This window comes from Coenobita brevimanus, chromosome 112 (genome assembly GCF_032717465.1).
Source record: "Coenobita brevimanus isolate Jiangsu-jjx chromosome 112, ASM3271746v2, whole genome shotgun sequence".
Classification (NCBI taxonomy): Eukaryota; Metazoa; Arthropoda; class Malacostraca; order Decapoda; family Coenobitidae; genus Coenobita; species Coenobita brevimanus.
Window position 1 is genome coordinate 33,847,891 of NC_137065.1, and position 72,089 is coordinate 33,919,979.

Sequence of the window (72,089 nt, forward strand, 5' to 3'; positions counted from 1 at the left end):
TCATTACATTTGTCCTGCATGAGACAGCTGTACCATGCACTCAGTATGGATGGTGGTTATAAGCGCCCAAGTGGTTCCATTCAAAGTGTGTGACGTCAACTGTTCCACGTCAGAGGACTGCTGAGTCTGTGGGTGGGATCTGCCCATTTCTGTGGTTAGAACTGAATGCGTCAATGTGTATTTTCACATAATGACAGCTAAGGTCTTCCTGTATTTTTTGTTAGATTCTTTAGATTATGCAGATGAAAAAATTATACACATACATATATCCATATGTATAACTATATCTATCTATCTATCTATGAACCAAATTAAGTACAGAGAGCACTTTATAACACCTCTTTTGACACCTTTGGCCACTCAGTTTTGATATCATAGTGACTCGTGTTTGCAGTGATGGAGTCATGTCCACCTCGGAGTCGTGTTCTGCTGACTGTGGGCTCGTCCCTGGCCTCAGGTTCCTCTATAATGATGCTGGGGGGAGTCAGCACCAGGGTCAGGCACTGGCGACACCTACTGCTGATCTGTGCTGTGCCGTCTTCTGTGCTTGCCATTCTTGTTGTGTGAGTTATTATGAGTTATATGAGTAATGTGAGGTAAGGGATATAAGTTACATGAGCTGTATGTGAATTGTATATCTTGTATAAGTAATAAGATTAATGGGTTATTTGATTAAGTGAGTCTTTTGAGGTACGTTTTATGAGTTATATTAGTTATGTGAGTAATGAGATGTATCTTGTGATGTCTGTTATTTCTTTCGTTCCACCGGCTGACAATTTTCTTCAGTTTTACTCCTTAAACCCATCCGCAAGCCTGATCCAGATGAAATGTTCAGACCTTATCGAAACTATACGCTTTTCACATTTACTTGGCCTAAAATTGCCGTCTCTCCAGTACGAATGCTGAGTTGTAAGCATAGACTAGCACCAGAATATGATACTAACCACGAAGAAGTGCTGTGGAAACGATGTAGAATTGCAGTATCGTCTTTTTCTGCCACTGCTCTGCGTGAAATATGCTTCAGATGGACGCATATCCAGCCAAGTTAGAGTAAAAAGACCATAGAAGCAGGGTACAAAGAACGTCTGGACGATGGAATACACTCCCTCTCTTCCCTGTAATCTATGTTGTAATCATATTGGTTAAATGTATCCGGAAGCCAACTGATCTCAAAATCACCTGAGTGTGTAGTGGTACAATAAATCATATGAGCAAAATATTATGCTCAACATCTGGGTCAAGGTTAGTCTATTAGGCATCATTATATCACAGCTGTTTCGATGCTGGTTCAGGCTTCACACACATAATGGCGAGTTGTCAGTAACGATTTTCTGTCATAACTCTTGTCTTAATTCCCTCATTTAAAAGCTCTCTTGTTATTATTGATATGTTGGTAGACAACAGCGTATCCGATGTTGCGTGATCTCACTGAATGTCATTATCTTCTACGTCTTCACTTTATCAGCTGTGCACCCTCTCCTCTCTCGACCTGTCTCATTCCTATGGCAACCTTTATCCATCTTTTCTTGTTTAGGAGTAATACGTAATAATTGATCCATCGAATCCTACCAGAATTAATACCTGATGTAACCCCTTCCTTGTGCATTGTTTTATTTAATGACTTTAAGGATTTGAAAGACTGGAGGTCATGCGCAGGTTTTTAACAGTGAGTTTTTATGTATATATACATTTTTACACTTCACACAGTGGTGGGGGTGGTATGTGGTGGCGACCACCATCCACTTACTTTATGTAATGCTGCCTGCTTCTTCCTCATCTTTAACATTCTATTCCTGTGTCTGACTTTCTCTCTTCATTCTTCTTATGCTTAGAAATTTATATGTACCGGGAGCAAAATAACAAACTAGGGAACAGGATGAACCGCTAAGAATAAGGACCTACGTGTGTTGCACTGAAGTGGGGAGGGGGGCGTGGAACATTTAAATTGGTAGGTTTTCATTCACCAAAGAGCCGGCCAAAGTGTAGGTGGCCAGGTGACTGAGGTATAAGCGAGGGGGGCCAGGTGGAAGCTGTGACGTGTAGCAACTGATCCGGTGGTGTTCCCTCACAATTATAGTATTCTGCCGCCCACAGGAGTATACAGTTATCGGCTGCCACGCTGGTGCTGTCCGTCCTCCCCTTTTTCTAGGTGATTAAACCGAGAATGATATGATAGTGACGAATAATAATAATGATGAGGTGGAGGGGAATTTTAAGGGATGCAGTAGTTATGACGATGATAATGATGATGGAGCTAGAGAGATGATGATGATGATGGTGGTGGTGGTGGTGATGATGACGACGATGATGGTAATGATGGTAATAATGATGATGATGATGATGGTAATGATGGTAATAATGATGATGATGATGGTAATGATGGTAATAATGAAGATGATGATGGTAATGATGATGATGATGATGCCCCTAGAGTAATGAATGAGTCCCCGCGGTGGCTGGCGCAGCGAGGGCGGGGTGAGCAGGCTGCCCACCTCCTGACCAAAGCCGCCAAAGTCAACCGAACCCATTCCTCACCCACCCTGGACGCCTACATCAACAAGCTACTCAAAGTACGTCAATTGCGGTGTATTTATATAGCCTCCTAAGCTTCCTTTGTTGATAAGACTACTGACATATACGTTTACCTTCACTCAGACAGCTACCAAAGTCTTCACAATCAGGGGCTGTATTTATAAACCCTCTCAAGCTTAGGCTGTGTATTAAACTGCATGTATCAACGCTTGCCTTCGCTCATACAGCTACGATACATTTTCAAAATCAGGATGAATAATGAAATAAGTCTCGTAGTTCCCTCGTCACTGTGGGTCTAAACTATGCGAGACCAACACAAAGAGTAATGTGTCCTTTCATATCCCACACCCCGACTGATTGCAACTGGAGAATCAATGAGTCAAAGCTAACGCGGCTATGATGATTGACAAGTATATGCAGAATGGCAGGTTGCAATGTACCATCAGGGCCATCATCTCCATTTCACCCTTGTAATCTAAGTCACCCTTGCTCTCGTATCCTTCCACTATTCCTCCACAGCCAGAAACCTACTCTCAGAATTCATCAAAGGAAGGTCAGGACAAATGTGACTAACATCTCTCTATCACCACATAATTTCAGTGTTTAGTTGTGGCAGTCCAAAGCAGCCTCAATAATTTTCCATGTTTCTGCCTCGTGTTTACAGAAAGATGACACGCAGGAGACTACACACTAGGGAATAAAAAGATAAATGAATAAAACAGAGGCGTAAAATGCTCCCCAGTTCTCTCAAGCATCCATCCTCCTCTAAGACATTGCATCACTTCCTACTCACAAATCCAGCTGTTGTTCCTCATGCACTGTTCCACTCTTACGCTGGTCTCTGCAGGAAGGTGACGTTAAGGAGGGAATTACGGAGAGGAAGGGACTACTGAAGGAGCTGGTGAAAGAGGTGAAGGAAGTGGTGATGTCCCCGGCAATGAGGAGCGTTCTGTTGGCCGCCTCAGTTCTCTCCTTCACCAGCAGACTGCTTTGGCTGGGCATACCACTCAACGCTAACAACTTTACCAGGTCACACACACACACACACACACACACACACACACACACACACACACACACACACACACACACACAGAGTAAAACAACACCCTGTCCCCCCATCGTATGCCATGTGTAATAATGAACAGAATGCCATGGTGGTAAGACATATCCTGTAATCCGAACGTATTTTTAATTTCATTCTTAATATCACAAGACCAGGTTATTTATCCTGAGACGGACTTTTGACACTGAAGGGGTGAAACTGAAGGCGGTGGCCCAATCAGTAGAGGGGTGGCCTGGAATCCTACAGGACTCAGGTTCAAATCTCCGCTGGGGCAGGGAACAGTTTAAGGATTTAAATTTCATAAAGGCAGACTTTACTGATCTACCAGAAGACCCGCCGACATGTCGTAAAAATACCCCCGCTAATACCAATACACCAGTCCTGTATGAGACAGCCCTAGCATGTATTCAATATGGACGGTGGGTGTTAGCACCGAAGTAGTGGCATGTAGAGTTGTATGATATGTAGGACTACTGGGCCTTGGGAGCAGGCTGTGAAGCCTATGCCCAGAGTCGAGCACATTAAAAAAAAAAAGATACAGCCTTCAATAAGCACCTCACTGCCCTAGGACACCCTTAAACCTTAAAAGAAGCGTCTGGAAATAGCAAGATAATAATTCAGACAAACAGCATCGTTCTGAGGAGGTTAACAGCACATTGTTTTCTCCCCTGCAATACTTAGCCACAGTTCATAATTTACAGAATCTTATTATCTTCCTTGCCAAACTCGAGGACAAGCTGGAATTGCAGTACATAACTGTCCTCCTTGCAACAGAGCTACAGCAGCACAAGGTTTATAACACTGTATTCTCTGCCTTGCAACACTGAACCATATGTTATGATTTACAGCACATAAGTTACCCCCTTGCATCAACCGACGCTCTATAAACTGTAAAGTGGCTGTCAATCCCATTTTGTCCCATTTGGAGCGTAGGGGCCCGTGGCTAGGCTGCTGTAGTCCTAGAATTTTTAAGAGTAGGAGACTGACTTACGCCACTGGTAGCCATGACATGACAATAAGGCGCAGACGATGAGCCTACACGTGACAGCGATGTGTATCCTGGGTGGAGTGAAGCACATGTGGTGTCTACCCAGAGGTAAAACCTCCTCATAAATCCCAGCACCTCGCCGTGGGGATGGACTCTGGTCCAACCACAGTAAGGCGCTGTCTAACACAAGGGAACTTCGGATCCTTGCACGGAGTACGTACTGTACTGTACGGCACTGTACGGCCCTGCAGAAGCAGTTGCGTACCCCTGGCCGAAGAATCTGCTCGGCCTGACAGACCAGAGTTATGCAACAACAACATCAACAACAGAACAATCTGGCCACATCTGGGAGGTCGCCCACGTTGTCTGGGCAGAAGTGCATTCCGGCCTGAGAGCTCCACCATCATGCCATCACCAATCTAGTTGTCAGTATATGGTACATTTTTTTTTTTTCCGTGCAGCATCCAGCCATAGCACAATACAATTCATATTCCATTATTTACAGCGCATAATATTTTTCCCTGCAGCACCCAGCCACAGCAGTACATGATATTCTTCGGCGTGGCGGACACCATTTCAACGCTGATTACCTTCCTACTGAGTGAGGCTCTACCCAGACGCGTCCTGCTCGTCACCAGCAACATCATCATCGCTGTCCTCTTGATGGCCGACCTCTTTGTGCCTCCAGGTACTGTGTTTTGTGGTACTGTCCGTTCACCTTAACCCATATTTTCCTCTTATATATCATTTCACGTTAGTCAGTAGTAGAAAGGCCAGCGCGATCGTTCTATAGCTTGGTTCTATATCCTATCCATTGCACTTCCTAACCAGCACCATAATCTGTTGCTAATCTGTTGTTACACCTTAGCATTCAAGATGGAGAGATGGCAGTTTTATTCGTCAGTAATCTTTGTCAGCGGAATATTACTTTGCTGTCTAGTTTATGGAATTTTATCTTCAACAGTTTAATTTGGTGAGTGGTGTTCTCTTTGAAATCATTCGAGATAGATTTTTAGCCGCTTAAATTAACTGAAAGAGTTAAGTTTTATCCTCTAAGTTATTTAATATAGTATTTATGCCTCAGAGTAATTCAAGGTAGATAGCTTTTTAATCTATGTGACTCCAGTTAGTTTTTTTTATCTCTCAGAATGATCCGAGTTAGTTATTATCTCTCTAAGTGATTCGAGTTAGTTTTTATCTCTAAGTAATTCGAGTTGGTTCTTCTCTCTAAGTAATTCGAATTAATTTTTACCTCTGTAATTCGTGTTAGTTCTTCTAAGTAATTCAAGTTAGTGTTTATCTCTAAGTAATTCGAGCTGGTTCTTCTCTCTAAATAATTCGAGTTAGTTTTTATCTCTAAGTAATTCGAGTTCATTTTTATTTCTCTGTAATTCGAGTTGGTTCTTCTCTCTCAGTGATCAGAGTTAATTTTTATCTCTCTGTAATTCGAGTTAGTTATTCTCTCTAAGTTTTTTGAGTTAGTTTTATCTCTCTAAGACAGTCGAGATTTTTTTTCCTAATCCTCTACTCCTTAGGGACTTTGGTAGCTGCTTAAGATCCTATGGTGTTATGCAGAAAAAAGTCTCTTTACTTAATTTTCAAGTGGCGGGGGACATGGCGACATGGAGACGATTTGTTTGTGGCCACCCCTTCACGGGATTAAGGCGTCTGGCAATAGATAGACAGATAGATAGATAAAGTAAATGTTCTAGAGGAAATTTTTTGTCTAACTGTAACGACTGTACTGTGTGCTTTCAATACAAATGTACTGATAAAAAAATACAGAGGGATGAAGAAATACAGAGGGATGAAGAGTCAAATGGTGGGTGACAGAGTGACTTGGAGGCGTTTTGTCTGCGGCCACCCTTTGCGGGATTAGGGCGTCGGGCTATAGATAGATAGATAGATGAAGAAATATGAGCGAATTTCTTTTCCGGTGATGCACTAAGATGTAAAAAATCGCCATATCGGGTACCGTCCCTTATTCCTGCTTCTAGCAGACGATTTTATTCATCCGAGCAAAAGAAGGCTACAGCAAACCCCTCAAGCCTAAGAAAAAAAAAAATCTGCCCAACGCTGACTATAATGGCAAGAAAAAAAAGTATTCCAGAACTCAAAGGAGGTTAATAAAGATTATGTCATGACGTAGAGCAATTTATTTATTTATTTCGTTATTTATTTGTCCAACAGACCACAACTGGGTGAGGTGGGTGTTGGTCATGACGGCTGGGTGTCTCGTGGGACTGATTTACGAGGTTAGTAGGATTAATTATAATAGTTAGCCATCTTTCCGTTTTCTATCCTAAATTAACTCTATTCCCTGTCCTTTTAGCTGTTTTTATTCTCTCTCTCTCTCTCTCTCTCTCTCTACCCATGCCTTTATTTGATTACTTATTCTTTACTCTTCTTACTGTTCTCTGTCCTCAATTATCTCCTGATTCTCTTTCTTTTAAAATGCGTCTTTATTTATCTTTTATTCTCCCGACCTCTTTATCCTTAATGACCTCTTTATCCCCTGTCTTTATAACTGTATTTTTCTCACTCTTTATTCATTCCCTCATTTTTATTACTTATTCTTTATTCTTGCAACTTGCCCCTTTCTTTATAATTATCTCTATATTCCTTATCACTTATCATTTTTTGCGTCTTCATATTCATCTCTTCATACATTCTACCTCAGACTGTTTTATTTAGCTTAGAAATATGAGTTTTATGACTCCGTTAGTGAAAATCTATCATCTTCCACTCTCATACATTCATATCACAATAATAATAATAATAATAATAATAATGATAAAAATAGTAGTAGTAGTAGTAGTAATAATAATAATAATAATAATAATAATAATAATAATAATAATAGCAAATTTTCAAAACTACACTCGCTGCTTAATGCATTCACTTCTCAATTTCCTCACATATTTTTGCCATACCGAGAGAAGTGACTAAATGCAGTGTGTGTGTGTGTGTGTGTGTGTGTGTGTGTGTGTGTGTGTGTGTGTGTGTGTGTGTGTGTCCCTAACTGTGTCCCTCACTCGCGCATTGCTTGTGTCACTGTACCTTTTTAAAAAATTATGAGTCCGGGACAAGTAGGTAGACATGAATCGAAACATTCTTCTTTTTCTTCGTCTATAGTAAAGCAGGTACCGTCACACACACACACACACACACACAAACACACACACACACACACACACACACACACACACACACACACACACACACACACACACACACACACACCATTTCACTTTCACGATCAGTACTGTGCCACTTATTACGGTGCCACTGTAATCTCTCTCCGCAGATATCATTGGTGTACTTCGTGGAACTGATGCCGACGGTATTCAGATCAAGAGGAGTCACCATTATTGAGCTGGTGGGATGCTGTGGCTCAGTGTGCGTTCCTTTTATAACGGATATACTGGTGAGTTTGCAGGGAGTTTTCATCAGTCTACCACCAGACAATATGGTTTACCTCGACATGGTCCTCTGGTATCCAAGGGGTGAAAGAGGTGTATAACTAACCCTTCAGGCACTTAAAATATCCCGGAAGAGGAGTAAAGTTTTCCTAAGATGGTAAGAATAAGGTGGAAAATATGTCCTTCGTCTGTAGATCATAATGGACCTTGTGTAGCTGACAGCCACAATTCTAACCCTTCTTTTTATTACTATTACTATTATTATTATTATTATTATTACTACTACTACTTCTACTACAGGCTTCCAAGGCCAGGTGGTGCGTGGACGTGAGCTTCGTTGTGGCGGCGGTGTTGGGCAGCCTGGCGACGCTCCTCCTTCCAGAGACCAGGAACCTCCCGCTGCCCGACACCATCCAGGATGTGGAGGACCGACACAGGCACAAGGCAGACCACAGCATCTTTAACCTCAGCCACAAGACCAAGGAATCCAACACCACCTGCCAGTCTATCAAGGAATCCAACACCACCTGCCAATCAACCAAGGAATCCAACACCACCTGCCAATCAACCAAGGAATCCAACACCACCTGCCAATCAACCAAGGGATCCAACACCACCTGCCAATCAACCAAGGAATCCAACACAACTTACCAGTCTACCGGCAACAGTCAGCCCATACAGTCACTGCCAACGACATGTACAGAGTGGCTCAGACAAAGTAATGCAAAGTTAACACTATGAGTTCAAAGGATCCTCAATCTGTCACAAGCCCTCAGCTACAATCACTACTCCTCGACCAATCGTTAGTCTGCTCAGTTTCTCTCAGCAACGCGGACAAGCAGACTCAGACACAATGACGCAGACACACTCACACAGGCTCGTATTCTCCGTTATGGAAGCTCTCTAACATCTCTTCCTTAGCAATTTGTTTTTGGATATGGCTGGTTAATATCACTTTGTACGTTATTTATGCAGAGTATGGCGATATTGGAAGGATTTATGTAACACAGAGGAGGAGATTAAGGTGTAATAAGTAAAATAAAATCGCTTAGGAAAAGGTATTAGGGAGTTTAATTAAATGACGGGAAAACGGGCCATAGACACAGCGACAGAGAGAGAGAGAGAGAGAGAGAGAGAGAGAGAGAGAGAGAGAGAGAGAGAGAGAGAGAGAGAGAGAGAGAGAGAGAGAGAACTTCATAGATACACAAGGACATGGCCACAAGGAGGTTGCAGCATCTTCAGAGCCACAAGACCCTCAACTCCATCACCTGGCCGTCTAAAGGTAACAGCCAAATTAGGACCGATTCAAACGACCCGTTTTGGTTCCGACAGGCAGTCCGGTGGCTAAACGCCGTCGAGATTTCTTACATGCATTCTAATGTAACTGTTCACATGACCCGTCAAGCTGACGGCGGCAGCCTTCCGTCAGCTGACCGACACGTCACGGATATTTTCTCGAGAAATCCTGGCCGGCTAGCTTACGACTTGACGCCAGCCTGACGGGTTGGTGATGGCTCATGTGAACGAGGACACGTAGCGTACCCGTCCATTCCACGACTCGCTGTTACCGCCTTGTCCATGTAGATAACACATACAGTTCATTGTCTGGCATCATGGACGATAGGCTGATCGAACACGTGTCTTCTAATGAAGAGTTATTTGATATGACTAACAAGAAGTACAGTGATAATCTGCATAAAGATATTGAAAGCGAGCGGCGAGGAAGTAAACAAACCAGGTGTCATTAGTTTATTATACATGAAATTATCTCATAATCTTGGTAGGTAAAATTCACTGTTTTTCTTGCCATAATACTGGATATGTATGCTATATCACTCCCAAGGTACTGCTCCAGCAGGACTACTGAAGGGTCCAGAATTCTCCCTCGAACCTTCTATTTTTCAGTGACTGGTGTACCCATAACCTTTTCCTCCTTCCACGAACTTTTTCTTCCTCCTCCTCTTTTAAAAGTATAGCAATTGCCGCCAAATTCCTTAGAGACCGACCGGCTATGATCCTCACGCAACAAAGCAAAGAGCACACACTGAATGACGATGTGGTACGGACCGGGAACGCGTCATGTGAATACACAACATTCTGGCGGCGTCAAGCCGGCGGACTGCCTGTCGGAACCAAAACGGGTCGTGTGAATAGGGCCTTAGTCAACCAGCTTAAACAATCAATGAACCTAACCCCTCTCTGTACTTAAAGACACGAGCCTGACCGTAAGAATAGAATGAAGAGATGAGCTTAATGGATATGTCAGCATTTCCTCTTAGCTGAATATAATCGTCAGTCAGCACACATTATTTCTACATTACTGCCACTCTTGGAAAGGTAAGAAGCCACTCAGAATATTGGTGATGAGTCCAGATGAGGTTAGTCTGCCTCAGCACTGTTCTTAATTACAACAGTCCAGGGAGGTGTATGAGGCACTTGTAGTAACACCTGTTTCTATTAGGAAGATACGGGACAAATCACAAATCAATAGTTTTGTGGCTGAGATGTGCTGGAGACGCCCCATACCTATTCTTCGGTGTGTTTGAGAAGACCCATACCTGTTCTGCTGTGACAATGACTTCACTGACCCGATCTCACCCAAGTGAGGACAAGAACACCCGTGAATTTTTCTGTGCAAGCAGCTAGAGCGATTGCCTCAGCCCTTGACTTTCGTACTGGGGTGGAGATGTTTTGCAATCCTGGCCCTGTGGCGGGAGGCAGTGTGTGGTAATCCAGTCTTTACCACAGAGAAGAAAGTGTTAGAAGACAGATTAACGCCTACGGATTACACGTGGGCCATTAAATAAACATTTTTTGCTTCATGACATTATTTGACTGCCTCCACTTCGCAAGAAGGAACGGGAAGACTTAGCGCCACATCCCTCAAACAACACTAAGAGGTGTAGAGTGACCTGCCGCGTCGAAGTTCATATTTGCTGTGTTTATACTCTTTTCAGCTTAACTTGGCTAAATAAATGCCATCTACCCATCTTGAATGCTGTGCTGTAACAAGGGATTAATGTCAGAACACGGCATTATACTCCTTTTATTCTAACTTGACCTAAAACTGCCACCTCTCCATTTTGAATGCTGAGTTATAGCAAGAGACTTTTTTTTTTAAATGTATCCGACTCTGGACACAGACTTCACAACCCTTTCCCAAGGCCCAGCAGTCCTCCCACATACCATAATCCTCCACAAGTCACCATTTCGGCGCTAACACCCACCGTCAATATTGTATACATGCTAGGGCTGTATTATTCTGCAACTGAACTACGGGAAGGACGCTGCAAAAGTAAAAAAAATTTTTGCCAAGTAAAAAGTGGACGAACTAGTTATTAACTCCTTCAAACCGATGGCGTGTTTTTCCACTGCATTCACGTTAGTCACAAAGAACTTCCTTCAGTATAGGAGAGTCCCCCATGAGAGAAGCCAATGAAGACAGTGTCAACCCTTCCCCTAGCCAAAAAGAAAACAAAAATAGAAGAAAAGGAAAGAAAAAGGAGAAAAGAAAAAAGAAAAGAAAAAAAAAACTCAGCTGAACAATACCGTCTGTTGAAGAAAGGACAGAATACTGAACATACCAGTCAACTGAAGTGATTAGCACCTTCAGGCCGATGACGTATGGTTTAATTGTTCCTTGCTCCAGACGATTTTCTTCAGCTTAAGGGAGACTTTTCCAACTGGAGGGGTTGAATATATCCTTCATTAGTTCCTTCAGCACTACAGAACTGTCCGAATAAAGACGTCGGAAGGTAACAAGAATAGAATCTGTACAAGGAGTCATCTTAAGCAGTCACTCATCATACTGTGTTGACTATATAACTCTTTTCATAGTGTGGCAATTGGCTCTCCTCACTGCGCTCTCTGGTGACAGCTCCTCTCGTTTTATGCATTCCCTTTCCTATTTGTAGAGTATTCCTCCATCATAACACGCCAGGGAGATGAGTAATATCCACCACCTTACTGGTAATTTGAAGAAGGGAACAGAGATGCTTAGCCAGACGCCTTAATTCCGGAAGGGGTGGCCACAAGCAAATCACTTCCACGTCAACCTGTTCTTTGCCACCAGATGTCCTCTCCAACTAACACCTCCGTCTCTCATACAACTCTCCTCTCTATCCGCTTATCTTACTGTCGGTCCCCGCCTCCTCCACCTCTCCCCACCCCTTCCATTGAAAAACACTCTCCTCATTCTCTCATTCTCTCTTGCCTCCACACGGCCAAAACGTTTCAAGATACTTCTCTTAGTGCTTTCTAACGCCTCCACACCAACTCCATAGCTCTTCACCTAGTCATTGTCAGTCTGTCTCCACGTAACTCCACAATCCCCTCTCAGATAGGCTAGCTCATTTCTATTGTTCTCAGTCTTGACTGAGACGAATATAACATTTATTATAAGACACATCCACAGTAGCTTAATGTCAAATCCTGCCAGAGAAAAAGACTTATCGCTATGTATCTATATAATGAAGCGTTGTCTGTCTGTATAACGGTTAATCCTGATACTGTTTCCTAGACGCGGGGACCGATATTTATGAAACTCTGTAGGAACATTCCAAAGGACCGCGGATTATAAACTTTTTGGTGAAAAAAAAAAGCGAAATTAATATAGTCACACCTTATTGTTTTTCTTTCTGTAACGGAACCAACGTAGTCAGTTCCATTTTCTTCTAGCTTTACCACAGGCTTGTTTATTCATACATACTCAGCAAGCACCCCACCCTCACCTACCGTTGTGATGTGCCCGTCGGCCTCATTTGCCTAGGGTATCGCCCCCCAGGATAAGTCACCGGACCACCGGCCGCCAACAGGCCATGTAAAATCTGTCACAATCTCGTTGATGAAGTATTATCCCATCCTATCATTAACTGCCCAGTTATTGCCCCCTTCAGACCATCTGGATTATTGCTGCACTTGCAGTCGATGGTGGTCGGTTGGGCGAGGTCCTTCACTTTTTGTATATATTATGTAAATACATTATATCATCTTGTTTTTCTAATTAGGGCCGACAGCTGAAGTATATGGAAATGTTCCTGACTCGACTGGTTCTCTTTCATATACTGATGTCCCCTATATTAGGTTGTGCCTCGACTGACAGTCACCAGGTGATGAGTGCAGGTATGTAATGTAGAAAGGCATTACATATCTGCAGTCGATGGTGCTCTCTTGGTAGAGGCTTTTTTACCATTAGTGTAGGTCTAGTTATTTGACTCTTAGGATTTAGTATAGGTTAGCGATTTGTCTGTTAGGTGATTAGTTTTAGAGTATTTAGATTACATATTTTTGTTTATACGTAATGTAAGGTTAAAAATATATAAAAATAAAAAAATAATAAAAATGGAAATACAAAAAAAAATTATATATATATATATATATATATATATATATATATATATATATATATATATATATACACACGTGTGCATGAAAGTGTGTATGTTCAGATGCATGGATGTGTGTATGAATGTACAGTATGTAAGTATATATATATATATATATATATATATGTTACAGTCAATATCTAAATCCAGACAATTTGTAAAGTGACTGAACTTTTCAGGCAATATGTGAATTGCCTGGTTCACCCAGTCAATTTAGAAATCAGCTAAAAATTGCAGACAATTTACAAAGTGACTAAAATTCTGATAGATTTTCTTGGCATATTGACTAATATGGGGTAATATACTGACATAGACAAACAAACAGTATTCTTCAGGAAAATTATATTTTCTAAAACCTACGTGACGATAGAATGTGATAATAAAACCTGCGTGACAATATAATGTGATAATAAAACAAGGAAAGACCAAAATATGACAATAAAGTAAGTTATTAAATCAGTTTTTATTTTTACAGGTCAAACTAGAGTGGCACCGACTATTGCACCTGTGACCTTCTTTATAACATTTACAGCGATTTGTTTGACAGTGTTTCTTACTCACAGTACAATTGCACTTAGCATAACCTTGACCACCAAACCTAGATGACTGCTGTACTGCCTGACGAAGTCCTATTTCCTAGTCTGCACTCACGTCACCAAGGCTATACAGTTGCTGGGTACAAATATCAAACTGACTTCTACTGTAGTGTCCCTTAAGTATTCCTTCTCTCACGGCTATTCGATGTCATTTTCATTACGATCAAAGATAACACCTATAACATTTCGGGGATCACCTTTACCTCAATCAACCAACGGGATGGGAATTATCACATTATCTCCGGGATTACCAGGGGCATGATCTAAACGACTACGTTTCACCATGCGTTCTACGTTTCACCATGCGTTCTACGTTTCACCATGCGTTCTACGTTTCACCATGCGTTCAGCTTGGGCTAACTGACCAGCAGCTGCTCTTGACCGTTGAAGTGCTATGTTTTCTTGGAGCACATGAAGTCTTCCTGTAGGATTCTGGTCACAGGGTGAAGTGTCTGGATAGGCAGAACCCTCGGTTAAACCATCTGAATGAACAAAAAAAGAATAAAAACAATGGATTTTTAGCTTTATAACAGAGATAAGTATTTAATTAATGGTGATAGACTTGACATGTGGTTATGAGCTTAATGAGATCAATTATCAGTTACCTTTTTTTAACAGTTTTTCTTTCTGTGTGTGTGTCACTACCTGGATGAGCGAAGTCCTCACGGTGAGTAGAACCCTCAGGTGAATCATCTGGATGAGTAGAGCCCTTCGATGAATCAACTGGATGAGTAGAGCACTCGGGTGAATCATCTGGATAGGCAGAGCACTCACGTGGATCATCTGGATGAGCAGAGCACTCAGTGAATCATCTGGATGAACAGATTACTCAGGTGGATCATCTGGATGAGCAGGGCACTCAAATGAATCATCTGGATCAGCAGAGCACTCAGGTGAATCATCTGGATGAGCAGAGTCCGAGGGGAAAGTGTAAGCTCCAAATAAATCATCTTCAGTAACGACTGTCTTCAAAACTTCCTCTGGAAGTGCAGTTGAGCGTAGACCTACTCTGGCCTCAACACCGAAGAGTGCTTTATATGGGGATTGTTTGATCCCAGAATGGTAACTGGTGTTCTTTTGAAACTGCACAAACTTGAGTCCCATGGGCCAGTCACTTGTATCATTATCACCTAACCATGAAACTAGCATGTCTTTTATATCACAGTTAAGGCGTTCAACTGATCCCTGACTCTGCGGATGCCTTGGTTTACCATGAACCATTAACAAGTCTGGCCAAAGAAGTTTGAGTTCCGAAATGACTAATGATGTAAATTCACTACCATTATCGCTTTGAAGAATTTGAGGTGCTCCAAACATAAAAAATATGTCCATTAGTTGGAATGCAACCTCAGCGGCCCTTTTTGAAGTTAAGGGACGCAATATGCAATACTTGTTAGGTGATCTTGATACACCATTATCCACTTATACTTTCCTTTGGCACAAGACTGCATGTCAACAAGATCCACCTGAGCTCGTGAGCCAAAGTCCTTTGACAAAATCGGTTTAACAGTAACATCCTTGGTCGTACGTCTTTTCCGTTTCTTTTGACACTGAACACACAAAGATTTGAACAGTCCTTCAGTATCTCTAGTAACGTTTGCATATCTTGACAAAGCTTTGACCATTTTGTCTCTGCCGCCATGTCCCGTAGTAATGTGAGCACGTTTTATTGTGTCAAACATATCCTCAATGTGCACAAAATAAACAGGTTTTTGAGTTCTATCATTCCGTTTTTTGATCAACTTTTCAACGTCACCACACTGAAGGCTTCGTAACGTCCAAGGATGTAACACTGCCAATTTGATTTTTTTTTTTTGCAGATGCTGCTACTCTGAGTTACTCTATCAGATTGTGGTACTCAATTTTAGTCAGTAGTAATGATTTTGAATCCGATTTTTTCTTCAACATCACTTTCTCGTAAAAAAGTGCTTCCTCAGAACACGCCATATGTTCTACAAACGAACTACACCTCACGGAAGGACACAAGAGTAAATGCCAGGGACAAGGCCAACACACAACTGCACTGGCTAGCTACCCAGACATCTGTACCGGTCACACACACACACACACACACACACACACACACACATTGATAAACTACCCAGACATCATCACACAAACTGCCAATAGGCAAACTGACCGATTACCCATACCAGGATTCAAACTCTAGTTTGACCTGTAAGAATAAACACTGATTTAATGTCTTACTTTGTTATCACATTTTATTCTTTCATTGTTTTATTATCACATTATATTGTCACGCAGGTTTTATTATCACATTCTATCGTCACGTAGGTTTTAGAAAATAAAATTTTACTCAAGAATACTGTTTGTTTGTCTATGTCAGTATATTACCCCATATTAGTCAATATGCCAAGAAAATCTATCAGAATTTTAGTCACTTTGTAAATTGTCTGCAATTTTTAGCTGATTTCTAAATTGACTGGGTGAACCAGGCAATTCACATATTGCCTGAAAAGTTCAGTCACTTTACAAATTGTCTGGATTTAGATATTGACTGTAACATATATATATATATATATATATATATATATATATATATATATATATATATATATATATATTTTGCCCTAATGACCAGGGGCTCCGGCCCCAATGGTCGATAGGCAAAAAAAAAAAAAAAAAAAAAAAAAAAAAAAAGTTTTCTGCTTTGAATACCTACTTCATCACAAATCCTGATGTACTCAAGGACATTCTCACCCTTCACCCCGACTTCCTTTCACTGCAATGCTCTGGCACTAGGACAGTTATGGAATATATATATATACAGTATATATATATATATATATATATATATATATATATATATATATATATATATATATATATATATATATATATATATACCTGTGCTTGTATATATGAATATATATCATATATGTGCATGTTGCATATGTATATGTATGCACGTCTGTACACATACCCAGTACCTATCCTGTACATACAGTGTGTCTGTAGCTACATGTGCGTGAATATATACATAATGTATAGATATATGATACGTATATGTATGTGTGCATATGTGCCTCTCTCTGCATATGTATGTACGTATGTGTGTGTCACTGTATCCCACTGCTCATTCCTAAACTTGTAAAGATAATTACTGCAACAACTTGGTGCCATGTAGGGTGTCATTGTATCTCTTTGTTCATTACTGTTGTTGTACTGCTAATTACTTCTATACCCTTTATGCCATATATGTCAATGTAACCCGCTGCTCTCACGCACCCTTCCCTGCTTGGCCTTCAGCGACAATGCTCCCCAGAGTGTTGGGGCATGTACTGAATGGTAAATAAAGAACCTAAAAAAAAAAAAAAGTTTAATTTAACGTTCCAAAAAATAAAAGGCGATGGACAAATGAAGGGATTTAATCCCCGAGCTAGGCAACTATGGCCGTATAGCTCCGCTAGGTTACAGGAGCGCGCTACCACTCCCGGTACGGCAGTCCCTGGCGAGGCTCGAACTCACGATCCCCCGATCACGAGCTCGATGCTCTACCTCTGAGCCACCGTGCCCCCAATGAGCCAAATGAGTGTAGGCCGCCATAGGCTGCCCTACGCGAGTGTACCTAATAACTACATGAGGAATATCACTGATGTTGGTTCACTGAACGAGAACTCTGTGAACAGCAGATTCAAGTTATCCTGCTGTCCCTCATTCGCCGTTTGAAGGATAGAGATGGAGCTGAGGGACGGCGGTATAATCAGGCAGCAGAGCCACCCAGTATTATCGGTGCTTTCACATGAAGGCGTCCATCTGCAGTACCATGTGGCTTGTTAAAGGAAAGATTTTCTTTTTTTTATTCAAGCCTCCGGAACATACTGACGACCAGGGGCCTCTCGTACCGCAGATTTTGGTTTTCACGAAGAACAAGGAGACGTGAAATCTTACCTCGTATCTAGTGGGGTATACGGCCGAGGCATTTATCCAACTCAGGGAAGATGGAGGTCCCTGCCCTGCACTGTCCCGGGTCACCCTTAGCTCAACAAAAGAGTGGTAGGTGGGTGATTACCCTCCTCCAGGGAGACAGTACCTTGGGAGTGACGTGTGGCCAAGGCCAGGTACCTGGCCTTGCATACTCCCAGGCGGGGAATTCAGTGATACGAAGTAATCAAAGCCCGGGTTTAGATACGGTACTGTAACTATTCATCCATATGAAGGTAAGGCGGCTGCTTGCGTGTGATCGATGAAATTGCTCAGACAGATAGGCGCGGACGGAGCAATAACAACAACAACCGTGTCTCTTGTTCTCTCTGCATAAATCAAAAACTGCTTATGAAAGGGAAACTACCACGAGGTGTTCCCTGTTCTTGCAGTGAAGGACAAGGAAGTTACACTGTAGAAATTTCCCACGTCTCTTGTTCTTCCTCAGAATCAAAATCCGATTAACAAGAGGAACTTAATCTTAAATATGTTTTTAAAATCCCACCCACGAATTAAATTAAGAGCCTGCAGTCCACTGTATTCACATTACAGTTGCACCTAGGGCTACAGCTAGTACATAAAAACAGCAACAACAACAATAAGTACTACTATTACTACTACTACTACTATTACCTCTCACAACACCACCACTACCACGCACCGACGACCACCATCACTTCTACTACCACTACTACTACTACCACCACCACCAACAACAACAACACCACTACTACTACCACCACTACTACTACTAACCACGATATTTAACAGGAGGTAAGACTCACCCATACATCGACTCATCCATCACTCCAGCTGGATGACTCAACAATTACCCTGACCCTCTCCGTTCCTACACACCGTCATCGTCCACGTCTAATTTGTTCCGTACCTGAACCACAATCTCAGTACCATAATTACCTGATATTTCCGTAAACTCTGCCTTACCGTTGAATTCCCTTACTAGATTGACAAATTCTGTTCCCTTCCCCACCTCTCTCTCTCTCTCTCTCTCTCTCAAATTACTATTGAGATAATTCACTCGCTCCTTCGCTCTGTCTCCGTCCTTAGTTCTCTGTGTCTCTGTCTGTCTCTCTCAAATTATTATAGGGATAATTCCATCGCTCTCTCGATCTCTGTCTGTCTGTCTGCTTGTCTGTCTCTCTCTCAAAGTACTACAGGGATAAGTCATTCGCTCTGTCTCTGTTCTTGGTTCTGTATGTCTGTCTGTCTGTCTCTCCTGTCCACTGGTCCTCGCTTACTATAATGGATCCTTTTCTACGATATACAGGAGGCACTGTTTCCCCTCTTCCTAAACAATTTAATTTGCATATAACATCTTTACACTCTCCTGTATGGAATTTCTATCCTTTAAATACTGACATACTTTCCATGAATAATATAAAAGAAGCTACTGAGGTGTCATGGGCAGAGTAAATCGCTTAGGAAGTGGTGTTAAGGAAACTCTCAAGAAAACACTCAAAATATGACCCTCTCTCTCACTCCATTTTTCTCTTTCTTCGTTTTTTCTTTCTTTTTCTGATATCTGAAATCTACGGTTTTCCAAACACAATGGGCTGAGGTAAGTGCACAACGCATGAATTTTGTTATGACTTTAATGAAATGCAGAAATGTTTGAATAAAGCATCACCAATAATCGTTCATTCATTCATTGCCAGACGCCATGTATCCCAAACGGGGTGGCCAAGGGCTTAGAGTTAATTGTTTTTACAGGGAGGGGCACTAATCCTCCACCAACCCCACTTGACACGTAGGGATGCCAACAGCATCTGGTGTTCCCAGGCGGTCACCCATCCAAGTACTAACCAGACCCAATAATTGTTTTTACAGGGAGGGGCACTAATCCTCCACCAACCCCACTTGACACGTAGGGATGCCAACAGCATCTGGTGTTCCCAGGCGGTCACCCATCCAAGTACTAACCAGACCCAACGTTGCTTAACTTCGCTGATCGGATGGGAAGCGGTGTACTCAACGTGGTAATAATCGTACCTTCTCATAAACCAAGAGATTAGAGCAAACTGGAGTGTGCGTGTGTGTGTGAAAAGATATATATATATATATATATATATATATATATATATATATATATATATACTGTGTGTTTGAGAGAGAGAGAGAGAGAGAGAGAGAGAGAGAGAGAGAGAGAGAGAGAGAGAGCGTAAAAGCCTGAAAACTACCATCCTTCTTTGGGTCTGAGATCGAACAACCAGAAACCATGAAATTATGACACTCTGGGGCAGCATAATGACCTCCTGTGCCTAATACTGGCTATATTTATCACACTCCTCGAATATACTTATCAATATTCCTCTCAGGTCATTTTCACAGGTGTTGAGCGGGTGTAGTCGTAAATATTCTTTCACAGCTGCTAAAACTAAACAGAGTCAGGACTGAATCTGTGACTTTATTTTATCATTCTCAGCAAGATACAGTAGAAGGCGTCGTGGCGTCTCATGTTTGCTTGTTATTACACCAGGGAGAGCGACAGGGAGAAGGGTATAATGTTTCCCTCGGTGTGTGTGTGTGTGTGTGTGTGTGTGTGTGTGTGTGTGTGTGTAAGAGAGTGTGTGAGCGTGGGCTTTATTTACTTGTTAAGAATATTACTGCACGTTGCCTCACCACCTCATGCCACCACTACTGCATTTCCTGAAAGGGGGAAATGTCATCTCTCTCTCTTTTCTCTCTCTCTCTCTCTCTCTCTCTCTCTCTCTCTCAAAAACATTCTCAGACTCACGTGCCTCTCAAAAAGTCAGATCATTTGGCGTAAACTGAGTGACCATTTTTTTGTCAACCATGATAAGATTTACAATGAAAGTCTTATCAATTCCAGACCCAACTGATTCCTTCTTAACTTAGTATTATCGTCTATGGTCAGCAAGGAGACCGAATTGGAGAAAGGGAGACCAAGGAGACAGAAGAAGAGGAGACCAAAGAGACAGAATTGGAGAAAGGGAGACCAAGGAGACAAAATTAGAGAAGGGGAGACCGAAGAGACAGAATTAGAGGAGACCGAGGGGACAGAATTAGAGACCGAGGAGACAGAATTAGAGAAGAGGAGACCAAGGAGACAGAATTAGAGAAGAGGAGACCGAGGAGACAGAATTAGAAAAGGGGAGACTGTGCCAAATTTAACCTCGTTTTCTTTATCACTGAATCGCAAAGTGGAAGGCAGACCCGTAAAAACTGAAGGTCAAATATAGAACGCCTGTGGTTAGTAGGTCGGGTTAGCCTGCATCCCATATTTCAGAAGGCAGTCAGCTACCATACAGGAAAGCCAGATACGCTCCATCATCGGCATGTACTTCAAAAATCACAAAAATAAATAAATAAATAAAAAACTGGCGGGGTGCTCCCTTTTTCGTGATTTCAGGTTAAGCATACGACTCTTAACCTCGTCCATTCACTTGGATTTTGAGCCATTCATGTCAAAATTATAAAATCTCTCTGTCACGTCCCCTCGCCACACACATTCCCTAATTTAACCCTTTGATTGCCACACGAACACCTGGGTATTGCATGCAGGCTTCAGGCAGGTAACTTTCATCAGGTGAGTGGAAATTTGGGTATTCAGGAGTGACTTTAGATACTCGTCAGCCCTTTCCTTACTTTGATTTTCCTTACTTAATATCGTCTTCTCTTAGCTTTGGTGACGTTACTTAGTTCGTTCATAGAAGGCGAAATTCTGATCTTACTAATTAACAATAATATGGTCATCTTTACTAAGGAAAATGTTATGGAATTATCTAATATTATTCTTGCAAGATCTGTCTCCCCCCCACAAAATATTAAGAGTTAATAAGAGTCATAATAACTTAGCGAAGAAGGTAGAGGCAATTAACAATAGATGAAAAGAACAGTAATTCACCAATATAAAAGCTAAGAAGCCGTGAGGAAGGGTACCTAATCTAACCTAAACTATTTTTCAACTATAGCCTGATCAGTAGTGTACAATTCTCGTGACGCGTTTGCCCAGAGTGCAGGGTTCAAACCAAAACGCGTGCGAGCATTTAAGAATTGGTGGTAATATGCAGTTTCATAAGCTTGCCTATGTTCGCATTCTCTGTCTCTGTCTCTGTCTGTCTGTTTGTCTGTCTCTCTCTCTCACACACACACACAAACACACACACACACACACACACACACACACACACACACACACACACACACACACACACACACACACACACACACACACACACACACACACACACACACACACCTCGAGTTCCCATTGGCTGCCACACCATTAACGGAGGTAATAGAGATGCAAGTTGCAGGTGTGGTGGAGAGGGCAGGCAAACGAGTATAATTATGTGGAGGGTAAGGGTACTATTGATCTTTGCCGTCAGTTGTCGGGTTTTTGGTGTGCTGGGTGAGTGGGAGAGAGACATCAGCGTTAGTCTTTGTTTCGTTACTACCTGTCTGTCGATATTTTACGCGTTAGTGCTTCTCTCTTTACTTCTATTCCTCGTATTGTGGGTGTTGTTCAGGGATGGTGAGGGTGGCTATACTCCTTTTACTCTAACTTGGCTTAAAATCCCCCCCTTCTCCGTCTCTGTCTGCCTGTCTGTCTGTCTGTCAGTCTCTCTTGAACCCTGAGTTGCTACAAGAGATTAACGTTAGATTATGTTGCTAGTCACGAAGTAGTTCTATGGAAAGGATGTTGAGCCACAGCACTGTCTTTCCCTACCAGTGATCTCCATGAAATAAGCAGCAAAAGGACGAACTTCTGGGCCAAGTTAAGGCAAAAGCACTATAGTTACCGCGAGCTTGGTGATGTTAGGCGAGTACGTGACTATACTCTTATTATTCTAACTTGGTCTAACTTTGCCATCTCTTCATCTTGAATACTGAGTTTTGGTAAGAGATTAACACTAGAATATGATGATGGTTACGAAGTGCTGTGGAGTGAGTGTAGAGTCGTCGTATACTAGAATATGATGATAGTCACGAAGAAGTGCTATGGAAAGAATGTAGAGTCGTCGTATGACAACTGAGCAGCGTGAAATAGGCTACAAAAGGACAAGAATCTGACCCAAAAAAGTGAAAAAAGTAGCAACGTTACTGATTTCCACGCTAACCACTCTAATATTGCAGTTGTTGCAGAGATCGGCAATCCTCGTCATCACTCCTAATATTGCAGGTTTTGTTGACAATGGCCGTGAAGTTGCATGTTATCAGTCGCAGTGAAGCTTGGTGTTGGTGAGTATGATGCTAATGATCTCCTCCCTAGTACTGCTAATTTTGAAGGTGCTGTTGAACCTGGCAGTGAAGATGAACGAGATTAGTTGCTGGTTTTGATGATAATGGCTGTGATGTCTGTTATCAGTTGAAATAAGCTTAGTGTTACTGAGAGTGACAACCAGCATCAGTAATTTCCTCATTTTTACTCTTGATACTGAGGTTAATGTTGATCCTGGCAGCGAAAATGAACGAGAGTAGTAGCCATGTGTTTATACTGGCCTTACTCTAACTTGGTAAAAATATTCGTAAAATTAATCGTCCTTTTGCAGCTTATTCCACGTAGCTCAGTGTCAGAATAAGGCAATACCGTGGCTAGACATTCTTTCCATAACACTTCTTTATCACTAACATCATAAATCTAGTGCTAATCTATTGCTAGCACTGAGTGTTGAAGATGGAGAGGTGGCAGTTTTAGGCCAAGACAGAGCAAGAAGGATATAGTGTGAGATATACTGGAGTGACTGCAGTGAAGTTTTATATTAAGTGTTCATAAGTTCAGTATCAATATTCTTCTCGTCACTGCTCCCAATATTGCAAGACCTGTTGATGCTGGCACGGATGTTGCATGGGATTGCTTGCCATGCACTATGCGTGAGTTAAGTTGGAAGAACAGCGGTGATTTTTATTCTATTGTGCTACCTGTTGATATTTTGGGCCTTCGTGTTTTCCCACTACTGGTCTTTTCGATATTGCAAGTATTGTTGCGTTTGACACTGGAATTGCACATAATCAATTGGATGGTACGAGGTGGTGAGTGTGAGTGACAGCAAGGTCACTTTTAGGATATTGTCAGCCAACATTTTCAGCGTTCAGTTCAGTTGATAGCCAAATGTAGTCAGACTGGAGAATTGATTTGACAAGTAACCAAGGAGACTCATTCCTATCTCATAACAGAATTTCACTGAAGATCACGCCAACTTTACTTAGTGCTCAAGTCGCAGGGCTTGGATCTGCTTAGTTGGTAGCCAAAGGTAGCCAGATTGGAGGACTGATTTGACACGTAACCAAGGAGACTCATTCGTACCTCATAATAACGGTCCATCAAATTTCACGCAATAACTACTGAATAATCAAGTTTCATGGAAGTGGCTTATTTTCGTCTGGGGTAAAAATAATAATGCTCGTCTCGTGTGTTGTTGATAATGTCAGTGGTATGAATATGCTCTCGTGATATAAGCCCGATTTAACCCCTCGAATTTGGCGACGCATTATTGTGGTTTATTCTTGGTTCCAGACGAGTTAATTAAACGCAGGGAAGATTTTTTTTTAATGAAGAGATTAGTGTATCCTATATCTAGCCTCCCAAGTTCGAAAAGTTAAACTGAGTGAAATCGCAGGAGATAATAAGCGTAAACTGAGAAGAGACGCCGCTATAATGACAGGCAGTAGTGGTGACAGCAGTGATTATTTTAAAAGTCACTACCTTTCATGTTTTAAAAATTCCCAAATCTATTCTGCAGGTAGGAATAGACTTATGGTTGTGAATAATTTCTTAAAAAAAAAAAAAAAAAAAAAAAAAAAAAAAAAAAAGGGAAGGTAGAAAGTGGACTTGAATGCGACCCCCCTAATCCTTCCCTTTGTGAATTTCCCTGTGAGTCGGAATCCTAAGGGGGTTAGTCGTCGAAGCTGGCGGAAGTGAGTATGAGGAGAGGGAGAGGATGGTGCAGGGAGGGGGTGAAAAGAAGAAGGTTATTTGGTGGTGCTGATTGTCATAAACTGATAACATAGAGGCTTTGATACTAATGTGAGGGTAAAACGAATCATGAAAATTCATTGACAGTAACTGGGAAAGAAGCCTGGGCAAGAAAATAAACACTGCTGGGTAGAAACAGATGTGTTTATAATAACGCAGAGAAAATTACCAGTGTAGTTTAGCGTCATTTACTGGGCATCGTGATACAGCTGCACTGATAGATTAAAATGCACTAATTTGGCACAGTATCAGCTGACTGTACCACAAGCAAGATAGCAAAACCTGACTACTACTACAAACAACATGTAGAAGATTGACAATTAACTATCAATAGAAATTAATGATGGCAATTCGCTGCTAAATAGGTCTGTAGCTTTATGAGATGTGGCAGTGTAAGGTGCGGCAGTGTAAGGTGTGGTAGTGTAAGGTGTGGTAGTGTAAGGTGTGGTAGTGTAAGGTGTGGCAGTGTAAGATGTGGCAGTGTAAGGTGTGGCAGTGTAAGGTGTGGCAGTGTAAGGTGTGGCAGTGTAGGGTGAGGAAGTGTGAGGTGTGGCAGTGTAAGGTGTGGTAGTGTAAGGTGTGGCAGTGTAAGGTGTGGCAGTGTAAGGTGTGGTAGTGTAAGGTGTGGCAGTGTAAGGTGTGGCAGTGTAGGGTGAGGCAGTGTAAGGTGTGGTAGTGTAAGGTGTGGTAGTGTAAGGTGTGGTAGTGTAAGGTGTGGTAGTGTAAGGTGTGGCAGTGTAAGGTGTGGTAGTGTAAGGTGTGGTAGTGTAAGGTGAGGCAGTGTAGGGTGTGGCAGTGTAAGGTGTGGTAGTGTAAGGTGTGGCAGTGTAAGGTGTGGCAGTGTAGGGTGAGGCAGTGTAAGGCGTGGTAGTGTAAGGTGTGGTAGTGTAAGGTGTGGTAGTGTAAGGTGTGGTAGTGTAAGGTGTGGTAGTGTAAGGTGAGGCAGTGTAAGGTGTGGTAGTGTAAGGTGTGGTAGTGTAAGGTGTGGCAGTGTAAGGTGTGGTAGTGTAAGGTGTGGTAGTGTAAGGTGAGGCAGTGTAGGGTGTGGCAGTGTAAGGTGTGGTAGTGTAAGGTGTGGCAGTGTAAGGTGTGGCAGTGTAGGGTGAGGCAGTGTAAGGTGTGGTAGTGTAAGGTGTGGTAGTGTAAGGTGTGGTAGTGTAAGGTGTGGTAGTGCAAGGTGTGGCAGTTTAAGGTGTGGCAGTGTAAGGTGTGGCAGTGTAAGGTGTGGCAGTGTATGGTGAGGCAGTGTAAGGTGTGGTAGTGTAAGGTGTGGTAGTGTAAGGTGTGGTAGTGTAAGGTGTGGTAGTGTAAGGTGTGGCAGTGTAAGGTGTGGCAGTGTAAGGTGTGGCAGTGTAGGGTGAGGCAGTGTAAGGCGTGGTAGTGTAAGGTGTGGTAGTGTAAGGTGTGGTAGTGTAAGGTGTGGTAGTGTAAGGTGAGGCAGTGTAAGGTGTGGTAGTGTAAGGTGTGGTAGTGTAAGATGTGGCAGTGTAAGGTGTGGCAGTGTAAGGTGTGGTAGTGTAAGGTGTGGCAGTGTAAGGTGTGGTAGTGTAAGGTGTGGTAGTGTAAGGTGTGGTAGTGTAAGGTGTGGTAGTGTAAGGTGTGGCAGTGTAAGGTGTGGCAGTGTAAGGTGTGGCAGTGTAAGGTGTGGCAGTGTAAGGTGTGGTAGTGTAAGGTGTGGTAGTGTAAGGTGTGGCAGTGTAGGGTGAGGCAGTGTAGGGTGAGGCAGTGTAAGGTGTGGCAGTGTAAGGTGTGGTAGTGTAAGGTGTGGTAGTGTAAGGTGTGGCAGTGTAAGGTGTGGCAGTGTAGGGTGAAGCAGTGTAGGGTGAGGCAGTGTAAGGTGTGGCAGTGTAAGGTGTGGTAGTGTTAGGTGTAGTAGTGTTAGGTGTGGCAGTGTAGGGTGAGGCAGTGTAAGGTGTGGCAGTGTAAGGTGTGGTAGTGTAAGGTGTGGTAGTGTAAGGTGTGGTAGTGTAAGGTGTGGTAGTGTAAGGTGTGGCAGTGTAGGGTGAGGCAGTGTAGGGTGAGGCAGTGTAAGGTGTGGCAGTGTAAGGTGTGGCAGTGTAAGGTGTGGCAGTGTAAGGTGTGGCAGTGTAAGGTGTGGTAGTGTAAGGTGTGGCAGTGTAAGGTGTGGTAGTGTAAGGTGTGGTAGTGTAAGGTGTGGTAGTGTAAAGTGTGGCAGTGTAGGGTGAGGCAGTGTAAGGTGTGGTAGTGTAAGGTGTGGCAGTGTAAGGTGTGGTATCTATCAGAGAGGGGATGCATTTTTAAGCTAAGTGGGGCCACACATCTCCACAAACTCTTAAACACATCAAGAATGGATATCCTAGGTGACATAATCCGTACATCCGGTGACCTTTGACCTCCCTGCCCTCCAACCGGACGCACCCAGACTAAATGACGATTATTTTCTTGTAGTTACTGCTGGATGAGTCAGTTTGTTTCGGGTTGGTAGCTACTGGCGAGGTAATAATGAGTACAAATTGCATCTGATGTGTATAATTAGTGAAGTTATGGCAGGTGTGGGGAGTTTCTGTAATAATACATGATTACATCCGACACCAGAGCAGACCGGTTCATGACAGCAGATTCATTTATTTCTCATGAGATCGTTCAGGAATTTGCTGAAAACCCTAATTGAACAGTCACCTAAAAACCATCTTAGAAAGAAAACTTATTCTTGAAACAACATCCAGAGGGTTCCTTTTCAACAGTTTAGGTCAGCCAAGCATTGATAATGTGCAAAAGACGTGTTATAAGAAAGTTTGGTACATTCGAAATTTGCCAGTTGGTTCACATTATTATTATTATTCATATTATTGTTTCACAGGTCTACAAGAAAATCTATTCGATATTTCGGGATAAAACCTAGCCAGTCGTACTTAATGGATCACTGGGCGTATCCATGACCTATTTTAAAACACATAATCGAAAACTGATCATACACCTTCCGGATACATCGAGATTCCTCTACGCCACTGCAGGCACGTGAGAAGCCATTCAAGTAAGGAATTGCCATCAAGTATCAATAGTGCATCAGTAGCAGCGTGACTATTAAATTTTATATTGTACTACGTTATTACTAAGTGGAAAACTCTAGCTAGTAGATTACTTACGCGGGCAATGAAGCGCCATTGTGGGAACGGGTCTTTGCGTAATTAACAAGCACCGGTACAATTTTACGCATTTACATTAATTTTTAACTCAAGGCTTTACTCAGCATTTTTTTTAGTTCATTCCTGAAGTCTCAACAGGCTTGTGTGTCACGTGAGACAACTGAAAAGCGTGGGTTTGTGCTTTGTGCTCTAATTGGAAGTGACCACGGTGTGATATCGTGACCATTTCTTAAAGTGAACTAACTCCAAACTTGGATCAGTTTTTCAACGTTACTGGAATTCATCGTGACAGTAACCATCTCACGAGTCAACTGCAGGAGGGCGCAGAGGAGGGGGCAGAGGAAGAGATGGAGGAGGGGGGCGAGGAAGAGGCAGAGGAAGGGGACGAGGAGGGCATGGGGGAGGAAAAAGAAGTGTCTCCTACATCAATTATTACTGTAATTAATGCAGTAATGTTACATTTTCAATTTCACAATAAAACAATCACCCACTATCATGCAAAATAGTCGTGCAAAGCACACAAAAAGATTATGATTCTGCCTTGTAATCAATTTGAATATATGGCGTTTCAGATTTTGTTCAATGCAACTTCTTAATAATTATCTTTGTTTAATCAATTTGCAAAATATAGAGATTCTGAAACAATGTTCGCCGTAAGAGGCCTCACAATCATAGTAAATAAAATGAAGACCAGAATTTAAAATAACCAAGAATCAGTGCGTGCAAAGCCACAACAGCTTTGCACAACACCACAGCAATGAAAATTATTAGAAAATGCCAAGTGTTTAGTGTCATAACATAAAAGATTTAATGGTAACTGAAACGCATGAATTTTAATTGTTTGATTCATAAATAGATGATAAAAAAAGGTAAGCAAACAAAGTAAATGAAAAATTAAGTAATTTAAAAAATGGGGAACAGGGATCACTATAAAAAAAATTAAACAAGCAAGGAAGGATCGCTAGAGAGCATACCAAACCAGCAAGGATTCAAGTAACGATGGCAGTGTTAACCCACAAATCCCTATTTTGACTCTTTACAAATTGTTAGTGCCAGAGTCAAAAGGGATCTGTGGGTTTACATTGTCAACTTTACTTGAATCCTTGTTGGTTTTGCATGCTCTCCACTGATCCTTCCTTGTTTACTTTTTTTTTTTTTTTTTTTTTTTTTTTAGCGATCCCTAGTCCCCATTTTTAAATTACTATAGTCGCGGCGCGACTCTGAGGTTGTCATTATCGTACCCTGGCAACCTACCATTCAAAAGTGCGTCCAATTTCGTATCATATTATACACGAATCATATTATTAAGCATGAATATATTATACACGAATATTATTATACACGAATCACATACGTCTCGTATTATACACGAAATCAGACGCACTTTTGAATGGTAGGTTGCCAAGGCACGATAATAACAACATCAGAGTCGCGTGCCACGATTATAGTCATTTTATTTACCTACTACATTATTTTTCAGGATAATACACGAACTGCCAGAACTATACAGTGTTTATGTTTTTAGACCTGTAAAACATCGGGTAAAATGACAGACATTGTTATCAAGAAATATTAATGTGTGTGTGTGTGTGTGTGTGTCGAATTATATACGAAAATGAGTTTTGTATGCACGAAGTCTTGGGTTCTTTCTCTTCCGGATAAAAGTATTGTATGTAAAACATTTAATATATTTGACGAAACAGAGAAAATCTTTTTATGCTAAGGAAAATTATGGCACCAATTCAGGATTACAAAAAAGTTGGCATTCACTGTAAATTAACACACTGAGTTCAAAAAGCTGGCCAATTAGTCAAGAGTAACCAGATATTATATGTGAAATTAACCCTCTTGCTGTCTAAAAACTACAAGCCGTGTGGTAGTCGAAGTAATGATAGTTATGTAGAGTTAGTTATATGGTCTGGGAGTTAATAGAGCCTAACTGCAGTATCTTCCCCCTTCATAACTCTCTCAGGACGTCTTATAACTTCATATGGCCAAAGCATCAGCAAAAATATATGTGGCCTTTGCTGAATGCCACCTCAAAATCTGCAGTCTTTTGGGAACAAGAGTTGAGAGCGTGAATGAGTGAGTGAGAGTAACTGAGTATAAATGGATCTGGACGACAAAGTGAAAGTAACTAAGTAAGGGCATAGGAGTACAAGAGTGACCGAGTGAATGTGAGAGTGAGTGTGTATGAGAGAGCAGGAGTGCGTGGGAGCAGGAGAGAGTGAGAATGAAAATAAGTGGGAATGAGTATGTGTGGGTGTCCTAGTGAGAGAGAGTGTGAAACTGACTGTGAGAGAGTGAGTGAGAGAGGGTGAGGAGGGCAAGAGAAATATCACAGATCATAACAACTTCCTTAGAGTGATACAGTAATTGTAATTCTTTATCTCTGAACTGAAGATAACTTTGGAAATTGTCAGGGTAAAAAGTGCAAGGGATGACTGATGTTTATAATATGATTCAAATAACAGGAGGCACATAATATAATCTTGCAATGACACTATGGATGCGAGACTAATATTAACATAGGCCATATTATTTCCTTTTGCAATGGCACTGGTTGCAAGACGAAAGATCACCCTTGCAATGACACTATGGTTGCAGTACTAACAATAACAGAGGCCATAATATTTCCCTTTGAAATGACACTGGTTGCAAAACGAAAAATAACCCTTGCAATGACACTGGTTGCAATACGAAAAATCACCCCTGCAATGACACTAGTTGCAAGACGAAAAAAATCACCCTTGCAATGACACTGGTTGCAATATGAAAAATCACACTATGTTTTCAGTGCAACAACAGTGATCATAAGCAATAACGCTATGGCTGCAGTACAAACAACAGTATGATCATAGTTGCAATACTGTGTGCAACGAGGAACTGTGAGGTATGGGGCGGTGTTCTCGTGTGGTTAGGAAACTTAACACCTCTTCCTTACCGGTTTATTTCTGATTCTGCCCCGTTGCTATATTCCTGTGCGTTATTCATGCACTTTATGTCGATATTAAAGGGGTATAAATAACAATGAGGATGTTAATGGGAGGTTTGGGAACTAAATCGGTAAGGAAGAGGTGCTAGGGAGCCTTCTTACTTCTTAGTTTGAGGTTTGTATTAACACACTCAGCCTCAACTGCGCATTATACAAACAGCAGGAGACACCGTAACATTTCCTCTGTAGTAAATGTTTGGTTGCAAAAGCTACACACACACACACACACACACTCTCCATACAATTTCCTCAGCTGTAACACCATAACTACAGTACTAACAAGCATAGATCACAACCTCTCCCTTAAAATGACCACAGTTGCAATACAAGTCGCATCGTAAACCATTCCATTTCCGGTACAGTGACGCGATGGTTGCAAACGAGTGTGCAACGAGGAAAGACGATGTAAGGGCGGTACCATTACAGTCCCGAGAAGAACAGAGCAGTGATGTGCAGGGGAAGGAGGAAGGCGAGGAGAAGTCAGATGAGAGGATGGAGGAGGTGCTGGACGCCGTGGGGTTTGGGTGGTGGCAGGCTCCTCTCTTCGGTGTCGCCATCTTCAGTGAGTGGCGAGGACTAACGAGCCTCAGGGAACGGAGCATTAGGTCTATACCCATGCCTGAACAAAAATAATAATCATACTACTGCTACTACCACTACCACTGCTTGTATGTCAAATTTTTCGCCTTGATATCTACATGGTTTGTGTCAGTAACATATAAGGGGACACTGAAGTACAATGTCCAGAATAAATCGCAAATGAATAGGTGCTACGTAATGTGCAATCCCCGCAGGCTCATGTTGCTTATATTAGCGTGTCCACAGTTCACATAGTGGGAGTAATACATCTGCTGGGCACCCCACTCTACAGCGCCCCCATGGCCTTCCACTGCACTCTGGACAACACCTCACTCCCTTCCAATACCAGGTAAAGCATCATTATCACCATCATTATCAATGTCATTACTGTCACCGTCACTACCCCACCACCACCGCTAATTATATATATATGTGTGTGTGTGTGTGTGTAACTGACGATTTTATTTATAGTAAAAAATTACAGAATTAAAAGAATAGTGCATTATTTTCATGCTCTTAATTTTAGTTCTACGTAACGGACAGAATTATTTTCAGCATATGCTCACATGCGCATCAACACAAGCTCGTCAGCCAATACATTTTGCTACTGTGCTAAGCTATTTGTATTTGACTTTTTTTACGGCTTGAAAAAGGTAAATGGAAAAAATTATTTGGAGAAATTGCAATTTATTTGCTCTGTGTTTATGGTGTTGAGATTAAGAACTAATCCTTTCCCCAAGACTCAAAAGGCACTGCAATCCTGAATAATCTCTCTATCTAGTTACAACCAGACGCCTTAATTTCGGAAGGGGTGGCCACAGAAAAAATCGCTCCCACGTCATCTTGTCCGCCATCAAGCTGCTTTCTCTTCAAATGACACTCCCTAGCTCATGCACCTCTCCAAGCCATCCCTCCTTAAATAACTCGGTCTCTCTCTTCTCCCACCCCCCTCACGCACACTCTCCTAGTCAGTCTCTCAATCTCCACTCCACATGATCTGAATAAACCTGAGTAAAGAAGCTGTTGAAAGGTGTTGAGAAAAAATGAAACTTCCTCATTTGGCTGACAGTATTTTTCTGTGTCAGCGAGTCCGACAGCAAGTGCCTAGGTAAACAGCTAGTTGAAAGGTGTTGAGAAATAAACTTCCTGATTTTGCTTACGTATTTTTCAGTTAGCGAATACGATAGCAAGTGCCTGGGTAAATAACTAGTTGAAAGGTGCTGAGAAATAATGAAACTTCCTGATTTTGCTGACGTATTTTTCTGTGTCAATAAGTAGGACAGCAAGTGCCTGAGTAAATAACGAGTTGAAAGGTGTTAAGAAATAAACTTCCTGATTCTGCTGACGTATTTTTCCTTATTTTACTGACGTATTTCTCCTCATTTTGCTTACGTGTTTTTCCTGAGTTTGCTGACGTGTTCTTTCTGTGTCAGCGAATACGAGAGCAAGTGCCTGGGTGAGGGGGAGGTGGTGGGCAATGGGAGCCACGCTGGACCCCCCTCCTGTCCCGTCCCACACTACGACACCACCGAATTCCACTCCACGACCACATCAGAGGTACAAAATCCATCCCAGGTACAAAATTCATCCCAGGTACAAAATTCACCTCAGGTACAAAATCCATCTCAGGTACAAAATCCATCTCAGGTACAAAATCCATCTCAGGTACAAAATCCATCCCAGGTACAAAATTCATCCCAGGTACAAAATTCATCTCAGGTACAAAATTCATCTCAGGTACAAAATTCACCTCAGGTACAGAATTCATCTCAGGTACAAAATTCATCTCAGGTACAAAATCCATCCCAGGTAGAAAATCCATCTCAGGTACAAAATTCATCTCAGGTACGAAATTCATCTCAGGTACAAAATCCATCTCAGGTACAAAATCCATCTCAGGTACAAAATCCACCTCAGGTACAAAATCCATCTCAGGTACAAAATCCATCTCAGGTACAAAATTCATCTCAGGTACAAAATCCATCTCATGCAGTCAAAGATACAATTATTTTCCCAGTTCCATATGAAGAAAATTTACAGCTGGCGAAATGCACTGAAAACCCCCTATCTATGGTAGTGTGTATTTCAGATGGTTCAATTTTTCCATATATATTCGTCAGACTCTGGGGATATACTTCTCTCTCTCTCTCTCTCTCTCTCTCTCTCTCTCTCTCTCCGTACTCTCTGGACCAATATCTAGAAAACTTATTATTGTCATTATTATTATTTTTATTATTATTATTATTATCATTATTGTCTATATTAATAGTTATTATTATTATTATTATTATTATTATTATTATTATTATTATTATTATTATCATTATCATCATTATTATTATTATTATTATTATTATTATTATTATTTATGAACGTAGAATAACTTAACCTAAAACTAAGCACCTCTTTTCATCCAGTTATTTTTCACCTTCCATTCACAAGGCCAATCTGAAAGTACTTAAGAAGATATAGGAAAATGAGTCCAGAGAGTGAAAGTGAGGCCAGAGAGTGTAAGTTAGTCCAGAGTGAAAGTGAGTCCAGAGAGTGAAAGAGAGTCTAGAGTGAAAGTGAGTTCGGAAAGTGAAAGTGAATCCAGAATGAAAGTGAGTCCAGAGAGTGTAAGTTTGTCCAGAGTGAAAGTGAGTTCAGAGTGAAAGTGAGTTCAGAGTGAAAGTGAGTCCAGAGTGAAAGTGAATGCAGAGAGTGAAAACGAGTTCAGAGTGAAAGTGAGTCCAGAGAGTGAAAGAGAGTCTAGAGTGAAAGTGAGTTCGGAGAGTGAAAGTGAGGCCAGAGAGTGAAAGTGAATCCTGAGTGAAAGTGAGTCCAGAGAGTGTAAGTTTGTCCGGAGTGAAAGTGAGTCCAGAGAGTAAAAGTGAGTTCAGAGAGTGAAAGTGAGGCTAGAGAGAGAAAGTGAATCCAAAGAGTGAAAGTGAGGGTAGAGAGTGAAAGTGAGTCCAGGGAGTGGAAATGAGACCAGAGAGTGAAAGTAAGTCTCTCAAACACTAAAATGCCTAAAACACAAATGCCAAAAACACAAAAATGCCCAAAATACACAAATGCCAAAAACACACAAATGCCAAAAACACAAAAATGCCCAAAATACACAAATGCCAAAACACACAAATGCCAAAAACACAAAAATGCCCAAAATACACAAATGCCAAAAACACACAAATGCCAAAAACACACAAATGCCCAAAATACACAAATGCCAAAACACACAAATTCCAAAAACACAAAAATGCCCCAAACACCAAAATGCCCAAAAACACAAAAATGTCCCCAAACACCAAAATATCCCAAACACAAAAATACCCCAAACATCAAAATGCCCAAAACACAAATGTCCAAAACAAACAAATGCCCAAAACACAAAAATGTCCAAAACACACAATTGCCAAAATCACAAATGTCCAAAACAAAAAAATACCCCAAACACCAAAATGCCCAAAACACCATAATGCCCCCAAACACTAAATAAACAATAAAATCAACACCAAAAATGCTGTAATATCCAAAGCAGTAATAAGCCTACAACACGAAAATGCCCCCAGCACAGTCATGCCTTCTTTCCCCCCTCAGTGGCACCTGATTTGCGAGTGGGCGCCCCTTCGTTCCATGTTCCAGGTCGCCTTCAGCATCGGGGAGGCGGTGGGCACGGTGCTGGGGGGTCATATAAGTGACAGGTGAGGCTGTGGGTTTAAGGGACTAAATCCTAAGGTGAACTATAAATACAGGGTTAGAGGGACATATAAGTGACAGGTGAGGATGTGGGTTTAAGGGGTTGAATGCCAAGATGAACTATAAATACAGGGTTAGAACTAATAATAATGGGTTAGATCATGCATACAAGTACATATTTTAAAAGTCGGAGCAAGTCAGTGAAGTTGATTGTTTACTTCTTTTTTTTTCGATCGTTGTTTCGTTGGTAAGGTGATGCGTAGGATTAGATCTTAGGTGAGGGTGTATTTAATTGGATGATATTCTAAGATGCAGCTAAGAAAACAGGGTAATATCATAGCTACGTTGTGATTTGAGTGATTTCTTTTTTCTCAGTTTTAAATTAGCCGCCACAAGTGCCTGACAGTGTTGATTCCTTAGTTTGCATCAAATCGTTTAGTGGTAGACCTTCGCTTGGACTCTAATCTAGGTGGTATGAGGTGACTTTTTTTTTTCAGCTTTAAATTAGTCATAAGTGCCTGTGAGTTTTGATTCCTTAGTTTGCATAAAATTGTTTAGTGGTACACCTTCGCTAGGACTCTAATCTAGGAGGCATTAGGCGATTTTTTTTCATCTTTTAATTAGTCACAAGTCCTGGGAGTGTTAATTATCAGCTCCCATTACAGCCTGGGTCGCCGCACCACAGTTCTGCTGGGATCTGTGTTAAGCCTTCCAGCCTGTCTCATCATGGCCTTCTCTCCCTGGTACACCCTCGTCCTCTTCATGCGATTCGCCATTGGTGTAGCGGCCTATCTCATGCTGGTCCCCATCTACACACTCGGTACGTATGAGCCTGAGAGTGTTAATACTTCTTCATGAAATAGCCTCAGTGGTAGGCCTAATATTTCCCTATTAAAAAGTCTGAGTGTCAACATTCTCCTCGTTTACACACTCAGTACGTATGAGCCTGAGAGCGGTAATCCCCGTAAAAAAATCCTCAGCGGTAATATTCCCCCGTAAATACTTCCTGAGAGTGGTAATATCCCTCCGTATAAAAAATCATGTGTTGTAATATACCTCCATCTACACACTCAGTACGTGGGCTAACTCTATACACTGGTATTATCTGTATTAAATGTGACCTTACAAAACACTGGACCTTCATTTGTTGGCTTGGCTGGAACACTACACCTTATTCTCTCTCTCTCTCTCTCTCTCTCTCTCTCTCTCTCTCCTCTTAGACGATTTTGTTCAACACACGGTTAAAAAAAATCTTACTTCTCAACCACTAAAAATCTCCCCACATCACTTGTATATATAAATAATTACGTCCTCGCGGTGAAGTGGTTTAATGGTTTCCTCGTTAACATTCTCTAAACGATGTGATAATAAATCCTGTCTATTTTGTTTTTTTGGATCATTTTTGACTACTGTATGTAATGTAATGTATGGGATGTATGTAAGGTGTGGAATGTAAGTAAGGTGTGGAAATATGTAAGGTGTGGAATATATGTAAGGTGTGGAATGTATGTAAGGTGTGGAATGTATGTAAGGTGTGGGATGTATGTAATGTATGGGATGTATATAATGTATGAGATGTATGTAAGGTGTTGGATGTATGTAAGGTGTGGGATGTATGTAAGGTGTGGGATGTATGTAAGGTGTGGAATGTATGTAAGGTGTGGAATGTATGTAAGATGTGGGATAAATGTAATGTATGGAATGTATGTAAGGTGTGGAATGTATGTAAGATGTGGGATATATGTAATGTGTGGAATGTATGTAAGGTGTGGAATGTATGTAAGGTGTGGAATGTATGTAAGGTGTGGAATGTATGTAAGGTGTGAAATATAAGTAATGCATGGGGTGTAGGCAGAGCACATCCAAAAGTTACATGTGTTTCGTGAATGATGGCCAAAAATCTCCCACTCGTATACTTAAACCGCTGAGTGGAGTGCAAGGTCCCTATTTTCGACGATAATTTCTGGAGAGAGATGGAATGTGTTTAGCCTTCCTATATTATTGACCCTCGTGCGGTGTGGTGCAGCGAGAATCTGTCCCTTCTCCCCTTGAGGCTAAGATACGAATAAATGTGTAAGTGTGGAAGATTAAATTGGGAGTGTGTCGTCCTGTCTCGGCTACCTCTCTCTCTTTGGAGAAAGCAGCCTAGGTATATAGATAGATATCACTGCTGACTGCACTCTGTAACATGGGATGCAGGCAAATCATTCCTAATAACCACAGGCGATCTATAAATGACAATAAAGAATTAGGGGTTTGCACTCCACGTTTCGATTTTAGGCTGAAGCATATGATCTTTATTTACGAGTACACTTTCCATCAATTTGTTTTACTAATACGAGCTTGAGTTTCTTGTTTTCGACAGTGATGGAGTCCTGTCCTGCTCGGAACCGAGTGTCCATCACAATCAGCTCTTCTTTAACTATCAGCATCTCCCTCATGGGTATGGGAGGAGTGAGTCTGCTTGTGAGGGATTTCAGGCATCTCTTGCTCATCTGCGTCTTGCCCAGCGTCTGCCTCATCCCTCTGGCAGCGTGAGTAGCAAATGAAGTCCTTGATATTTTGCTTTTAATTCTGTGTGTTTTCTTCGGCTATCCTCCTACCCGTGACGGTATAAGGAACGCAAGGCCTAGAGCTGTCTTCTGCTTCCTGTGCCGTTCCCTCTGTCTGCCTCATCCCTTTGGCGTGTGATAGTTTCCAGTGATGAGTTTTAACATTTTAGCTTCGGTGCCTCCAGCAGACTTTAGATCTTAGAACATTAGGGGGACACTAAGGCTGAGTCTGTCCCTTCCTCATCGAAAAGCCTTCCCTAAGCTCAATATAATGGTCTGAACTTAGCAAGAATCAAATAACAAAAATACGTCCTGAATTGAAGGGATTAATTTTGTGTTTCCCTCGGTTTTCCTCTTACCTTTGACAATGTGAGTGAGGAATGTAAGGACAGGCGTGATTTCCTTTTCCACTGCGCTCTACCCTCCGCTTATCTCGCCTGATGGGAATGTGGGTAAATGATTCAGGGCCTTTTTGTTCTCCTTTCATTTTCCTTATACTCTTAGCTACATGAAGGAGCGTAGGTACCCGTGTAAGGCCCTTTGTGTTCAGTTCTCTGTGTGCTCTAGCGTCTTCCTGCCTCATCCTCTTGGCAATACAAGCAGGAAATAAAGCATCAATCGCCAGCTGTTGTTCCTCGATGTTGTCACTCTTCCATAACCCTTTGGAAGTGTGGGTAAAATATGAAAAAACTATGAGCTCTGTTCTCTGTTTTTCCTCAGCCTCTGATCGTGTTGTTCCTCTGTGTTTTCACCCTTGGCACAGTGAGTAAGAGGTGCAAGGATTCTCAACTCTCTCCTCTAGTTTCCATGATTCCATTAGCATTGTCAGTAAAAGAATATGGGAACTAGAGTGTTGTATTCTTATGCTTTGTCTCTCTTTTGTCTGTCTAGTTTCCTTAGCAATGTGAGCAGATAAGCCAGTACTTGATTGTCTTCTTTTGTTTCTGCGCGCTCTGCCTGTCCCCTCTGAAATTTGGGTAGAATAATCATCCCTAACGCCTGTTCCTAAGAGATTTATTTGGTTTATCTTACCGTCCTCTTCTATGTTACTTAGATTAGTCTAATATCGCCATACTCTGCATATATAGCGCTGGAAACTATATTAGCCAGCCGCATCCAAAAATAAATCGCTAACGAAGAGGTGTAAGGGAGATTCATTACCTGACGGGACTACAGGGTTTTGTCTCTGTGATCCTCTTGGCAGTGTATGTAGAAACTGCATTAATTGATCGTCAGTTGTTGCTCTCTCTCTTTCTCTCTCTCTCTCTCTCTCTCTCTCTCTCTCTCTCTCTCTCCTATTTTCCCCAGACAAGTAAGGGACTGGAGCCATCTACTAATATTCTGTCCTCTCCCAGCTGTCACTGCCTGCCTCATCCCTTTAAAAATGTAAACAGGAAAGACAGAATGTGGTTTTATGCATCTGCGAACTGATACAATGTAGCCGACAATATTACATCCACTTATTGCACTAAGACAACCCCTATGACGATCCACCGATATATATAAGCATGTAGCTTAGGTTACGGTAATTTCCGGGTATGTTTAGAAAGTATACTAGTTTTTAGAGTAACCCTGCCTCTGCTACGGCAATATTTATTTTACTTCTGCCTACGTTATATACATGAGCACCGCGGACAAGCGCCTCATAGTATCTACCTTTTTACCTTTACCTGTACCTATATATTTTTCAAGACGATTTAGCTTCACTGCGATGTCCTATTTTTTGTCATGCTACTTCCCTCTAAACAATTTCTGTGACCAAAACGTTTACATCAGGTATAAGAGCAGCTGTTATGAGAGCCAAAGTGGTGGTCAAGTAACTGGTCTTGTGTTTGAAAGGTTGCGAGTTCGTGCCCTGCCTGAGGTATGGAAAATTCACTGATCTGCATTTGCTTCGCTGATTTTCCTTAACACTCATCGACATGTCACAGAAACACATCCCGATCCTACCATCACACCAGTCCCCAGTGAGACCGCTTTGGCATGGATTCAGTATGGACGGTGGGTACTGGTGCAGAAGTGGTGACATGTGAAGGTGGTTGGCATTTAGAAGAACTAATGGGCTTCAGGAGCGGACCGTCAAATTTATGCCAAGAGTGGGCTATTAAAGAAAAAAAAAAAAAGAAAAAAAGAAAAGAAAACGGTAGTGAGTCGAACTTCAGGGTAAAGCTGGGACCCGGTAAAAAATTGCTTTTATTAACCTTGCGCAGATTTTTTTTTTTTTTTTTTTTTTTTTTTTTTTTTTTTTTTTTTAATGTGTCCGACTCTGGGCATAGGCTTCACAGCCTGCTCTCGAGGCCCAGTAGTCCTCCTACATACCATACACCTCTCTACATGTCACCACTTCGGCGCTAACACCCACCGTCCATATTGAATACATGCTAGGGCTGTCTCATACAGGACTGGTGTATTGATATTAGCGGGGGTATTTTTACGACATGTCGGCGGGTCTTCTGGTAGATCAGTAAAGTCTGCTTTTTATGAAATTCAAATCCTTAAACTGTTCCCTGCCCCAGCCGGGATTCGAAGCTGATAGACAGTGCTTCTATTTTTTTTCTCCTTTTTCTTTCTTTTCTTGCAGCGTGATGAACGAATCCCCACGTTGGCTGGTGCAGCGTGGAAGGAATGACCAGGCTGCCAAACTGTTAACCAAGGCCGCTCGCATCAATCACGTCAAATCGTCACCTGTACTTGATTCCTTCATCCACGACCTCAAGAAAGTACGTAAGACCTAACCAAACCAAACCTGATCTGACCAAATCAAACCAAACATAACCTAGCGAAACCAAACCAAACCAAACATAACCTAAAGAAACCAAACCAAACCAAACACAACCTAACGAAACCAAACCAAACCAAACATAACCTAACGAAACCAAACCAAACCAAACATAACCTAACGAAACCAAACCAAACCTAACCTAACCTAACCAAACTAAACCTAACCCAACCTAATCTAACCTAACCAAATCTAACTTAACCAGACCTAACTAAACCTGCCCTGATCACACTTAACCAAGCTCAATGTAATCTATAACCTAAACCTCCGCATCAGTGACACCAAAGACCTGTTTGCTACAAGAGGTGTGGCACTGTGTCATTTAATTTTCCAACTTCAGGTGCTTTTTTAAACTCGAGGGGTTGGATAAAGCCTTCAGTAACATTTCACTATTTGGGTCTCTCTTTCTCACACACACACACACACACACACACACACACACACACACACACACACACACACACACACACACACTGGTGCAGTGGTAACGCTCTCGCTTGCCATCTGGTAGACGGGAGTTCGCGCCTCGCTCAGGTTGCGAAAAGTTTCACTGACGATGTGGGTGGTTACTGTCCCCCTTGAGCAAGGGGACGGGTGTGTGCATGTGTGAAGGTCACAGCCTTGCCCTTAGATCGGACTATATGAGCTCTCAGCTCCCTTCCGGGAGGGTAAAAGCTGACGATCACGACCATCACGTGATCCTGACCGACCCGGTGAATTACACACACAAACTCTTGGCAGGACCCGAAGCTTAATAAACTCGTCTGTAAGTAGCGAGCATAAACCAAGAATGGATTAAAGTGTCCATTTTCACATTTGCCGGCAGGACACCGTGACTAAAAGTGCCACAGAAAAAATGGCACCAAAGACGGGCTTACTGCAGGAGATGTGGCACTGCGTCAAGTCCCCAGTTATGCGTCACATTCTCATCTCAGCGTCACTTCTGTCATTCGCTAACAGGCTGCTCTTTCTCGGGATGCCGCTCAATGCTCCCAACATCACGAGGTAAGACAAAGTTAACATACATATCTTATTAGTTTTATAGCTTAATAGGAGCATTCAGAGAGCGCATACCACCCTCAAGTCAGCACACCATCCCCCATTTCCTGGTTTTCTTGACCATGATATTGGTCTTTGATTTTTTTTCTCCCTGAATTTAATCGATGTTTAGAAAATCGTGATAAGAGTTGATAAGCATAAATTGATCTCTTTTGCTTTTGCTTATTCTTCATATAGGCATATATATCATCTTCTTCTGCTTCTTCTTTTTCTTCTTTTCCTTCTGCTTCTTCTTTTTCTTCTTCTCCTTCTGCTTCTTCTTCTCCGTCTTCTGTTTCTTCTTCCTCTTCTCCTTCTGCTTCTTTCTCATTTTCTTCTTTTTCTTCTTCTTCCTCCTCCTCTTCCTTTTCTTCTTCAGGACGAGCACACAGCAGTACGTGATCTTCCTAGGTGTGGCTGACGGTCTGGCTATATCCTCTGCTTTGGTGTTAATGAGGTGGTTGAGGAGGAGAGTAGTGACAGTAGCCTCTCACCTGCTGGCCATTGTACTGCTTCTGCTGGATGTCACTCTGTCTCTAGGTAAGGTATCTGCCGTAACATCTCTTCGTTTGTGGTTTATTTTGCAGCTTCTCCTTATCATTCTCTATATCGTTGTAATATCGACATAAACCTAAGAATATTCTGATTATCTTTCTAATTTGAATGATTGGTTAAGCCTTAAAATGTGGAGTGGTAATTGTATTAGTTACCCCCCCCACCCCTTCTTCCCCATCTTCCTTATTTTCCCCATCTTCTCCCCACCTTCCCTGTCTTCTCCACCCTCCCCATTTTCCCCCTCCTCCCCATTTCCTCCATCTTCCTTATTTTTCCCATCTTCCTCATTCTCCCCACCTTCCCCAACTTCCTTATTTTCACCATCTCCCCATCTTCCTTATTTTCCCCATTTTCTCCCCACCTTCCCCATCTTCTCCACCCTCCTTATTTTCCCTCTCCTCCCCATTTCCTCCATCTTCCTCATTCTCCCCACCTTCCCCATGTTCTTCACTCTCTCCATTTTGCCCCTCCTCCCCATTTTCTACAGTTCCTAATTTTACCCATCTTCCCCATCTTTCTCAGGGGACACGTGGCACAGATGGGGCCTTATGATGGGGATATATATGCTCATGACTCTAGTTTATGAGGTAAGGAATGAATGCACTATTACCCATTAACTCTTACCCATTAATTTTTGCCCATTACCTTTTAGCCATTAGCTCATTCTCATTATCTCACACATTACCTGACCCATTATATCTTACCCATTAACTCTTACCCATTACTTCTTACCCATTAACTCTTACCCATTATTTTTTGCCCATTAACTCTTAGCCATTACCTTTTAGCCATTAGCTCATTCTCATTATCTCACCCATTACCTGACCCATTATATCTTACCCATTAACTCTTACCCATTATCTGACCCATTACTTCTTATCCATTAACTCTTACCCATTAATACTTGCCCTTAAACGCATCTCATTACCTCACTCATTAAATCTTACACATTAATTCTTACTCATAAAATCTTATCTATTCAATCTTACCCATTAACTCAACCATTTTTTCTTACCCATTATTTCTGACCCATTAAAACTTATCCTATATCGCTAACCCATTATCTCTTACCCATTAATTCTCACCCATTACCTTTTACCCACTAACTCAGGCCCATTAACCCTCACTCATTAATTTTTAATCATTAACCCTTACCCATTACCTCTTACCCATTATCACAGACCCATTAGTTCTCACCCATTAACTCTTGCCCACTAACTCTTATCTATTACCTCTTACCCATTACCTCAGTCCCATTAAGTGTTACCCATTAATTTTCACCCATTATCTCTTACCCATTAACTCAGACCCATTAACTTTTACCCATTACCTCTTACCCATTAACTCAATCATCATCCCTTACCCATTAGCTCTTTCCCACTAACTCTTATCTATTACCTCTTACCCATTACCTCAGTCCCATTAACTGTTACCCATTAATTTTCACCTATTCACACCTACCCACCAACTCTTTTACCCTACAGCTTCCAGTGGTCAATTTTTCTCTTTCTTGTTCCTACCAGACGATTTTCTTCAACTCAGGAAAACCCATTGATTTTGAAGGGGTTAATGAGAGGTGCGTCAACCCCTCTTAGCCAAAAAAAAAAAAAAGAAAGAAAGAAAAGAAAATCCCTGCCATGGTTATAGTCTCCCTGGTTTTCTATTCTCCTTTTATTTTCTATCTATCTATATATTGTCAGACGCCTTAATCCCGTAAGGGGTGGCCACAAACAAATCGCCTCCATGTCGCCCTGTCCCCTCCCCCATTTTCATTGCCCTGCTCCCAGCTCACACCCCTCTCTCTCATGTACCTCTCCACTCCATCCCTCCACCTCATCTTCGGTCTCCCCTTCCCTCTCCCCCCCTCCACCTCACTCACATACACTCTCCTCGTCAGTCTCTCGCTCTCCATCCTCTCCACATGTCCTTTTACTTTAAGCTGAGTGAAATCGTCTGGCGTCAGCTGGGATAAAATGCTTGAGTTATTCCCGTGTTCTCATCGTTAAGGAAGCTCCCTAGCACCTTTTCCTAGGCGATTTAGTTTACTTATCACACCTGCCTGTCCTATTCTCTGTTATAAGTCCTTCAAACGTCGCCATACGCTGCATAAATATACCTACAAAGGGATATTAACCATCTAAATCCAAAAAATAAATCGCTAAGGAAGAGGTGTTAGGGGGTGACGAGAATACAGGCCTAGTATTGGAATGACTTAACACAGAAGATGACGGGAAGACGTGATAAGCAAACTAAATCGCTTATGGAGAGGTGTTAGCGGGCTTCCTTAAGCGATAAGAGATTTGGTTTCTCTTGACGATTTTATTCTGCTTTAGACCTGAATCAGAGAGAGAGAGAGAGAGAGAGAGAGAGAGAGAGAATTTGATGTTGCAAAGAGAGGGATAGGAGTAACAGACGAGAGAGAGAGAGAGAGAGAGAGAGAGAGAGAGAGAGAGAGAGAGAGAGAGAGAGAGAGAGAGAGAGAGAGAGAGAGAATCTGATGCTACAAAGGAAGGGATAGAAGTAACAAACGAGAGAGAGAGAGAGAGAGAGAGAGAGAGAGAGAGAGAGAGAGAGAGAGAGAGAGTCAAAACCCCGCAATATGAAATTACTTTGATGAACGGAATTGCATAAAGAGATTAAGACACGAAGCTCACCCTCTGAATACCATCTTTAGACAGGAGTAAGAAAAATAAAGACAACCTCCTCGGGGTGAAGGGGCAAAAATAATAAAAATAAATAATAAATAATGAATCAATAAAATCGGTCCATCGCAGGTCTCCTTGGTGTACTTCGTGGAACTGATGCCAACTGTAGTTCGCTCTCGAGGCGTGACCATGTTGGATTTATTCGGCTGCCTGGGAGAGTTTTGTGCCCCCTTCATTACCGATTTGTTGGTGAGTCATTGGTGTCTCTGTCTATCTGTCTGTCTATCTATCTGTCTACCTGTCTATCCGTCAATCAGTCTATCTATCTGTCTGTCTGTCTGTTTATCTATTTGTCTGTGTCTTTGTACCTACCTACCCACCTACCTATCTATGTTCTATCTCTCTCTCTGCCTGTCTATCTATCTATCTATCTATCTATATCTTGTTTATGGTGTTATCTGTTTACGTATCTATGCATATATGAATCTATCTATCTATCTATCTGACGACGATGACGGTAGTTAATAAAGATAACACAAATAACTAATGATGGTGTTAATTATAATCCTGTATTTATGAGACCGTTAATAATGATGATAAAGATAATGATAATAAAATGATACCTGCTAATGATGGTGATAATTATAATGCATTAATTTGATAATGTTTATAATGATGATAATGATAATAAAATGATAATAATTGCTAGACACAGTGATAATTATAATGTTGTATAGATGTGAAGATGTTTATAATGACCGATAATGATAAAAATAATAATAATAATTGCTAATGCTGATAACTATAGTGCTGTATTCTGAGACGATGTTTATAATGACCGATAATGATAATAATAATAATAATAATAATAATAATAATAATAATTGCTAATGATGATAACTATAATGCTGTATTTATGAAACGATGTTCATAATGACTGATAATGATAATAAAATAATTGCTAATGAAGGTAATAATTATAATGTATCAATGTATGGCCAGGTAATCCAGGTGTGGTGGTCGGTGGATGCAAGCTTCCTCGTAGCTGCTGCCATCGGGGGCGTGGCCTCCTTCCTACTTCCGGAAACCAGGTGAGGTGTTCTAAGCTTCGGAAATTAAGTAACTCCTCTTCCTTAGCGATTTATTCTGCCTACATATCTTGTGTGTTACTGATGCAAGCTTTTCATTGCAACGATATTATAGGCGAGAATATTCACGTGCAATACGCAAACTAAATCGCTAAGGAAGAGGTGTTTCGAAATATCCTATACTAGTAAGGCTGGTATTCTCGTCGGTAACGGAAGCTCCCTAACACCTTTTCCTAAGCTATTTATTTTGTTCATTACACCTTACAATCCTCTTCCGTCTTACAAAAATCCTTTCAGTATCGCCAAACTCTACATAAATAAGGAAGTAGGATATTAACCAGATGTATCCAAAAACAAATCGCTAAGGAAGAGGTGTTAGGAAGCTTTATTTATTTATTTTTTTTTTTTGGAGGGGGGTACTTTATTTTTTTGCTGTATGTCAATCACAATTCTTTATAACCACGAATCAATGTTTAATATTTGTAAACACTGCTAAACATATATCTGTAAAACCGTGACGCCATTATTTTTGGTATTTATTCTTACCCTCTCTAAACGAAAATGATTAAATAACGTCGTCGGGGTGAAGTGGCTGACCCCGTAAACTCCCGTGATTCTGTCTGTCTGTCTGTTTGTCTCTCTCTCTCTCTCTCTCTCTCTCTCTCTCTCTCTCTTCAGAGCAGCTATGGTCAGCTTGGGAGACATTTTGTAGTGCTCTCTCTCTCTCTCTCTCTCTCTCTCTAACTTTTCCAGTTCAGAAAGCTGTCCTAAGAATTAACCCCTTCAATCCAGCACTTTATTTTCTTTTACATCACCTTCTCTATCTCCAGACGATTTTCCTCAACTTTTAGAAGAACCCATAAGTAGCGGAGGGGTTCATGAGGGCTCTATTTAACCCCTGAGCTGAGTAAAATCGTCTGCAGATGTCAAGAATTATACAAAAAAAAAAAAAACTTAAGTAGGTAAATAAACATCTCAAGACTTTTTTTTTTTGAAGGAAGAAGGAACCAAAGGCCAGGAGTGGTCAAGAGATGGCGAGAATTTGAGATGTTTCGTGGGTAGTGAAATAACATCTATCTATCTATTTATCTATAGCCCGACGCCCTACTCCCGCAAAGGGTGGCCGCAGACAAAACCCCTCCAAGTCGCTCTGTCACCCACCATTTGACTGCCCTCCCCCCAACCCACTCTCTCCTCACTCATATACATCCTTAATAGTATTTTTTGTTTTTGTTTTTTTTAGGAACCTTCCCCTCCCGGACACCGTCAAGGACGTGGAGGAGAGGCACTACCGCAGAAGGACCCAGGGACTCCTCCAGAGCACACCTAAAGTCCCTACCTACCACACCACCACCACCACAGTCAACCACACACCCTAACCACAAAGTCCTATGACTGAGTGATAATGGGGGGGATCAAGAGGACATGTATTCGAGAGAGAGAGAGAGAGAGAGAGAGAGAGAGAGAGAGAGAGAGAGAGAGAGAGAGAGAGAGAGAGAGAGAGAGAAAAAAAATCATCAGCGGACTTATCTACAGGGTCGTCCATAAATAGCTCGTCACTAGAAACTCTCCCGGCGGTATCTTAAGTGCTGTAAGGACGGCTCAATCTGCGGGTGAGGGCGTGGGTGAGGCAGTGGGAAGTGGAAATGAATAAATAATGAGGGTGGATATTTTGTGGCGAGGATGTGGCAATGGGAAGTGGAAATGCATAAATGAGGGTGGATATTATGTGGGCGTGGGTGTGGCTGTGAGAGGTGGAATGAATAAATGAGGGTGGACATTTTGTGGGCGTATATCTATATGTGTGTATCAGTCCATTTTAGGGCCACTTCAGGGCCGGGCCTTAACTTATGAGGGAGAGTGATGGCCAGAATTAACCCTTGCCCATACTGGCGATGTACGACTGGGGGAAGGGTGGTTGTTGGAGGGGTGGTGCATGGGAAAATGAAAGCACTGTTTTGTCTATGTTTATATGTGTCAGAGGCCCGTATTCTTGTCGGTTAATTAAGCTCCCTAACAGCTTTTCCTAAGCGACTTATTTTTGCTTATTACACCTTCCTATCCTAGTCTGCGTTACGTTAATCCTTCCAACATCACCATATTTTCCAAGTGTAACGGAGAAAAGGATACTGATTAGCCATACCCAGTAATAAATCGCTAAGGAAGAGGTGTTAGGGAACCTGCTTACCCGAGAGTATGGGGTATTTCGTCTATAGAATTGACGGGGAAAATATATATGAAAGATAATGAAGTAGCGTCCTATACTCTTTTCACTCTAAATTGGCCCAAAATTGCCATCTCTCCATCTTACATACTGAGTTATAGCAATAGATTAACACTATAGTATGATGCTAGTCACGAAGAAGTGTATTTCTACAACAACAGCTTATAGAATAAATCGTAAATCTGTAACGAAAGATGAAGTACAATACCTGAAGTACCTAGACAGTAAATCGTAAATCTGTAACGATGGAAGTAATACAAAGCTGACATGAAGAACTAGACAATTACTCATGGCTGGTAACGAGGAAGGGGGATTTTTAACGATGCTTGTTGGAGATGTTCATATGATCATATGATCACCAACAGAACCCCACTCCACAGCCTGACTAACCAATCCACAGTGTAACTAACCACTTCTCGCTCTAACTACCCACGGCCAAACGACCACTCCTATGTGTAGCACTGACTAACACCACAATAGCTTGGTCATGTCGGGTCTCTCATACATAAACTGACCAATTAAACTTTGAGTAATCCGCAGACGAGCTCTACTATCACCACCACTAGCACCACCATCATCACCACCACTAGCACCACCATCACCACCTACTTGCACCACCATCACCACCACTATTAGCATCATCATCACCACTAGCACTACCACCATCATCATCACCACCACTAGCACCACCATCTTCACCACCACTAGCACCACCATCATCTTCACCACCACTAGGACCACCATCACCATCACCACCACTAGCACCACCATCACCACCACCACTAGCACCATCATCATCATCACCACCGCTGGCACCACCATCACCACCACCACCACTAGCACCACCACCACCACCACCACTAGCACCACCATCACCACCACTAGCACCACCATCATCACCACTAACACCACCATCATCACCACCACTAGTACTGCCATCATCACCACCACTAGTACTGCCATCATCACCACCACTAGTACTACCATCATCACACCACGAGCACCACCACCATCACCACCACTAGCACCACCATCACCACCACTAGCACCACCATCACCACCACCACTAGCACCACCACCACCACCACCACTAGCACCATCATCATCACCACGACTAGCACCACCATCATCACCACCAGCACCACCAACATCACGACCATTAGCACCACCACCATCATTACCACTAGCACTACCACCATCACCACCTACTTGCACCACCATCACCACCACCATTAGCATCATCATCACCACCACTAGCACCACCATCATCACCACCAGCACCACCATCATCACCACCACTAGCACCACCACCATCACCACCACTAGCACCACCACTATCACCACTTCTAGCACCACCACCACCAGCACCGTCGGCCAGTTGACAATAACACAATGGACTATTATTTCTCTCGCTACGATAATGAGGTTTATTATCTTATGCGTGAGTAAGACATTGCTTTACTGACCTTAGATATTTTGAACGGTAAGCTTATTATATCCATCCTCCTCCTCCTCCTCCTTCTCCTCCTCCTCCTCCTCATCATCATCATCATCATCATCATCATCATCATCATCCCGACCTAATGATGGGATGAGATAGGGTATGGAAGCCAAGGACAGAGAGGAATGGGACAGAGAGAAAGCTAATTAACAGAACAGCCAGTGGAATGGGCCACACACTCATTCACTCACCATTCAAGTACTCGGAATCCTGACTCCACCTCACAGGCTTTACCATCCGCTTATTTATTTATTATATTTATTTATTTCCATGTGCTGAAATACAGTTTTTGTTTTTTTTCAGGATTTACATGAGAAGTAAAAGACATGAAATACTATGCGAGATTTTTCACCCCACTATGGATCATACACAGCTTCCCACATCACCAACGATTACCCCCCACACCAGCAGACTGAGCCACGAGAGACCTGGCGGGACTATGCCTTAGAAATGACACCACCATGATTTCCAAATGAGGTCATCCAAGGCCAATTACTCCTCGTTATAATGGTACCTTAATGACAACAAGTGCCAGATCTCCAACGCCGGATATTTTCCTATTATTGCAAGTAATCAATGAATACTTTGTGCACTTTTGCTTAATCTAATTTTACGATATTTCTCAGGATTAAGGGGCAAGATTGGTACCCACGTATTCCGTGCACCCCGTAAAGCTGACCACATGAGGAAGGTGCTGTCCGGAGACTGGGATTAAACGCTGTTCTATTTAACCCCTTCAGTATGATTACCGTTTTTCTGTTTTTTATTCATGCTGTCATCACAAGCTTCTCTTTACTTTGTCTTAATTAATTTTATCACACATCTGCAGTAATAAAGACCCACACCTCCAATAGTAAAGGAGTTAATGAAGGTTATATCCAACCGTCTGGAGGTAGCAAAATAGTAAATAGTAAAAGTGCAAATAGTAAAATAGTAAATAATAAACAGCAAAATAGTAAATAGTAAAAGTGCAAATAGTAAAATAGTAAATAATAAACAGCAAAATAGTAAATAGTAATATAGTACACAGTAAACAGTAAAATTGTAAATATTAAGCAGAAAAATAGTAAATAGTTAAATAATAAATAGTATAATAGTAAATAGTAAACAGTAAAATAGTAAAAGGTGAAATAGTAAATGGTAAAATAGTACTGGAAATGAAATAGTAAAATAGTAAATAGTAAAATAATAAATAGTACAAATAGTAAAATAATAGTAAAATAGTTAAAAAATAAATAGTAAATAGTATAATAGTTAAATAGTAAAATGTAAATTTTAAAATACTAAATAGTTAAATAAATAGTAAAATACTAAAATACTAAATAGGAAATAGTAAAATGGTAAATAGTAAAATAGTATAACAGTAAAATAATTAGTAAAACAGTAAATAGTAAATAGTAAAAAAGAAAATGGGAAATACGTCCTTGGATTAAAAAGGGGTAACTTCAACAAAAAATACCATCTTTTTTTTTTTTTTTTTTGTTAAAACAACATAATAACACTAACTTATGATGCTAGTCACGAAGAAGTGCAAGGAGAGGGGAGCAAAGCCTTATATTTCTCCCATTCTATCACTCAGTTACTGGAAATAAACAGCAACTGAACGAAAAATTATGACACGTTAAAGCGAATACATTTTAAAGAGAACGTTCTAATCTGGCAAAAAAAAAAAAAAAAAAAAAATCAACCCCCTTTCAGCTCATTCCAGATCCATGTATTGTTAGAGTGGAGGGGCGATTTGACTAGTAACCAAGGAGACTCATTCCTATCGCTCGTAAGCTGTGGGAGCGGCCGAGTACCATCAGGTGAAAATAGAGCTATAGACCGTCTTTGAGCTCATCTTTCCCCCCCCCTCTCTCTCTCTCTCTCTCTCACACACACACACACACACACACACACACACACACACACACATACAAAGAACCAGGAAGCTCTCACACACAGTCATCACCGTCATATTCATTACCCAAGGCAGGTTGTGACACTCATCCCTCACTCTCTCTCTCTCTCTCTCTCTCTCTCTCTCTCTCTCTCTGTATATATCTGTCTATCTATCTATTAATCAGTAAATCACCCAACCATCCACCCAACGAACCAGTCAATTTGTCAACCAGTCTATCTATCTATTAATTATCAGACGAATCAACCAACCAATCAATCACTCAGTCTATCTATTTATCCATTCACCTATCTATCAATCTATCTACCTATTCATCTATCTATCTATCTATCTAACACCCCAGCAAGATCCAATATGTATCTTCGCCCCCAACACTTCCAGCTAATTCCCCTCCACTTACACCCCCACATCGCCTTTTATTACCCATTGGCGCATTAGGAGCCTCGGACATTGAAGGATAATAACAATGTCTCGGCAAATATCATCATCAGAGTCCAATCGCCAGGAACAATTACCAGGAAATGGGTCGTTTCTGGAGGAGTTAGCGATGAGAGGGTGGTTAAGCGGGGAACATACACACGCACGGACAGTCCCCCCCCCCACACACACACACACACACACACACACACACACACAACAAGGCAAAATGGAAGATAGTCTAAACTTATAGTAATACCGAAAACAGGGGTTTATGGAAAATTTTTGCTAATTGATCTTGCAAACCGACTTACATTACCTTTTCTTATGAACACAAGTAATATATACTGTATAACACACACAGCGGTACCTATCTTGCTTTCCTTAAACGAAAATAAGGGCGCCTAATGATGCTAATACCCTCAATTATATATAATCATGTGACGAACTTATGTTGCTTTTTAAAATTACACGAAGTTTTAGGAATGAAAATAGTATGACGCAAGATTCTGTAACCATGTCTTTCTTTCATTCTTGTTATGGCCCGTACATCTGTGGCAAAAGAGGCTTCGCTGCACCTCCTTCTTACAATTTCCGATTCTTATTACACCTTATAATTCTCTTCAAGATATTTATATTGTTTTAGTATCGACAAACTTTGCATCAATAACATATATCAGAAAGCTGGTATGCTGCAGCGTCTAATTCTCATCCCAAACTCGCCAGACTCTTCTCCAATTTTGTCAGTTGCAGAAGAGTCACTTCGAAATTCTAGGAAGTCATCTTGTATTGCCTTCACGAAATGACTGACAAAAAATAAAATAAAAATATTCAAAGATGCTCTCAGGATAATAATGAAAGTACTTTCATCAGTGAATCCAGATACCTAAGATTACCCCATGACTCCCGTGAGAAATAGCGTATGACCCCCAATGAAGCCATGACACTCACTGTTCTAGACGGTAACATTCATCTCAGGAAATATTTAGGTAACCATTGGGATTGGATACAGCTTCCCTTGGCTCTTTACGATTCCGGTGCTGAAAGAATACAATCAAAACCAGGTCCTCTGTCTGAAGGGGTTAATTAAAGCCTCCTTGGTCTTCTATACCTCTCTCTGGCCAATGCTCTCTCTCTCTCTCTCTCTCTCTCTCTCTCTCTCTCTCCTCACTACCACACCCTTGCCATGTCAGTCTTGCATTAATACACCACATCTGTTCTAACCTGTAAAAAATAATCCCTAACTCCTTTCAGTTTAACCAAGTGTAGTTCGGGTGGAAGACATATTTGACTAATCATCAAGGAGACTCAGTCCTATCCAGTATCTAAGGTTTATTGATAATCTCCTTACTATATATACATACTCAAGGCTTTACCATCAGCCTCTCTGTCTGTCTGTCTGTCTGTTTCATCCATTCTGTTTTGCATTTCCACTACAGATGAACCCACACACACACACACACACACACACACACACACACACACACACACACACACACACACACACACATAAGGTTAATGTTTTCCCTTCCTTTAAAACATCTTCCTTGTATCCTTACTCCCGTTGCAGTGGATGAGGGATGATAAGTGCTCCCCAGTCCATCAGCTCGACCCTGGACTCCCCTTGGTGAGAGAAAGTCCAGTAGTCCTGCCTTGATACAGTGCCATCCCAGGACTTATCGAGTCCTTAGTTCGACCTCTGTGAACTAAGTCATTGTTTGTAGGGTGGTGTAGGGTAGGGTAGGGTAGGGTAGGGTAGGGTAGGGTGTTGTGTTGTGTTGTGTTGTGTTGTGTTGTGTTGTGTGTGTGTGTGTGTGTGTGTGTGTGTGTGTGTGTGTGTGTGTGTGTGTGTGTGTGTGTGTGTGTGTGTGTGTGTGTGTGTGGGTGTGGGTGTGTGGGGGTGTTTTGTGCTGTCCTGTGTTTTGTTGTGGTATGTGTGTGGGTGTAGGGGGGTTTATTTGGTGTGTGTGTGTGTGTGTGTGTGTGTGTGTGTGTGTGTGTGTGTTTTGAGGGATATATTGTAGCTCATTGTACACTATTTTACATAGAAATAAAGTCAATATTACGTAAGTCCTAGAGCGGAAGCCAAAAGAAGAAAATACGTATAATATGCATCAATAAATTTAAAGGGATATTAATAGATGCAGGCAGAATGAATCGCAAAGGAAAAGATGCTACACAACCTCCTAAACCACCGAGAATACAACACAAGCCTCAGATCCACAAATTTGCCACCACTTCCCTCCCTCCCTCTCTCTCTCTCTCTCTCTCTCTCCCTCTCTCTCTCTCTCTCTTTCTGTGTCTGTCTGGCTGTCTCTCTCTGTCTCTGTCTGTCTGTCTGTCCGTCTGTCTGTCTGTCTGTCTGTCTGTCTCTCTCTCTCTCTCTTTCTGTGTCTGTCTGGCTGTCTCTCTCTGTCTCTGTCTGTCTGTCTGTCTCTGTCTGGCTGGCTGTCTCTGTATCTGTCTCTGTCTGTCTCTCTCTCTCTCTCCCTCTCTCTCTCAGTTTGCATTGGCACCCGTTTTCTGTGTCCGTTTTCTCTTTCTTTGCCTTTTCTCTGCCTTCTCAAGATTCAGGTTCCCATATTCCAATGCTCTCTTCTTCCCTTCGTACAGAAACAAACAATAGCTTTTTATATTCTTCTTCTCATAACTATACTCTGCTCACTCTAACTTGGCGTAAAATTGCCCTATCTCCATCTCGAGAGCTGAGTTGTAGCAGGAGACACACTAGAATATGGTGCTAGTCACGAAGAAGTGCAGTGGAAAGGGTGCTCGGGTCTGATATAATATGAAAAGGAGATAATTTCCAGGAAGTTAAGGTAAACGAACTATATATATATTTTTTTCTTGGGTTGAAGGGAGAGAGAGAGAGAGAGAGAGAGAGAGAGAGAGAGAGAGAGAGAGAGAGAGAGAGAGAGAGAGAGAGAGAGAGAGAGAGAGAGATGTGAGGTAGAAGAGGGGAAGGAGGAGGAGAAGGAGATGATTGGAAAGGAAAGGGGAAGGAGAAGGTTGTGACGGAAAGGAGGAGATGAAGGAAATGAGAGGGTTATGAGAGAGAGAGAGAGAGAAGGTAGGGGCGGAGGAGGAAGGGAATGAGAGATGAAGGAGTGAGAGGATGGAGAGATGAGAGAGAAGTGAGGTAGGAAGGGGAGAAGGAAGGGGGCAGAAGAGAGAGTGGGGAGTAAAGAAGTGACAGGAGAGGGGTGAGAGAGAGAGGGGTGAGAGAAGGTGAGAGGAGAAAGAATAAGGTAGGGGAGGAATGGGTTATGGGGGAACAGAGAGGGAGAAGGAAGAGTGATTGGAGAGGGAAGAAAGGAGGGAGGGGGTGTGGGAGAGGGACGGAAGGAAGGGGGAATGAGAGGGCAGAGTGGGGTAGTGGTAAGTGGGATGTGGAAGTGTAAGGTAAGGAGAGGAGAGTGAGTTATGGGATAGAAGGGGGGAGAAGGAGGGGTGATAGGAGAGAGGAAGGAGGAAGGAGGGGATGACAGGAGAGAGGAAGGAAGGAGATGGGTAGGAGGGGGGGGGGAATGAAGGGGCAGGGGTGAAGGGGGGTGAGGATGATGGGGTGTGGAGGTGAAACAGATGGCAGAGGCAGGTAACAGATCAAGTGTTGACATTGCCCTCGCCCTCAGCTGAACTGGGCCATTACGCTATGAATTTCAGAGTCATGATCTTGAGTGAATATTCCAGCAATTAGAAGCGCCAACACAATATTACTCTACTGCACGATATTACACTCAAAGTATTCGATAAATTATAAAGGAGAAAAATATTTGGTCTTATCTTTATGTACTTAATCAACTCTTGCATGTGCTGTTGGGAGTATGTGATTAATTGTGTGGTATTGAGAGTATGTGATAAACTGTGTGGTATTGAGAGTATGTGATAAATTGTGTGGTATTGAGACTATGTGATAAATTGTGTGGTACTGAGAGTAGGAAATAAATTGTGTGGTATTGAGAGTATGTGATAAACTGTGTGGTATTGAGAGTATGTGATAAATTGTATGGTACTGAGACTATGTGATAAATTGTGTGGTACTGAGAGTAGGAAATAAATTGTGTGGTATTGAGAGTATGTGATAAACTGTGTGGTATTAAGAGTATGTGATAAATTGTGTGGTATTGAGAGTATGTGATAAACTGTGTGGTATTAAGAATATGTGATAAATTACGTGGTATTGACAGTATGTGATAAATTGTGTGGTATTGAGAATATGTGATAAAATGTGTGGTATTGAGAATATGTGATAAATTGTGTGGTATTGAGAGTATGTGATAAATTGTGTGGTATTAACAGTATGTGATAAATTATGTGGTATTGAGAGTATGTGATGAATTGTGTGGTATTAATAGTATGTGATAAATTGTGTGGTATTAACAGTATGTGATAAAATGTGTGGCATTAACAGTATGTGATAAATTGTGTGGTATTGAGAGTATGTGATAAATCGTGTGGTATTAATAGTGTGATAAATTGTGTGGTATAAAAAGTATGTGATAAATCGTGTGGTATTAATAGTATGTGATAAATTGTGTGGTATTAAGAGTATGTGATAAATTGTGTGGTAAAAAGAGTATGTGATAAATTGTGTGGTATTGAGAGTATGTGATAAAGAGCAAAAATAATTAACCTCATCATTACGAATAGACTACTTAAAAATTGCACTAAATTAGATGGCGATGAATTGAAAAAATAATTCATCTTTTTAGTACGAACGGAAAATTAAACTACTACACGAAATTGAGAAAGATAGAAAAATAGGTAAATCAGGAAAAAATGAAAATAGGAAAATAGGAAAAAGGGGAAAATAGTAAGACAGGAAAAGAGGAAAAATAAAAACTGGAAAATAGAGAAAATGAGAAAATAGGAAAAATGAAAATAGGAAAACAGGAAAAACAGAATAATATGAAAACAGGAAAAATGAAAAAAAAATGAAAAATAGGAAAAAAATAAAAAATAAGGAAAATATGAAAACAGGAAAATAAAAAAAATGAAAATATGAAAACAAGAAAATAGAAAAAAAAGGAAAATTGATAAATATGAAAAATAGGAAAAATAGAAAACACGAACCATTTCACTCCAAACGCAATGTTACACCAGTCCACAGACTTTACATGAATGGAGAACATCTGTAATCTGTTGTATGGAAGATTTTTTTTTTTTTACCTAAATTGTTTTTTTCCTTCCTCCGTTTATCTTCTGTAAAAAAAATATATCAGAAAAAGATCAACGGCACAGAAAAATAACTCTTTTCTCTATGCCCGCCTCGTTTTTTTTTTTTTTTTCTTTTTTTACCGACGGACGAATAAATTTAGCTTAGATACATCGAGTGGAAGGGTTTAGACCAAGGCCCTAACACCTTTTCCTAAGCGATTTATTTTGCTTATTTCACCTTACTCTCCCATTCTGCGTTACATACTTCCTTCAAACATCGCCAAAATCTGCATAACTAACGCACAAAGCGATGTAACCAGCCATATTCAAAAATAAATCGCCAAGGAAGCAGTGTTAGGGACTCTCCTTACCCCAACATTAAGGCCCGTATTCTCGTGGGGTAAGGAGGCTCCCTAACACCTCTTCCTTAGCTATTTATTTTTGGCTATGACTGGTTAATATTCCTCTGTACTTTATTTACAGAGAGTATTGGCTATCGGAAGGATTTATATAACACAGGCGAGGACAGCAAAGTGTAATGACTAAATAAAATCGCTTAGGAAAAGGTGTTAAGGAGCTTCACATGATCGGATTTTTACCTTCGAATAAATTGGTGTGGTGTGAGCAGGAATAAAATAAAAATATGTCGCTGAATTTACCTAGCGAATTTCTCCACCTGTTCACTTGCAGCACAAATCGCTAGACCGGATCCCTCCCCCCATATTCCTCGTCTCTCCCCCCCTCCATATTCCTCGTCTCTCTTCCCCCTCCCCCGATATTATCCTACTGGTGTCTTGGTTTGTCTTGATCAATCTTGAAGAAAATCTGATTACCTGTCTTCCTAATTAGGTTATATACGTGAGCGCAGGTGTGTTAGGCCTACCCCATGTCTTCTTAGCTCGTCATAGTTGTTGGATTAACGCGAGAGAGAGAGAGAGAGAGAGAGAGAGAGAGAGAGAGAGAGAGAGAGAGAGAGAGAGAGAGAGAGAGAGAGAGAGAGAGAGATGTGCACCCAAACATCGATAATATAAACCATAGACTCAATAGTTGTTTGACAGAAGGATGGTGATGGTTACAAGCCTATCTCCCTTCACCAAGCAACATTAACTTATATTTCCCTGAAGCAGGTTTAACGGCGACAGTATTAACACTCTCAGGCTCGAAATACAAGGATACAGAGGCTCAAGAAGCTAGCTGTAGTTCTGAAATGCGTGTGGTAGTAGCGGGCCTTCCCTCTCTTCCTTCACCAAACAACATTGACTTTCATTCGGTTGGGGAGGCCCTAACCCCGTTGACTCCGCTCCCACTGTGGGCCCATTCCCATCCAAATGTTTGGTGGAGGAGCAGCGGTGGAGACACAGTGGAGAGATGCTGGAGAGAAAGTGGAAGCATAGTGGAGGGAAGAAGAGAAAGGATATTGGAAAGTGGAAGCATAGTGGAGGGAAGAAGAGAAAGGATATTGGAAAGTGGAAAGAAATTGGAGGGAAGAAGTGAAAGGATATTGGAGAGAAAGTGGAGGGAAGAAGTGAAAGGATATTAGAGAAAGTGGAAGGAAAGTGGAGGGAAGAAGTGAAAGGATATTAGAGAAAAAGTGGAAGGAAGAACTGAAAGGATATTGGAGAGAAAAAGGAAGGAAAATGGAAGGAAGAGCTAAAGGATAATTGGAGGCAAGAATGAGGGAAGAACTGAAGGGAATTGAAGAGAAAGTGGAGTGAAGGTGGAGGGGAGAACTGAAGGGAATTTGGGGACGGGGTGGAGGAAAGAACTGAAGGAAAGATGGAGGGAAAGCGGAAGGGTGGTGGAGGGCAGAAGTGACGGGAAAATGGAGAGAAAGTGGAGGGAAGGAAGAAGAATTTGAAAACGAGAAGAAAAAGCTAAAAATGAAGAAAAATAAGTCATGGTAGTGAAGAGGCTAAGTTTTTGGTTTAATCCTAAAAGTTCTCATCGCAATCCATAAAAAACTGGGGATATTAAAATTCCTCCCTGAAGGTTTTCTTACTGTTGCTGGTATTACTCATATATTAGATTAAGAAGCCGGAGTTTTATTTCAACCAATCAACAAAACATAACTCTATATGGGGGTCGTGTTCCTAGGGGATTTGGTAATAGCGTAGCACATCTTCCTTAGCGATTTATGCTGCACAGGATACCCCAATATCCTTTTGTATGTTACCTTTGAAATTTGCCGGTATTAAAATGATGAAAATAAAGTACGAGAAAATGTTAGGTTGTTGCTCTACTCCTGTCTATCTGGCCAAACAGACCTATCGACCACATGCAAGCAACCGCCTTCCTGTGGCATACAAGTGACTAGCCAGGGTCGGAACAGGGAAGTGCAGCTGTAGATAGAAGTAAAAGAATGAAATCGGCGAGGTGAATATTAAAATCTGACTAGGAAGAGATGAAAAAGAAAATGGAAAGACGAATGATGCTGAGGATAAGAACAGGAGAAAAATGGAAAATGATAGAACACACACACACACACACACACACACACACACACACACACACACACACACACACACACACACACACAAAGTTGGGGACATTAATATGAAGCCAATATTGGGGAACAGAAGGAACTGGAAAGACGAATATAAAACCGATGATGTGAGGAGAAGAAGGAAATAGAAAAATGATTATGAAGCTCAGAGTAAAAACAGAAAAAAAAAAATGGAGGGGGAGAATACGAGGCTGAGGATGAGAATAGGAGAAAAAATGGATATAAATATGAACTTAAAATTAGGGATAGGAGAAAATGAAAAGATGAATAAAAAGGTAAGAAGAGGAATAAGAGAAATAGATGGAAATAAAAATAACTCTAGGAAAAGGAAGGAGAAATAGGATAGATAATCACGAAGCTGAGGGCAGGAATAGGGGGAAGATAAGTAGGACTCCGACTCAAAAAGAAAGAGGGAAAATCGGAGGGAAAAATATTAAAAGGAGAAAGAACGAAAAAATGAATATGATGCTGTGAGAAGAAAAAGGAAAAGAGAGGATCATGGCGGATAGTACCCATAACACACACACACACACACACACACACACACACACACACACACACACACACAGAGGAAAGAAAAGTGGTGAAGAATTATTTATATTTAACTGCATAACACCTCCATCCATTCTACAAGCGAGCTGTACTGAAAAGGGCATACTATAAATCTTACTCTTTACGGAACAGGTTAATTACTCCAAACACTCTAGCGACTGTAAACGTCATATCGAAATCAGTTTAATACAGAACATATATAGGTAAGACTGTCCTGGGATTTTACTCAGAATTTGGGGAGACCTGTTGAAGTGAAGTAGTTAATGAAAATAATAACCAGCTCTAGTTAGGAAAGTCCCCCCTTAGCCAAATCATATCATCTGGGAGTTGCTAAGAATATATTAAAGAAAACGTGACAGAGATAAAGAAGTTAATATTTCTGCTTCACCTATCGTAAAACATCTTAGACATGACTAAAGAAAGAGGTGTTTGGTTTAGTAGAACGAAGAATGTAAAGGAGGATTAGTGTGATTGATGGAAAGAGTGAATAATCTCTAAACAGGAAATGATGAAATGTTACATGGTTTAGATACGGATGGGATAAAAGAAAAAAGAAGGACGGAAGGAAGGAAGGAAGGAAGGAAGAAGAAGAAGAAGAAGAAAAGAGGAGGAGGAGGAGGAGGAGGAGGAAGGTTCAACACGAGTTATGAGACAGCAGAGAAAGTCATGAAAGTAAAGATGAAAGTAAAATAAGATAAATGGAGAATGAAGATCTGAGGAGGATAAATGAAATAAAGTAAGGAGGAAATGGAGGAAAGAGAGAGAAATGGAAGTGAGAAGAAAAATTAATAACAAAGTAGAGGAAGAAGGAAGTGCAAAAAGAAGAGACATAAGGAAGATGACAATAAATCTAACAAGTAAAGAGGAAAAGAAAAAAAATAAAGAGGATGGAAATGAAGAGGAGGTAATGAGTTAAGGAGGAAACAGACAAATTGAAGGAAGAAATAAAGATGAAAATAAGATGATTCGGAGGTGTAAAAGGAAGGAATAAAGGAAGAGCAAGTAAAGGAGAAAGAGACAGCTGATGGGATGGGATGCAGCACATTTCAGAGAGAGAGAGAGAGAGAGAGAGAGAGCAAACAGGAAATTGGGAAAAGAGAGGCGGAAAACCCAGTTACAGCGGCCGATCGGATATGGAAACAAAAATTGGATAAAAGAAAAACATAGCCTGTCCAAAATAAACACACAAAGACAAAATACGATATATTAGAGAGACATGACACTGACAAGACGAAATATATTGAACTGGACCACAACGAAACGAAAATAAATATGGATGGAAGAAAAACAAAATACAATAAACACAGAGGGAAAAAAGGCAACAGATTACAATGGCATGACACGAAAAAAATACTGAAATTTTACCAACACACACACACACACACACACACACACACACACACACATACGCACACGGGACTAGCATATACACACATTCGCACACAGGACTCCGAGACATACATACAGTACACACTAAATCATTCACACAAACGTAGGCAAAAAAGAGAATTACCCAGACACACACACACACACACACACACACACACACACACAAAGGAAGGGGGAGGGATATACAAACAAAATATACCACTGAAAAAAATATATTGAAATTTGAGTTGAACGGCTGAAACTGGAAAAAAAAAACAAGAAGGAAAAAATGAAGGATGAGAAAAAAAATCGAACAAAATAAACACAGAGAAAAGGAGAATATGTAAAAAAAAATGAGACTGAGAAGAGGAAATTTAATTAATCTGAATACAGTACCACCAGAGATAGATAGATAGATAGATAGATAGATAGATAGAGAGAGAGAGAGAGAGAGAGAATACATAAGCAAAACACCTAAAATCAAGAGAAACTGGGATAGCCTACCCTCAAAAACATAAACATGCCTAAAATAAACAAAAACATCGGATGGAATACCTTAAAAAATAAATAAACGATAAAAACACCTAAAAATAAACGAGGAGAAAACAGGATAGTCAACCTTAAAAAAAGACTACGAGATGAACAGCACGTAAAACAGAGAAAACGGACAGCTTTCCTCATAACAGCATTACAACGAAAACTGGACACCTACCTTGATCACATCGAGGGTAAACAAAGAAAAAGAAAGAAAATATGTGACAGAAGACACAGGAACAGAACACAACTACAGGTAAAAGACGATTTATATAACGAACTGGAGGGGCACTCACTGGAGCGCATCTCTCCGACATGGGCAACGTAATTTCCAAATCACTCTTCATAATGGGTTAGGTTTTCTCATCACTGATAAGGATTTCGTAAAAATTGTTTTCCGGATCCATAATCTGTAATACGTTCCGGACCGGTCCCAAAAGTTAATCGATTGTTCTCTGGGACATGGGCTATCTACCCACCAAATTTGGTCCAAATCTCTCTTTTAATTTTTGAGTAATCCTGCCAACAAACAAACAAGCACACAAACAGGGGTGAAAACATACTTTCCTTGTCGGAGAGAATGAATAAAATAAAAAAATAAATATAATCATATCTGACTGCATCGAAGGGGCAAAAAAAGAAAAGAAAAGAAAAAAAAAATGGATGCACTAAAACGGAATCGTTGTATGTAGAAACTTGCGTGGAGCTCGAACCCACCTCACCACTGCAGGTCTTGAAGGTGGGTGACCGCCATATACGAAACACACGGACTGCGCAAAGGCCATTAACGACATCGTGGGAATGCCTTTTTTTTTTTTTTGTTTTTTTAAGGCAAGGAAAAAGGAACCAAAGGCCAAGAACCCGCAAGATTATTCCATACACAGAACACCTGACATTTAAATAATTCAGGTACACAAAATATAAATATCCTATACTTAAGAAAATACAACTGGATAAATACGTACAAAAATATATGATAATAAAATAAGTAACTGATATACATGAAACTGTAACTGTGAAATAGTAACTGTAAAAAAAATACAAATACCTGATACATAAGGAAATACAGGTACAGAAATAAGAGCATAAATATATAGGAAAATAAAGAAAAAGAAGAAATTAGAATGCAACTTATCTGAATTAAATTAATTATACAAAACGCAGGTAAAAGAATATAAAAACTCATACACACGTGAGATTCTAAAACAAATATCACCCCCATTTTCTTCCAACCCTCTTGAAGACAGATGGTTAAGTTCGTAAAATGTTATTAGGAACTTACGTGGTTTTCAGGATGTGTTAAGAATATATTGACCTAAATCTTCAACATAAGGTACTAACATGGCTCCTCTTCCTAACGATAAAATGAGAGACAATGAACTATTATTTTGTAAACCCGCAATGCCATCGTTCACACACAAGAGACTTTTCAGAAAATTGGGTAAAAGTTTCTTAATATCTGGACAGAAAAAAAATGGGGACGATATTACTGACCACAACTACACGTGAAAAAAAAAATTAGATATATAGCTATGAAAAGTAAAAACAGTAACAAGAACACTGTAAGGAAATTTAAAGAGAGAAATAGAAATGATTAAGGACGGCAGAGTTGAGTACCAGAAATAAAGAACAATAATTATAATGATTACAAAATATTTACCTCATGATTAGGACGCGGAAATAGAGAGAGAGAGAGAGAGAGAGGAAGGACAGAAAAAGAACTAGATTACGATACACACACCGCAGACTGACACGGAACAACAAAAATAGATTCCTTCCTCTCCCTCCCCCGCCCCCCCACCCATCCCAAGTCCTCCACCCTCCCTCCCTTATTCCCTCCACCACCCACCCACCCTTTCCCACTCCCCAGTGTCCCCTCTTCTGCCCTCCCTCTCCCTATCTCTCGCCCTGACTGCTCTCCCAATCTCCCCTCCTTACCCTTCCATATTCTCTCTCCCTATCCTCATTCTCCCCTTTCACTATCTTCCCTTTTCCCTCTCCCTACCCTACCCTTCTCCCCTCCCAACTCTTCCTTTTTCCCCCCATCCCTACTCTCCCTCTCCCGCTTCCCTACCTTCCAAGTTACCTCTCCCTATCCTTCCTCTCCCTCCACACACCTGTCCTTCCTGTCTACCCTTACACTCCTCTTTCCTTAACCCTTCACTTCTCTTCTCCTTCCTATCTTTCCCCTCTCCCTACGCTCCCTACCTCCCTTTTAGCTCCTCCACAGCCTCCCTCTACTCCCTTCCCTCCACTTCTCCCTTTTCCTATCCCCCCTTCCACCTGTACACCTGGGCTAATCAAACAGTCACACATACCTGAAGGATGCCTCGTTGATTTCAGGTGAGGCTTTAGTGAATTCTGTCCTGGCTCCTTTTAACCCCTTCAGCTTGAGGACCCATTTTTCACTTTCACCAGATAATTTTATTCAGACGATTTTATTACGCATTAGTACTGAAGGATTTTTACTGACGGTATCACACTCCTTGTACTCAACATCATCACTTAACCCTGGTAGTGAGATTTCATTAAGGTTATAGTTATATTTATTGAACAATTTTTTTTTCCAATTGTAGTACTAGAGAACTGATTAAGACTGTATTTCTGTCCTTCTTATCAATGACTTCATTCACTCGTAATCCTGAAGGAGCTGATTACTGCTATTCCTAACTACTGCCATTCAGCGATTTTACTCAGTTGTAATCTTGAAGGAATTGGTTACGACAATTTTTAACTCCTCTTATTCAGCGATTGTTTTTCATTTTTAAACATGAAGGTAGTTAACTAAGGCTATTTCCAACTTATTCAACGAGGTTATTCAATTCTGTACTGAAAGAGATCATTAAGGTTACCCAGCTCCGTTATTCAAAGATTTCATTTAACTTTAATACTGACGGAGTTGTTGGACATAATATTTTACCCCACAAGCTCAGAAAATCTCTATGTTGAATTTAATCGTCTGGTGATGCCAAGAAATAATGAAAAATTACGTCATTTCACTGAAGGAGTCAAAGGGTTGGGAGCACTGCAGACTGGCTTACCTCTGAAAGTAAAAAATAATAAATAAATGAAACTGTTAACGAAGAAAAAGAAAATTAAAATAAATGAGGAATTACTAAAAAATAAATAAATAGTTGTCATCTCACTGAAAGAGTCATAGGGATCGGAGCACTGCAGACTGGCTTACCTCTGAAAGTAAAAAATAATAAATAAATGAAACTGTTAAAGAAGAAAAAGAAAATTAAAATAAATGAGGAATTACTAAAAAAAAAAAAAAAAACCAGTTGTCATCTCACTGAAAGAGTCAAAGGGTTAGGAGCACTGCAGACTGGCTTACCTCTGAGAGTAATAAAAAATAAAAAGTAAAAGTAATAAAAAAATAAAATTGTTAACGAAGTAATACAAAAAGAAAGAATTACTGGAAAAAAAATGAGGAATTGCTAAAAAAAAAAGTTAATATCACTAATATGATCTACTTGCCTGTGTTTCCAGTTAAATTAAAGAAATACCACATTCAGTCAGATAAAATGGTTATTGAGTTTTTTTATTATAAAATAAAATAAAAATGCATATTCATTCCTTCAAACGTACAATATACATCAGTGGGGTTGGTGGAGGATTAGTGCCCCTCCCTGTAAAACAATTAACTCTAAGCCGTTGGCCACCCCGTTTGGGATACATGGCGTCTGGCAATGAATGAATGAATGAACATACATAAATACCTATCTATCTATACTTATCTATCTATCCATCCATTTATCTATCTATACTTATCTATCTATCTATCTATTTATAGCAAGACGCCTCAATCCCGTATGGGGTGGCCACAAACAAATCGCCTCCATGTCGCCCTGTCCCTTGCTATTTCGCTGCCCTCCCTCCAACTTACACCCCCCTCTCTCATATACCTCTCCATCCCTCCAGCTCATCCTTGGTCTTTCCCTCCTTGTATATTTTAGTAGATAGTCAGGTATAGATAGGCAGGTACAAGCTCAACAGTACGCAATAGTTATCAATATTCAACATCCATAGATAGACAGAAGTACTTATGAATAATTATCTAAACAAGTGAATCTGTGATAATCCTCCCTGCAAAACGGGACAGTTTTTTTTATGCAAGGAAGAAGGAACCCAAGGCCAGGAACCCGCAAATTGTTCCCTCCAAGAGAAAACAAAAACAAGTCTATACAAATTACGGGAACAATATAAGAAAGTACTATGCAAAAAAAAAAAAAAGAGAAAAACAGCAAATTATTTAAATACGTAAATAATCTATAAACAGAGAGAGAGAGAGAGAGAGAGAGAGAGAGAGAGAGAGAGAGAGAGAGAGATGAAGAGACGGACCTAAGAAAAAGAAAAAATAAGGAAACTTGTAGATTACGGTATGAAGGGCATGAAATATACACAAATATGGGACGTGAATTACATGCACAAAGCGAACTTCCTTCAACAGTCATGTGTGTGTGTGTGTGTGTGTGTGTGTGTGTGTGTGTGTGTGTGTGTGTGTGTGTGTGTGTGTGTGTGTGTGTGCTCATCACAAAGAGTACTTCTACACACCGGAGTCAAAGCCTTTTCGTCTCATCAATTCCCCTTCTCTACCTGACTCCCTACAACCTCTCTCTCTCTCTCTCTCTCTCTCTCTCTCTGTGGAAAAGGACAATGTTGTGTGTGTGTGTGTGTGAGAGAGAGAGAGAGAGAGAGCTATCTTATAGGTAAGGTGAGCATCGGTGTTGAGCTGAGGACCATGATGCGTTTACTAATGCGATACAACACACCCCAGGGACCCATCAGCCGGGGGAGACAGGGCTGGGGAGACAGAGTTGGGGAGAGAGGGTTGGGGAGACAGGGATGATGGGAGAGGGCTAGGGAGAGTTGGCTGAAGAGAGTGAGCTGGGGAGAAAGGACTGGGGAGAGAGGGTTGGGGAGAGAGGCTGGGGAGAGAAGGCTGCTGAAGGAAAACTGGGGGGAGGGGACTAGCGAAAGAGGGCTGGGGAAAGGGGAGAGAGAGAGGGGGGGGGAAAGGATAAAATGAAGAGGATGCATACAGAGGGGGAGATAAAACTATGACCAAGGGAAGAGGACTACAGAAAGAGGGAGGAGAAGAGGAGAGAGCTGAGGAGAGCAGGAGGATGTGGGCAGAGAGAGAAGGGTGAGAGGGGTAGAAGAGAAGAGGTAGAGGGTTGGAAAGAGAAAGGTAAAGAAGGTTAGTGAAAAGGGAAGGAAGGGTTGGAAAAGGGAGAAGAGGGCAAGGCAGGAAGATAGATATAAATTAGATAGATATAAATTACCTGAGGGCTGGGAAGAAAGGGCTGTAGTGAGTGAGGGCTGGAAGGAGGGCTGGGAAAGGCGAGAGAGGGCTGAGGAGAGGGGAAGGGAGAGGGGAGATGGTCTGGGAGAGAGGGGTGAGAGGGAGACAGGGCTACAAGAGGTGGCGAAGACAGAATCGACAAAGTAAATATCTTCGTCTGAAAGGGTTAGATGGAGGGAGAGGGCGTAATGACAGGGGAGAGAGAGAGAGAGAGAGAGAGAGAGAGAGAGAGAGAGTAACACACGCTTTGCCAGGACTAAAAGGGTATGCAGTCAAAGGCTTTTCGTCTCATTAACTCCCCTCCTCTTACTGACTCCATACGGGCCCTCTCTGTCTCTCCCTTCGCCGCAGTGTTTCATCTCTCTCTCTCTCTGAATGTGTCTACTTGAACCCTTTACCATTACGGCTGGCGCTCAGTACCCGTCTACCTACACGTTCTCACCCTATTCCCTCACAGTCCCTAACGAAAAGGTAAAGGCATAGTTTGAGTCATTAATGTTATGGAAAACTCTGACATTTTCTTCCTCATTTTGCACTTCTTAATTGCCTATGACCTCAATTATTTTTAACTCAACGTGTAAAGACATCTCAATTGGAATGAAGTTTGATTCTGAGCTCATTTCACTTAGCAAATTAGTCTGTAGGTAGGAAGAACGAAATAATTAGTACATCAATAGACTGAAGAGGAAGAATTATTTGAAAGAATATGGCGTTATAATCCCGAATGCAATAGGTCCCTTCCATCCTGAGGAGATTGCAAAAATGTGGAAAGAAATTATACTCCTTTCACCTTAACTTGGCCCAGATTTTCGTCCTTCTGCAGCTTATTTCTCGTAGCTTAGTGACAGAAATAAACAGTGCTACAGCTTGGCATCCTTTCCATACCAGAAACTATACTCCTTTCACCTTAACTTGGGCCAAATTTTCGTCCATTTACAGCTTATTTCACGTAGCGCGGTGGCAAAAAGTGTTACAGTTCTACATCCTCTCCCCTGCACTTCTTCGTGGCTAGCACCATATTCTAGTGTTAACAGTTTTAGGCCAGGGTAGTGTGAAAGCAGACAGCCATCGTAATGAGAAGGAAAAAAAAGAAAGACAACCAATAAGGAAAAAAAAAACGAGGAAAAAGAACCGTGAAAAAAAAAAATCATGAAAACAATGGTTCTCTAAATTAAATCGGTTCGTGATTGCAAAAATAAGTAAATAAATGAATAAATACAAAAAAAATAAGTACAACTGTCTTACCGAAATAGTCTCAAGATTACTGGAAGGATGGAGAGGAGAGGTACATGAGGGAGGGGGGTGTGAGCTGGGTTGAGGGCAGTGAAATGGCAGGGGACAGGGCGACATGGAGGCGAATTGTTTGTGGCCACCCCTTACGAGATTGAGGCGTGTGGCAAAAGATAGATAGAATACTGGTAACAAGAATAAAGAGAGAGAGAGAGAGAGAGAGAGAGAGAGAGAGAGAGAGAAACACAATTGTAATGAAAATGGCTTAAAAGTTAATCACAAAAAATAAAGAAATGGAAAAGGAAGAAGCGCGAAAAAAACAAAAGAAGTGTAAGAGAGACGCGGAAAAAAGATGAAGCCATTTGTATAGGAATGAAGTGTAGAAAGTTGAGTGTGTGGCGTGGAGAGGGAGGGTGAGAAGGACCAAGAAAATAGCCCACAGGAACCAAGAAAACAATGAAGGAACCAGGAAAACAATGAAGGAACCAGGAAAACAATGAAGGAACCAGGAAAACATTGAAGGAACCAGGAAAACAATGGAGTGGGAAGGAACCAGGAAAACAATGAAGGAACCAGGAAAACAATGGAGTGGGAAGGACCAGGAAAACAATGGAGTGGAAAGGACCAGGAAAACAATGGAGTGGGAAGGAACCAGGAAAACAATGGAGTGGAAAGGACCAGGAAAACAATGGAGTGGGAAGGAACCAGGAAAACAATGGAGTGGGAAGGACCAGGAAAACAATGGAGTGGGAAGGAACCAGGAAAACAATGGAGTGGGAAGGACCAGGAAAACACTGAAGGAACCAGGAAAACAATGGAGTGGGAAGGACCAGGAAAACAATGGAGTGGGAAGGACCAGGAAAACAATGAAGGAACCAGGAAAACAATGAAGGAACCAGGAAAACAATGAAGGAACCAGGAAAACAATGAAGGAACCAGGAAAACAATGAAGGAACCAGGAAAACACTGAAGGAACCAGGAAAACACTGAAGGAACCAGGAAAACAATGGAGTGGGAAGGACCAGGAAAACAATGGAGTGGGAAGGAACCAGGAAAACAATGGAGTGGGAAGGAACCAGGAAAACAATGAAGGAACCAGGAAAACAATGGAGTGGGAAGGAACCAGGAAAACAATGAAGGAACCAGGAAAACAATGAAGGAACCAGGAAAACAATGAAGGAACCAGGAAATCACTGAAGGAACCAGGAAAACAATGAAGGAACCAGGAAAACAATGAAGGAACCAGGAAAACAATGGAGAAGAAAAATGTTATGCACAGTGAAAGGAAGAAATAATAATAATAATAATAATAATAATAATAATAATAATAATAATAATAAAAATAAAGAAAATTAGAAAAATAGCATGAATTTTGGAGGAGTGGAGGTAGTACCCAAAATCTGGCCTGGAGTTAAAATTATGAAGGTAGCTAGGGGAAAAAAACGAAAGAAAAAAGAAAAAAAAAGGTGGTGTGATGCACAGGAGGAGTTGACAGTGGACGAATTAACCCACTTTGGTCTCTCTTAGGCAAAGTGAAATTCGCTCCGAGTACCGAGAATAATAATAATAATAATAATAATAATAATAATAATAATAATAATAATAAAAATAATAATAATAATAATAATAATAATAATAATAATAATAATAATAATAAAAATAATAATAATAACACTATGATACTTTTCTTAGCTTTCTCTTGATAACACACTTTTTCTAACCTGGCCTAAAACTGCCGTGTCTCTCTCTTCAGTGCAGTAACAATAGATTGACACGATGAAGCTAGTCATGAAGAAGTCCCATGTCTAGGATGCAGGGTTCGTCTGAAGGAGTGACCAGATCCCACAGTCTACCATCCTCCTTTCGGGGGATAGGGAGGGAGCAGGGGGACGTTTGTATAACCTGGCAGTGGAGCCGCTCGGTTATATCAGTGCTACCGCATGAAGGCATCCCTCCGCACCACCAGTAGAAATAGAAAGGTCAAAATGCAAATATAAGTAGTTACAAAATGCTACACTTACACAGCCGACAGCATTCACGGGCGACTGAACGAGGCTGTGTCGGCTGGATCTGAGTTCAATTCTTCACATCAAAAGGCCAGATCCGCTCAGGAATTTATTCGCCTCCGTTAAAATATTTCCGCATCGATAAAAAATGTGTTTCCTTCGTAGCGCCAGGATGGAAAAATCGTATGAGCGAAATACTTGGCCTATTAACCCTTTCAGTCCCACGACCTTAAGAGTTTTTTTTGGATCCTTGTCATAGCCAAGTAATTTATTTTAAAATTGAACAAACTTTTCGCCAACTGGTTAAATTATATAAAGCCTTCAATGATCCCTAAAACAAAAAATAAGTTTGCACATAGCTGAATAAACTCGTCTTTTTTTATGCAGGGAAGATGGAACCAAAGACGAGAGAGAGAGAGAGAGAGAGAGAGAGAGAGAGACCTAGAGAAAGAGCAACCGCAGAACACGTCACCCAAGAAGACCAAAGGAATTAAGTCTTACACTGAGGATATTTGTTTATCTTTTGTACTTGCCGTTCTTGGACGATTTTATTCAGCAAGAGAACACGTTAAAAGTAAAGGAAATAGCCCATCCGATTATTTTATTTTCTATTTTATTCTTACTATTTCCTGCCGGATTTACTCGATTTTTGGAAAAATTTAGTATTTTTCTTTACTGAATGGGTTAAGGAAGACGACACAAACAACCCCTCCTGCACGAATCGTCTCTCCTGAGCTGAATAAAATCGTCTCATGGTCTCGAGAATGAACTGATCCACACGTAATAGGTCTGAGTGAGGTAATGAAGAATCTGTCTAACCCTGAACTAAAAAAAAAAGATAAATAAATAAAAAGTCTGGAAGGAGATATGAGTAAAATAATAAAGCAGTAATGTTGACGAGCTTAAAGACTTCATAATACCACGTCCTTTACTTTTTCCTAGTAAGGCAGGACGATTTTCTTAAGTCAGGTTTTAAGACACTTTTCACTCTCTCAAGACAATAATCCTGAAATTTACCGCGTTGTTTTCTTCCACTATCCTCGCTTTCACACTCTTCCCGCTCTCTCTCTCTCTCTCTCTCTCTCTCTCTCTCTCTCTCCTTCACTCACTATTATCTCTTACTCCCCATCCCACACTTCGTTTCTCACACACTCTCACACCTACATCACACTGCCTGTCATTCTCTCTCTCTCTCTCTCTCTCTCTCTCTTATATATACTCTATCATATTCTTTTATATCTTTCACAAACATATTCTTCTTTTCTCCCATTTCTCGACAACATGCAAAATTCACTACTTTTTCAACTTTTATTATTCTTACCTGTCCCCAAAATTTCTACCTGTCTTTGAAAAATTTCCATTTCATTATCACAGTTCTAATCCTTAATTTTCCTTTTTTTTTCAGCAGTTTTTATTTTTCCATTTGTGATTTTGTTATATTTAGCATTCTCTCTAGGTGTTCTTCCCACCCTTCACTGA

General features: G+C 41.1%; 2 protein-coding genes and 1 pseudogene across 2 annotated transcripts; 2 read left to right on the top strand and 1 right to left on the bottom strand.

Moving 5' to 3' along the window:
- The first annotated feature begins 2,435 nt into the window (after nucleotides 1-2,435).
- Nucleotides 2,436-8,749, top strand: LOC145418157 (solute carrier family 22 member 6-like). The gene is made up of 6 exons (XM_080286679.1): nucleotides 2,436-2,570; nucleotides 3,380-3,561; nucleotides 5,114-5,274; nucleotides 6,777-6,841; nucleotides 7,894-8,013; nucleotides 8,309-8,749. The coding sequence occupies exons 1-6, from the start codon at nucleotides 2,436-2,438 to the stop codon at nucleotides 8,747-8,749; spliced, it is 1,104 nt and encodes a 367-aa protein (XP_080142805.1).
- An 11,076-nt stretch (nucleotides 8,750-19,825) lies between these two features.
- On the bottom strand, nucleotides 19,826-19,944 carry LOC145418238 (5S ribosomal RNA; annotated as a pseudogene).
- Nucleotides 19,945-31,362: 11,418 nt separating this feature from the next.
- Nucleotides 31,363-47,289, top strand: LOC145418158 (beta-alanine transporter-like). Its single transcript, XM_080286680.1, has 12 exons — nucleotides 31,363-31,398; nucleotides 31,788-31,921; nucleotides 33,006-33,129; nucleotides 35,155-35,258; nucleotides 35,919-36,073; nucleotides 37,619-37,787; nucleotides 40,387-40,525; nucleotides 41,411-41,589; nucleotides 42,002-42,167; nucleotides 44,952-45,071; nucleotides 45,825-45,913; nucleotides 47,154-47,289. The coding sequence occupies exons 1-12, from the start codon at nucleotides 31,363-31,365 to the stop codon at nucleotides 47,287-47,289; spliced, it is 1,551 nt and encodes a 516-aa protein (XP_080142806.1).
- Nucleotides 47,290-72,089: the final 24,800 nt, after the last annotated feature.

What these genes read in the sequence shown, in the direction of transcription:
- LOC145418157 (XM_080286679.1), top strand. Translation starts at nt 2,436, where the DNA reads ATGAATGAGTCCCCGCGGTGGCTGGCGCAGCGAGGGCGGGGTGAGCAG. An exon ending in ACATCAACAAGCTACTCAAA is followed by an intron (nt 2,571 to 3,379) that starts GTACGTCAATTG and finishes TGGTCTCTGCAG; the next exon opens with GAAGGTGACGTTAAGGAGGG. An exon ending in AACGCTAACAACTTTACCAG is followed by an intron (nt 3,562 to 5,113) that starts GTCACACACACA and finishes TTTTCCCTGCAG; the next exon opens with CACCCAGCCACAGCAGTACA.
- LOC145418158 (XM_080286680.1), top strand. Translation starts at nt 31,363, where the DNA reads ATGGTTGCAAACGAGTGTGCAACGAGGAAAGACGAT. An exon ending in GGGGGTCATATAAGTGACAG is followed by an intron (nt 35,259 to 35,918) that starts GTGAGGCTGTGG and finishes CTCCCATTACAG; the next exon opens with CCTGGGTCGCCGCACCACAG. An exon ending in AATGCTCCCAACATCACGAG is followed by an intron (nt 41,590 to 42,001) that starts GTAAGACAAAGT and finishes TTTCTTCTTCAG; the next exon opens with GACGAGCACACAGCAGTACG.